This window comes from Pinus tabuliformis, chromosome 5_2 (assembly GCF_031772625.1).
Source record: "Pinus tabuliformis cultivar Carrire ecotype Pingquan chromosome 5_2, CPIR1, whole genome shotgun sequence".
NCBI lineage: Eukaryota > Viridiplantae > Streptophyta > Pinopsida > Pinales > Pinaceae > Pinus > Pinus tabuliformis.
The window spans coordinates 902,362,155-902,434,243 of NC_142306.1; the positions used below are offsets into that span (position 1 = coordinate 902,362,155).

General features: G+C 37.8%; 1 pseudogene; it reads left to right on the forward strand.

The window, feature by feature from the left end:
- The first annotated feature begins 7,935 nt into the window (after positions 1 to 7,935).
- On the forward strand, positions 7,936 to 54,941 carry LOC149162231 (kinesin-like protein KIN-13B pseudogene; annotated as a pseudogene).
- Positions 54,942 to 72,089: the final 17,148 nt, after the last annotated feature.

The following is a 72,089-nucleotide window of genomic DNA, read 5'->3' on the forward strand; positions in this document are numbered from 1 at the left end:
ACCAAAATGTTGACAGTGCTAGACCTGCCAACATGTCAGGGGATCTCCTAGGTAAGAAGTCCCAACTAGATCTCAGACTGTTTGGTGTAGGAGTCTCAGCAATGGGTAGTACAGTATCGCCTTGACCGCGGTTTCCCTCAGAGGCAAGTAGTACGTCTATGTTGGCAGCAAGGGTGCATCATGCACAGCAAGCCAAGGAAGGTGCATGAATGGTTCTAACAAACTGAGGGTGGTATGAGTGTGCCCCTTGGAAACCTATGTGTTGGGCAACGGATCCCCCCCGTAATGGTTTTGGGGCTTAAAGCCCACAATTTTGGGTATTGGTGTTGTAAAGGCTCTGCGAAGTGCGCGGAGTGTGAATTGTAATAAGTCAAGTCAAAGGGTTTTCCACCTGAAAATAATGTAAGATAATAGAATGTGTCGGCCTACCCATGGTTTGCAGACTATGGGAATGTATAAATAGAGCAAGGCTCTAGGTTTAGAAGCCAGTATTTTAGTAGTTTTGATCAGATCTGAAGTGTTATGGGTTGTTAATGGTGATATTTGTTCTGAGTCTGTAAGTCCGAGTCGTGGTTGGTAGTAGTAGAGTAGGATCTACAACTGTGTGCACAGAGGCTTGGTAGAGTCCATAGCTGTGTGCGCGGACCCTTGCAGCTGAGTGCGTAGGGTGGAAGTGGATTGTACTGGAACATAATATTCATATAAGATAAGTGTTTCTGAATTACTGTGCATCTGGTTGCAGATTTGTGTGTTTGTTCTTATGTTATGGTTTTATGCATATCTTTAAGGTTTATGTTTTCACACATTGGTTATAAATATTGAATGCTTGAGTAAGACCATGGAATCAATTCATATCTATAATAAAACACAATAATAATAAGGAATCTAGAAAGTTCCCTGTCACGGAGTTACGCAAAGGCCAGACAGCTGCGCAGAGTAACACGAGAGCACAGATTGGTTTGCAACCTTTCCAGACCTCATCAAGACATCCCCAGTGTGCAGAAACTTGGTTCCAACACCCTCCCATACTACCTCGGGTGAGACTTCAGTTCGCGCTTCACGGATTGTTTCCGAAAGGGCCGGTAGTGCAGGATTTGTTTGGCTAAACACTTCTGAACCTGGGTCAGGCCCCAATAAGCCAACAAATGGTTCAGTTGCCAGGACTGGGATCTGCCTAAGGGATGTCTGATGTCAGAACACTGAAACCCTACTAAGAAGGAAATTGAAGATTGGTTAGATCAGAAGCTTCACAAGTTTGTGGTACAAGAAAACAAAACTCCGCAGATATCCGAGAAGAGGTGGCTGGATCGCTACATATATACAGAAATCCACGAGATCTTCTTCGCGACCTTCTCATTAGAGCTGTATGATTGGATCGCGAGGCTAGCCAACAACTAAGGAAGGTGCAAGCTTGACCAACCGATAGTGTGGACTCTAGAGTTGGTGCGCAGGCTAGAGGCATCTGAAGATAAGATCGCGTGGGCCGTAAACCATTGGCTTGATCGGATAATAGGAGGGTTTATCACTGAATTTACGATAGACACAACTGTAAGCTACAGTGAAGCAGAAAGATGTTTTCTCAAGGGACCACGAGGTAAGTACATCAAATCTTTGAATACCTGGATTAAGATGTTGTTATGTGAAAAACGGGTGATTCGAATACATTAATGAGTGGAACAACGTAGAGCGGAAAGGTCTACAAAGGTATCAAAGGGTTAGGAAAGAGTCCTTTAATTTCACCTCCGTGAGCAAGTGATGAAGAACACGCTTGGGTTTCTCTGAGGACTACGATCAGTTTGATAAGGTATCACATTCCATAGTTGTCACCTCCACTTACTCCATCACCCACATCACCCCCTTCACCTCCATCTTCAACCACCCCATCTCCACCCAACCCGCCGTTCAACATAGCGAGTGAAATCAAGCTACCCGTATTCAAAGGAGTAAGGAATGAGGATCCAGATTAGTTTTGGTTCATAGTAAGAGTGATATGGGAAGCACACGGGGTTATATATGACAACATCAAGAAGCCCACATTGGTAAGCGCATTGTAGGATCGCGTGTTGACTTGGTATATCAAGCACTCGAACGATTACCCAAATGCAGGAATAGATGAAATCTAGACTGCACTGAACAGAGAGTTTAGCCAGCCGAAGTGAGAGACTGAAGAGCATGATAGGTGAAACCCCCTGGGATCTGGATCAGAGACTGAAGAGCATGATCCGTGAGGCTAACATGACACTAACGGATACGCAGCACCACGTGTGGTTGGTGGCATCTTTAACACCCCACCTGAGGACGACACTATCACAACAGAAGCTTTCAACCCTGGTAGAAGCATTGGAAATAGAGATGAGGTTGCATGAGACTTTGATACAGGATCCTGGGTTGGGAGTCTAACATATCCACGCACAACTATAAAACCTATGCTTGGATATGCAAAGTTTGAAGCAGGATAGGGCATCCTGGCCAGAAGTGTGCGAAGAAGTGTGGTGCATAAAATGCAAAGGCCAGAGCCACGATAAGGATCATTGCCTGGTATTCGCGGACTATTTGGCAGGCAGGACCAATGTCGTTGAGACTAGAGGCACAGGCAGGGCCAAGTGCGGCAGCCGCGCTCTGGTGTGTGATATATCAGGTGGGAAGAAAGCACACGACGGACAACTGTCACGTGTTGTAGAAGTTTACACAGACCCCCCAGTAGCTGTTTTGTAATTTTTGTAGATCAATACACCACAATGAGCGAAACTGTCGAAATTATGATTTGTTGATAGATCGAACACCTACCTACATGATGTAGACAGAGATGCAAGGCCTTGATCCAACTGCAGGGATGATGCATGCTGGATTTCAAGGGCGAGGTCGAGGATGAGGAGGAATGGGGCCAGGAAGGGGCCACAGACAGCTAATCTGTTATAATTGTGGGGGACCAGGGTACTATGCTCACAACTATACCAACCCAACTAGAATATTGTGTTCGTACTGTGAGCAGTTTGATCATGAAATGATCGATTGTCCTATGTTCATCACACAGATGGATGAGAAAGGGGTAGTACAGCCTACGTCTACTTAGAATATCCAAATGATGAGGTCTGAAGCATGTGAGGAAGATCCCAACGTGAACATGATGCTCAGAAGTGGCGCAACCATAGGGGAAGATAAGGGGAAGTAGCCCAAAGAAGATACATGGGTTCATAATGCTCCTACAAAGGAGACATTTATGGAAGCTAAAAAGAGCTTCACAGAGGCCTCTACCTCAGGTCGTAAGGATCAATCAGAGCCAAAATTGGATCCTTCCATGCTTACTACCTTTTTAGAGACATGCATGAAGTTGCTACGCAACAATAAGGCAGTTAAGGGACTACAAGAACTGATCACTAGGTGCGCAGGGTCGGGTGAACCACGCGTGGTCTAGAAACTAGGAAAGCATGTGTTGCGCACCAGGAGGGAAATGCGATTGACAGCACAGATTGGTGAATATGAGATGCATCAGGTCATCTTGGACTTGGGTTTGGATGTGAAAGTGCTACCTAAACAGAGATGGGAATGCATGGGTAGGCCAGTATTATAGTGGTCTCCTATTCAATTACGGATGGTGAACCAACAAAATATCTTGCCCATGGGGAGATTGCAAGGCGTAACCGTGGACATCAAAGGTGCAAGCGCGTAGATGGACTTTGAGGTAACAGAGATTGTTGATGAAAGCAACCCTTACCCCACGTTGCTAGGAATAGACTGGGCCGCGGATATGAATGGAGTCATCAGCCTAAAGAAGCAGAAAATGATCTTTGAGAAAAAGTCCCTATGCGTAGTCATTCCGCTAGATCCAACCGAAGGAGCCTGCTACACTGAACCTGTGTGTGATGAGGGAAGTGATGATGACTTGGATTGTATCTACAAGATAACTGCACGAGATCAGGATTGGGTGAATCCGACTGTAGAAGGAATAATATCATGGGAGCACACAAGGTCCTGCAACTCGGATTCAGATGAAGAAGACGAATGCTGGCATAATCGGTTGAATGAAGCAACAACGTTGAATTACAACATGATGACTAGATCGTTGTGTTATGTAATAGCCCAGGCCCAAGATCTACTAATATATGATGGATTGACAGCGGTGGACGAATTCTTGAACAAGTTTGAGAGCGCAGTACCAGAGAAACAATGGTTCGAAGCATTAAAATGGGCACTGTGTGTGACACCTACGCATTGGTGGGGAACACATCAAGGCACTTTTGAAAACTGGTGCAACTGCTGGAGGATGATGCGGCTACATTTTGGGGAACCAGAACTACAAATGACAGATAAATACGATGGACGTGATGACCCACGCACGCACCTCATAAAATGGACCAAGGCCTATGGAGAGGAACCTCAACCTGAATGGGTACACTTATTCTACCATACCTCGGATGTCATACCCAGGAACTGGTATACTAAGGCATAACTCTAACATGGTATGGGCATTCACATTTGAAGATACATGGGCGGATACTGTTGATGACATGCTGCAAGCTTTGAAGGTCGTCGTCTTCAAAACAACATAGGAACCACAGGAAGTAGTTCAACCACTATGGTCAACCCAATTAAGCCATGCACTAGAATGTTACAATGTACAGGTAGAGGAGGAGGATGTGACCCCCAAAACATTAATATTCCAGAAACAAAAGGGAGACGCGAAGTTCGAGGACCATCAATTTAGGACCCTGACATCACTACACTGCTCAAAACAAAGCAGGTAAACATTGGTACCAATGTAGAGCCAAAGAATGCAACACTTGGGGACTATTGAGATGATGATACGGTGGGTAAGGTTGCCGAGTTACTCCACAAATATCAAGATTTGTTCCCAACCAAAATCACGGATTTAAAGGGGATCATTGGTGACTTAGGGATGATGAAGATTACCCTGAAACCGGATGTGAAGCTAGTTAAGCAGTGGCCTTACCGGTTGAATCTGAAGTATAAAGAAGAGGTCCACAAAGAGTTGGAAAAAATGCTGGAAGCAGGGATAATTGAGCCAGTGGAAGAATCCAGGTGAGTCCTATAGTAGTGCAAGAGAAAAAACAGAAGGGTGAAATTTGAATCTGCATAGACCTCAGGAAGCTCAATGATGCATGTGTTCGCGATCCATTCCTGACGTCGTTTACAGATGAAGTAATGGAAAATGTTGGCAGACACGAAGCCTACTCATTCAGAGATGGTTTCTCAGGGTACCATCAGATCAATATCACGCCAGAAGATAGGAGTAAGACAACTTTTGCAACTGAATGGGGCTGTTTTCAGTACATTATTATGCCTTTTGGACTGAAAAATGCACAAGCGATATTTTCGCACATAGTGATGGCCTCGTTCAAGGAATTCATACACAAGTTTTTGGAGGTATATTTCAATGATTGGACTGTATTTGGGCTAGTTAAAAACCATATAGCGAGCTTACGGTTGATGCTAAATACTTGCCATCTACACCAAATTGTGTTGAACCTCAAGAAATGCACCTTCTTCGTCCCCTTTGGACATTTGTTATGCCATGTGGTCTACAAACAAGACTTGATGGTGGACCCTACGAAGATTGATGTTATTCTCAATCTGGAAGTGCTGCAAAGTATCAAACAACTGTGCACCACGTTGGGACACACTGGTTACTATCGAAAGTTCATTAAGAGCTATGCACAAATCACGGCACCAATGGAACAATTGTTGAAAAAGGACGCTACATATTGTTGGAACGATGAATGTAAGAAAAGTGTAGAGATTCTCAAGGAAAAAATGGCATCCGCTCGCATTCTGGTCTTTCCAAAATGGGACATTGAATTTCATGTACATGTTGATGCATCATGTATCGCACTGGGCATTGTACTTATGCAGGAAGGTGTGGAAGGTATCGACCACCCGATCACGTTCGCAAGCCGACAGCTATCCAAAGCTGAAAAGAACTATTCTACTACTGAGTGTGAAGGATTGGCGATGGTATACGTGCTCCAGAAATACCACCACTATGTACTTGGTGGGCACCTCAAGATGTATACCGATCATCCCATGTTGAAATACTTGGTGAACAAGTCTGTGTTGGAGGGGTGCATATGTAGATGGCTGTTACTATTTCAAGAATATGACTTCGAGGTCATCGTAAAGTTGAGACACTTGAACGCAAGCCCAGATCACCTATCACGAATTGAGAATGGTGAGGAGCCAACAAAATTTGGAGGAAGGATTACCTGATGCACAACACCATGCAGTGCGTGTTGCAGACGACCACTTTGAAGATATAATCCATTTCTTAACCACTGGGACCGCACTGCCTGAATATTTAGTCCAGCAGAAGAAGGAATTAGTGATACGTGCGGTGGATTTTTCTGTTATTGTAGGGCACCTCTACAAAATTGGAAACAACAAAATATTACAAACATATGTACCGGAATTTGAATGAGGACATATCCTCATAGAAGCACATGGGGGGGTTGTAGGAGGGCATTATGCGAGACAGGCGACAACATAGAAGATTCTTCGCGCCGGACTATGGTGGCCAACCCTACATCAATATTCGAAAGTGTATTGTTGGGCCTATGACATATGTCAACGAACTGGGAAACCATCGCGAAGGGATGAAATGCCACTCAATCCACAGATGATGATGCAGTCATTCAAAAAATGGGCAATAGACTTTGTGGGGCCCATAACACCTCAAGGGAAGATGGGTGCGCATCATATCATCACCGCAACAGAGTACTTGACTCGATGGGTGGAAGCACAACTAGTTAAGGACTTCACGACCACTACAGCTGCAAAATTTTTGTTCGATAATTTTTGACATGGTTTGGATGCCCAAAAATTCTAATGAGTAACCACAGAACGCACTTCCTAAATGAAACTATCAACGCATTCACTGAGGAATTCTAGGTGTATCATCAACAAAGTACACCATATCATCTGCAAGCGAATGGGATAGTAGAAGCATTCAACAAGATTCTGGAGACTTTGTTGACCAAAGTATATAATGCACATCGAAATGATTGGGATTTGTGCATACCTGTTGTGCTATGGGCATACTGAACTACATACAAGAAATCGATGGGTCAGACACCTTTCAGGTTAGTCTATGGCACGGAAGCTGTCATGCCAATGGAATACATTGTACCCAGCTTGCGGATAGCAGCAATGACAGGCATGGCAGACCGTGAAGCCTTGGAAGAGAGGCTCACACAACTAGAAGAACTTGAGGAAGAACCGTTTCTTGTAGGATTCCATTAGCAGGTACAGAAACAGAGCGAGAAAGCTTGGCACAATCGCCATATCATGTTGCACATGTTCAAAGTAAATGATCTAGTATTGTTGTATGACAGCAAGTTCGAAACATTCCTTGGAAAACTCTGAATGCATTGGTTGGGACCATATGTGGTCAAAGAGGTCATAGACGGAGGCGCGGTCTAGCTCAACAAGCTTAATGGAGAGCCCTTCCCAGGATGAGTAAATGGTAGTCACCTTAAGCCTTACACGAGTGGGACGGCTACCTGACTAACCGAGTGAAGCATAGTCTCACCGTTCCAGACAGTTGAAAGAGAGTGTGGGATGATAAAACAGTCCGTTAAGGAGGTGCGTGACAACAGGGGTGCGTGCAAGGTCGATATGTCACAAAGGTTGCGGTTGCACAAAAGGGGCTGCGTTACTACATGGATAACCAAGGAAGTGACCATTGGTATCACTGTTCATGACAAGATGTCTGATTTAAGGCAAAAAGGAGCGGGTAGTGGACAATCAAGATATGAAGTACGAGCTAGATTTGGAACGATCTCCCGTAAATCTAGCATTAATAAGCCAGAAAAGGTGGGAACGGTTGAATTTGAGTCTTGCCAACCCTATAAATCACAGCGGGGCATCCACCAAACAGACCGTGGCATCTAGAGAATTAAACTATGGTGCCCTCCAATAGGTATGGAACTGGCAAACTTCGACGCTGGGGGAGTAAGCCCGGTGCTTTCAACATTGCCAAAAGAGACACAGGACCTTCTAGATAGCGTAATGTCGTTGACCGAGGATGTCGCACTGAGCTCAACAATGATGGTAGGATATGTACCAGAAATTCTCAGACAAGTAGCAGGACTGTTCTGGATGCCACCGCATAAAAGACAGTCTAGCAAGCGATCTATGAAAGATAAGGGAAAGACGGTGAATCTTGAGACAAACGATGAAATTCCACTTAACAGTTCATCTCTGATGAGCCTTGAATATTGGGACCTCACGAACAACAACGACTCTCTTGCAAAAATGCAACACAAGCTTCAGCAGACATTGAGTATACGAGACGAGAGACTGCAAGCTTGCTACTCTTGCACAAACATTTCATGCCTTTGACATCTCAGCTAGAGCTAAAATCCTATTAGGGGTCGCTTTGTGTTAACTGAGTAGAGCAGAATGAGAATCATCGGTTAAGCAAATTAGTAGAGGCAATGGAGCAGGAGCTTGAAGAAGTGTTGCAGGATGCAAGGATGGAGCAACAGAACGTAGTGTGTCACTCACAGCGATGGTGGACCGCGAAGCCTTGGCAGCGCGTCTTGTTGCACCGACAAGTGACTCGTGATGAGTCACGATGATTATGTTGGGGGCTTGTTGGGTAGCGGATCCCTCGCGTAACAGTTTTGGGGATTAAAGCCCATAATTTTGGGTATTGGTATTATAAAGGCTCCACGAAGTGTGCTCAGCACGAATTGTAATAAGTCAAGTCAAGGGTTTGTCCACCCAAAAATAATGTAAGATAATGGAATATGTCAGCCTATCCATGGTTCATGGACCATGGGAATGTATAAATAGAGCAAGGCTCTAGGTTTAGAAGTCAATCTTTTAGTATTTTTGATCAGATCTGAAGTGTTATGTGTTGTTAATGGCGATATTCGCTCTAAGTCTATAAGTCTGAGTCGTGGTTGGTAGTAGTAGAGTAGGCTCTGTAGCTGTGTGTGCAAAGGCCTAGTAGAGTTCGCAGCTATGTGCGCGGACCCCTACAGCTGATTCGCAGGGTGGAAGTGGATTGTACTGGAACATAAGATTTATATAAGATAAGTGTTTCTGAATTACTGTGCATCTAGTCGCAGATCTGTGTGTTTGTTCTTATGTTATGGTTCTATTTATATCTTTAAGGTTTATGTTTTCAAGCACTAGTTATAAATATTGAATGCTTGAGTAAGACCATGGAATTAAGTCAGATCTATAATAAAACACAATAATAATAAGGAATCTAGAAAGTGCCCTGTCAGGGAGCTATGTGAAGGCCAGATAATTGTGTAGAGCAGCGCGAGAGTGTAGATCAGTTCGCAACCTTTCTAGACCTCATCAAGACATCCCTAGGGTGTGGAAACCTGGTTCCAACACCCTCCCATACTACCTCGGGTGAGACTTCAGTCCGCGCTCTGCGGAATATTTCCAAAAGGGCCAGTAGTGTGGGATTTTTTTGGCTAAACACTTCTGAACCTGGGTTAGGCCCCAATAAGCCAACATTGCATGAGCACGCATCTTAGAAGGAAACACACGAGAAAGGATGCATCACAAGCTGGAAGGAAGGTAAACCAACAATCCAAAGTGATGGTTAAACTAACAACACATTTCAGTAAGATTCATACATACATAAACAGAAAGATCCTATACACACATGTGTAAGAAAATAGATACATATATCATTAGAGTAAACAAGTTAACTAAAATAAAATAACAAAACATGCATGAAATGTGTTGGCTTTGTTATATTAAGAAGTGAAAGTTCCAATAATACAATACAACCATGACCAACCACTAGTCCTGATAACGGAACATTACAGTCACTGCCGCCTGCTCCTCCAAAGAGATGTATTAGCTCTACATAGTGGAGAAGCGAAGGCTCGTTACAATACTCTCCTAGATTTCTCTAAGATACTCCTATCGGAAGCTTAGATGACCAAAAGCCTCTACAATGAGTTATGAGGTACTATATATAGCAATGGGTGGGGTGATTCTTGACATTCCCCTTTGTGACTGTTCACTTACCCACTTGACACTCCAACTACTCTATGACTATTACATTCAACTATCGACCCTTGAACTTCCACTTGACAAGATGTTATATACAATCTGCACATGTTCCCATGTGAGACAAAATATGCTTGAGCAAGCCATGCAAGAGATCATTATGACTGGGGCAATTGTGGGAAGACCAACTCTTCGACATCCTCATGATGGTTGATGATGGAAAACTGATGCTAGGCTTTGTATTCTGCGATGGTGTCCATGTAATTTGTGGTGACATCTTTCTGGAAATGAACTCTTGCCTCTGTTGTATCCGGGTACACTGCTTTGGCTCCTCTATCCAACTCGTCTAATAACATGCGCATAATTGTCTTGAGTGCGGTTGGACCAATGACATACTAATGCATGGTTCCTGCATTGATCACAAGTCTGTGCTGGTGGCTATGCACATCAACTCGTCGAAGTATGATTCCATCTCCTGTCGAACTTAACCTTTTGTCTTTGCCTCGGTGAGTATCCCAATAGATGGGATTGCATGTACGTGCAAAATAACACAACCTTGTTACCAAGATAGGTTTTGATGCTGAGATGACCCTTTGGCTGTGCACAAGCTTGAAATTGTGAATTAGGCTCTTCCATCATATCGTACGCGGAGTGTCATCCATTGTGTGACTATCGTCATAAATGTTATAAAGCATCGAAATATGTGTAAACTCATTAACCATGAATTATATGCTCAACACATCCCTAAAGAGATTGAGAACTAATGTCTTGAAGAAATTTTGGAAAAACTTGTGAAAAACCCTAATTTGCAAGACTAGCGCTACATTTAGTAGGCGAATCCATGCTGGTAACCTTTTGTTTAAGTAGTGACTAGGAATGGCAGCACAAATTTTGATAGGAAAATTTGCATTGATCCTCTTTAGGCAGTTTCTCCACAAATGGAGTAGAAGCTTCATTTACTAGAAGCCTTGAGAATGAGGAGTTGGTAGTTGTTGGATGAAGATATGGTTGAGTACTACCATTTAGAGCCTTTGACCCAATATTTAGGATCTTAACTTTGGGATAAGGATATTCTTCCCCCTTTGGTGGATCTCTAACCTCCTCTCCATCACTATAAATCCGTTCTTCACTTTCCTCAATGGTTTGGTCATTGTTGGTTGCCTTTCTTTTGCTCAATTGTGCTTAGATGGTGCCATTTTGATAAGAGAGGAAAGGAGAGCTTGTTAATTTGAGCTTGGACTTGGAATCATCCTAAAGGAAGCCTTCAACATCAAGGCACCAGTTGTGTGCTTCCTTCTTTGATTTAATCATTAATACAAAGCATGTTTTACTTCCCATAATCTTGTCTATGATAGTTTTCTTAGTACAATACTCCTTGATCTGTTGTACAACTTATATTGGAATGCACATGCTATGATATCTCTTGTTATTGTCTTTTGATCTCTCTTGAAGGTATTCAGACGCAAGGAATAGCAAGGAGCAAACCCGGGAGCTAAGGGATCAAGATCATCATCAAAGATCGAGTGCATAAGAGAGAGGTAGGCCATCTCCCTTTCTCATTTGTCATTTTGATTTAGGTTAGGGAAGTTTTCTTCTTTTGTCATGGTTGTTACTAGACCCACAAATTGGGCTAGAGGGATCACCGCTATCTGTAGAAGGTATTTCCTGGATAACAAATATGAATGGCTGCAACCATACCATGGGTCTATATATATGATCCTTTCTATTTGGATGGTTGTGTCCATACCATGGATCCATGCACATGATCTCTTCTATTCAGGTGGCTACATCCATGCCATGGATTCATGTATTGTTAGATGCCTATACATGTATCATTAGGCATGTTTATATAAGAGATGTCAAATATGTATATGTATATGTATATGCTTGATTTGCAGGTCTCCTGACAATTTTGTTCTGGTCCTTGCCTTGACTTGTAAAGCATTTCAACCATCACTCGTTCTACCTTCATGCTTTAGGGGGCATCTGTTATACAATATTTTGTCACTCCTCCTATTCTCTTCCTATTCCACATCCCAAAGTGCCAAAATGTTGATAACTGTGAAGTGTATCCATCATGAAACACATACAAAAACATCCTGAAGAACAAAAGGAAAACTTCCCTAAGTCAATTTTGGAGAAGGTTGACTAAAACCCTAACTTTTAATACCATCTCTCTTTGCTCCACTACCTGCCCATGCTAATGGGAGGTTGTAATTATTTGACCTAGCACTGCCAGCTTGGGTTTCGATATGAAAACCTATGTTGAACCTCTTCTGACAGTTTTTCGAAACGGGGGAGAATCTTCGTATGCTAGAAACTTTTAGAAACAATGAGATGGATATTGTTGGTTGTAGATATGGTTGAGCTTTCCCATTTGGAGCTCTTGATCCTACCTTTAAGGGTCGTAGGCTTGAGATGTGGACCTTCCTCCCTCTTTTGTGGATCCCTAACTCCCTCTCTTTTCCTATAGATCAACTCCCTTCATTCCCGAAATGGTTGGTCATTGATTGCTTGCATTCCTTTGTTGAGATTATGCTCTTGATCCTACCTTTAAGGGTCGTACCCTTGAGATGTGGACCTTCCTCCCTCTTTTGTGGATCCCTAACTCCCTCTCTTTTCCTATAGATCAACTCCCTTCATTCCCGAAATGGTTGGTCATTGATTGCTTGCATTCCTATGCTGAGATTATGCCCAAATGTTGCCCATCCAACTTGGATAAGGAGTGCTTGAAGAGTCATGGCTTGGACTTGGAAATCCACCAAAAGGATGTTTCCAACATCAAGGCATTGGTTGTATGCCTCCCTTTTTAATTTATTAATATATACATCTGATGTTCACTTTCCATAAATGTCTAAATATTTATGCACTTATCTTAACATTCCTTGATCTATTAAGTAGTTTATGTTTGATATATGCTATTTATGCTCTCGTATATTATATTTTTTTTTATCCCTCTTGCAGGTACTCGAGCGTAAGGAATAAGAAAGGATCGAGCTTGGAAGCAAAAGAACGAAGTCACCATCAAAGGATTGAGTGATTGGCATCAGAGTGAGGTACGTCTCTTTCCAGGAAAGTGTGTATTAGTTTGTTCAATTTGTTGCTAGACCCAATCATTGGGCTATAGAGATTGTCGTTGTTCATAGAGGGGATTTACCTTCAAACAAAGCTCTCCCAAGCAAGAAAGCTACTGATCTTGTTGTTATACAATTTTTAGAAAACATCCTTTCTAGATTTGGTAGTCCAAAAAGAATTATTATTGATAATGATCAATTTTTTAAATCCAAAATACTAATAAAATTCTATGATGAGTATCATATAAATATTAGTCACTCCATAGCCTATTACCCTCAAGCTAATGGACTAGTTGAGTCATTAAACAAAAGCCTTATTAGGATCATCAAAAATCTATTGGAAGACAATAAGAAATCTTGGCATACAAAGCTCAAGTTTGCTTTGTGGGCAGATAACATCAGTACAAAGAGGTCAATAGGCACCACTCCTTTTCTATTAGTATACGGTATTGATACAACATTCCTGATTTCAATAGGGATACTACTTACGAGATACCTACAAGGACTAGGACAAGAAAAAAATCATCTGCAGAGGAGAATAAATTAGTTGATAGAGGTACAATAGAACAAAGAAAGGGTATATGAATAGTCCCAATATTTCCAGGATAAAATCAAGAAAGTATTTGATAAGAAAGCTAAGGAAGATGATTTCAAATGCCTAGACTTAGTGCTGAAATGGGATGCTCACATTGAAGACAAATGTAAGCATGGGAAGTTCAAAAATATGGAAGGGCCCATATCAAATTGCAACTTTTCATGGAAAAAATAGCTTTATTCTAGAAGACTTGAAAGGAGAATTACTGCATGGTGGTCCAGTCAATGGGTGGTTTCTGAAACATTATATCTCTTGAAAAACAATAGGTCACCTTTTTCATCGTAAATATCCATGTTATTTAAAAAAAAATTGTAGGTGTGGATAGGAATTTTAAAGATCTTGAAACCTGAGGAGAAGTCCCTAAGGTTCTGACAAATATCTATCAGAGAATAATTTTTTTTTACCTTAGTTGTGTTCTTGTTCAAAACCCAACAGAGTTTGTAAAAAAAAATGTTTTTGAGAGATGATTTTCTTATTTACAGTCAGTCGAAGTATTGCTTTAAGCAAGATTATTTTAATAAATACGCCTCTGGTATGTGGGGTTCTTGCTACCATTGATGATCGACAACATCCCCGTGGAGCTCGCTGTTATCACATATGTTTGAGTTTGAAAATTTTTAAAGCCGACAATTGTAGTATTGCTAAATATTTGTAATAAACAAGAAACAATGGGGATAATGGGACTATTAGTGCTACTGTGATTTCAATTTTTTTATAAGAAATACGCTGACAATGGGAGTGTCAACGTTATCAGGTGTTTTAAAATGCAGACCAATGATTTTTTGTGGGTAACTGGGGTATTAACACTAAACATTCAAATTTTCATTTTCATTTTGAAATGCGCTGACATGTTCTGTTATCACAAAATCAAGCACTGAAGGCTGCCAATCAGCAAGATTCTATGTAACTATTTCAAACCAGGCTTTGGACTAAGGCTTAGCCTCCTTAGTCTGAGAGGGCTCTCTCACAGATTATGAATATTGACTAATGACAAGAAAAGATGGCTAACTCTTATAAGACACATGAAAATAAGCTGGCTGGACAACATTGAATTGATTCCCATTGGGCTTATGGAGTCTCTCATATCTCAGCAAACAAAAACACTATCTTTTCATAGAAATCAGGGCACTTTACATCTATATGTTCAAACATAACTTTGAAACCACAGTTTGCCAAGGCATACAGGAAGTCAGAGCATGATTCATGAGTTCTGAGTGATTATGCATTAACACAACTGTAAAAGAACCTTAAAGAAAGAATACCATCACACATTTGAACAAGAAGATCCATTGTGAATCCTGAGAAGAAAACACAGTCATTTACATTACTGAAATTTGTTTATACATAAACCAAAAACAGTCTTCTCCAAAACATCCAACCCCCATTACATCAAAGTCTGATCTATATATAGAGATACAATCTTAACCACTATGAGCTTCCTCCTCCAGTATGAGGGGAGCTCGAAGACTATTACTAATTACCCCTATCTACCAATTAACTAATTCAATAAATACATTAAGCGCTGACTGTAATTACAAAGCGTGCTAATTAAACTACATATCTAATTCTATCTTCCTCGTATCATTATCTTTCTTTGCTCTTGGACACCTGTCTCCTTTCAGTTTGGCCGAGATAACTGAGAAGTGGATGCAATGAACAAGGTTAGCATTGGATAATGAATGCGCTGATGGTTCATTGATCATAAGAACAAACCCCTGTTTTTCCGGTCCTTGTCTCCCACCATCCTTCGAAAGTTAAGCAACATGTTCCCAGCTCTTTAATACCCCAAAATTTATGAGCATCACCATATTTCAGATGTGTTGGAGGCTTCGTTGATGGACATGTGTATAAACCAAAACAATACTCCTCGTATTCCATTTCTGCCAAACCCTAACTGGTCATAAAGTACCTTTATAAAAGTTTTAACTTGAGACAAAATATTTCACCTTTACAAAAAGGCACACTTGTCATTATCTGAATGGCTAGGATAGCCTCATGTGGTCTCCCTTATGTTCCTTAGGCGTTTCCTTCAAAAATTTGCTGATATTACCATTAAACTGTTTGTCTTCATCCAAAAACAGCAACTACAACAGTTTCGTAGCACGCTACGAAACTGCTGTTTTTGCTAAAACGGAGTGTATTTGCAGTAAGGAATTTTTTGCTTGAACTTCTAATTTTTAAAATCTTCTTTACAGGTGGCAGAGACCTATATGTCTTCAAAACAATGGAGCTTTAACAAAATTTGCCAAAATTTAGAAAATGACCTCTCTCACCATCAATGAGCAGCTAGTTAACCTAGCTGTGCTTTTAAATTTGCAATCTCCCTCCTCAGGGCTTTGTTTTCAGCTCTTAGAGTCATGTTCATTTTACTGATGAATTTAGCTTGTTTAATAGCTGGAACTGTCCATGTATACACATCAGCCACTGAATCCACTTGACTCACTAGGTTTTTACTAACCTTTAACACAGCTCTTCGATAGTTGGCATACCTGACTGCACGCTCTCTAATGACATTCTTTTCTTTGGCAATTTCATCTTTTGCTGTCCCCGCTTGATTATTTATGGCTATAACATTTCCTCCTAGGGTAATAATAACTTTTCTGTTCTTGTCTTTATGCTTGACTGCCTCCACTGTTTTGGACAATACTTCAATTACCTCTGTTCTGGGCATCTTTACAACTTTCTCTCCTTTATGCACTTTCTCAGCTTCTCTAACTTGTTTCCTTGTAACCGGCCTTCGTGGTTTGAAAATAAACTCATCACTAGGTTCATCAAACCTTAGTCTCTTCGAAGCTTTGGATTTCTTAGTGCTCTCCGGTGATGATTGAGTCAAATCAATATGCATGGGTTCAACATGCACCGGTTCTACCTGCTCAAACTCAATGGCCTCAAGCAAATCACTTAAGCTGGCCTTTGATATTGAACTTTCCTCAACAGCTACTGATTTGCCCTTCTCTTTGCTTAATTGACTCCTTGTTTTAACTCTTGATACTCTTTCAGACCCACTTGATCCAGGTACATCTTCCTTGTGCTTAACCTTTTCCTTTGATGATGGTTGAGGTGGCTCTTTAAGAACCAAGGGCTTTACTGGTTTGTTCAACTGAGACTTGGTTTTCTTTTTATCCCTAGCCTCCTTTTTAAGCTCAGCTATTGTAGGTTCCTCCACTGATTCTTCTCTTTCTCTAATCGGCTGTGGGGTGAGGCCTATCTTACTCTGGAAACCAGCCATATAGATGAAAGAATTCCAATCCCTACCAATTTTCTGAAGACCATCCAGCACTAACAGTTTCACTAAACCATGGTGAAATAATGATGTCTCACAGTCATCCTTCCTTAATTGAACTTTATCACACATCTTGCTGAGACTACGAAACAAGTAAAATGGAATATCTATAGAGGCTTTACCAGTAAAATGCAACAACAACTTAAAGTGATAGGAGTAAACCTTGTTATATCTACCCTCACAGGTTAAATACTTTTGAATACATGTAAGAAGCAGAGCATAGTGCTCCTTAACATAGCTCCTAGGCACAGCCTTTGTTAAATCCTCATTCACATATGCCTCTTTAAGAAATTCTTTGTAGGGGTTCAAATCAAATTTAAAGTTCGTAAACCACTCCTGCCCTCCTCTTGGAATTTCAGTTACATTAGCAATTTCCACTGGAGATACTTGAAATTCTAACATAGATACTTTAGAACTTAAACCTGTAAAGTTCAAGGCAAACTCTTTTGTTACCTCAGCATGGCCACCCTGCAGCTTCTCACAGAAATTCCAATAGCCAGCATCCTTGAAAGCTTTCCTGACCCCTTCGTCTCTCAATGCAAGATCCAATCCTTCAGGCTCTGTTCTCTGACATCTTCCAGACCGATGCTCCTTCCTCTCCATTCCGCTTTCGAAATTTTTGCACAGAGAATCACCACCAGCTTCAACTCAAATGGCAAATTCAAATTTTTTTAAAACGCAGGCTCGCTTGAAAAAGAAACTCGGGCTCATTTGCAATTCAAATATCTTATCACACAAGCTGGCCACTTTATGCATCATTTACAAACATCATAAAACATTCATGCATGACAAAACCGTTAGAATGATTTTTATGTGCATGCCTATGGATCTATTGGTGGAGTGATGGCTCATAAGTGTTTGGGAGGTACGCCAACTGACAATAACCGGACGGAGACAATGACTCATCCCCAGATGTGACCCTTTAGGAATCTGCGCTGCAAAATGCCCGAAACTGTGATTTCGTAGCGCAGATAGTTATAAATTAGCAAAATGCGCTGCAAAATGGCTGGATGCTGACGCGCTGCGAAAAGGCTAAAACATCATTGCGCTGCAAAATCAACCAATAAGACTGCGCTGCGAAAATACGGAAAGGACCAGTGACATGTACAAGATAAGACATGGCTTATGCAATCATGATGGAGGATGACCAATAGTATTAGATAATGATTCACATCAAGACCCTTTAGAAACATGACCCCTAAGTAAGAAACATAGGACAAAACCCATTTGACACCAATTTTTGACAGTGAACTTTGGACAAAAATTATATACATGTGACTGTAGTTCTAGGTGATAACATGTTCCACATCAAAAAAATGGTGATTATGATCTGATCATGCTCAGATAAATCTGATAAGAGAAAAAAATGTGTTGAAAGGATCCTTTCAGCCACCAAAGAGGTGTAGAGCCTCTAACTTGCACTTGATTATCCATCATTACCTACAACTTTTCTTCACTTATCCCTCTCTTTTGCTCTATTTTCCGCCCAGATCATTACATTTGATGTCTCTAAGCATAATTAGTTAACTTTGCTTATGTTTTACTGTTGGTTTAGATTTTTGACATATAAACAGAGTTTCCGCAGCTGTTCAGCAATTCCGCAGCTGTTCAGCAATTCCACAGCTGTTCAGAGATTCCGCAGCCTTTTTGTTGTTTGATATGCTCCACGTGTCTTCTCAAGGAACGAGCCACATGGGCATGTTGGGTTGGATGTACACATGGATCGTATGCTATTGGTTGAGCCAAACCAGTCACGTATGCCCTTGGTCAACGCAGGTATTCCCTCAGTCAAATGATCAAGTTCTGAACGGTGGCACGGGAGCCGTGAGTAGTTGGGACACGGAACTGTAGCTGGCACCTCCTCCATGCCACGAGGACAGCTAAAGACAGGATCCAAGCATAGATTTGTCTCCCATGATGACCGTTTCCCTCAAAAGTGCACGGAGTTACCTACGTGTTTGCTGCACAAGCTAATTAGCTAAGACTGCGTGTTGCTGCGTAGTTAATAGGTTAGGCTATAGTTGCTTAGTTCACGCAGAGAGTAGTTACCTCTGTGCTTATAAATAAAGCGTGTTCCAACTCTTATGATTAGATTTTTGATTATTGTAATTACTGCGCTGATTCTGTTATAAAAACTCTGTTTTAGAAGGTTGTTCCTACAACACTTTTCACTGTATTTTTGACATGCTGGTTTTATAAAAAGAAGACAGTTCTGTTCACCTTTTCGTAGCTGATCTTTTAAGTTGGTTGCGTGAATGGAGGGCCCCCATCTATGACAGCCCGTGTACATAGTGTTTGGTTTCATTTTCATGCTTTCAGCAATCTTTATTTCTTTTATCATGTATAATAGTATACCATTTGATTTCATGTCATTTTATTTCCAGCATTCATTTTAAACTGATCAGTATTGTTTTTGCAGGTGTTTAACCCGGGATTGTTTTGTCTTTGTGTATTTTCTTTATATCTGATGGTATTTTCAGTTGACAGATTCAAAGTTGCTGCCTTTACTCTATTTTCATAGCTGATTTCTAGTTTAGTTTCTCAAAGTTGTATGTTAACATATTGATGGTCTCTTTATCATAAATTGTTCATCTTTTAGAGATCAGAATACTAATAAATTACAGCTGGCTTTGAGTACTTTTTAGACTAATCTTTAAACTACTTTCTAATCGTGCTTCACATAATTCCATATGCTGAAAGCATAGAGTTAGGAAGAGCTGAACATTATAACTAGTCTTTAAAGTAGATTTTTCTCATTTTTGATCACTTTTTAAACTCATCTCTAACTACTTACTAATCGTGTTTTACATAGTACCATATGTTGGAAGCAGAGAGTTAGGAAGAGATAAACATTATCATTGGTTTTTAAAGTGGTTTTCTTACCTTTTTTATTTGCAGCAGCATGAATAGTGTCTAGTGCCATTAGAAAGTGGTTCTTTGCTTTCAGTTCATTTCAAGTTATTTATTTCTTTCAAGCTTTTTCTTTGCAAGTTTAGAAGGTAGTTAGAAATCACCTGTAACACACACTCACTCATTTAGAAATCACCTTACACACACACTCACTCATCTGTTTATAAAATCTCCATTCCATCTTAGGAAGATAAATTGACCACAAACAACACCCCCAAACGACAAAAAGATCTAAGAGGTTGCTTAAGTACATATAGTACACCTTCACTTCATCAGCTTACGAGCCCCGGGTTGACAATTAATGACATCAATTTACAAACACTAAATTGACTAAACATTTTGGCGCCGTTGCCGGGGAAGTGAAATTAAGTAGTCATATTCTTAGAAAAAAAAACATAAGAATTTCAAGGAAAGAAGTTGATAACCCATCAAAGTATGCTCTCCTCTTGCACTTCAAGGTGATCTGGAGGATCAGAAAAGAGAAAGTTATTGATTTGGTAGTTTCTTGAGTATGCTCTCTTCTTACACCTAGAGTGAACTGGAAGATCAGAAAAAGAACTATTAACTTGACTTGAAGAAAAATAATAAAAAATGACATGCATAGAGCTAGAGATTCTAGGGGAAGGTTTTTAGCTAGAGCTAGAAGTTCAATTTTTACAAGTCCATCTGCTTCAAGGGATAGACAAGAGACACCTCCCTTATCTCCAACCAACACTCCTAGTCCTAGAATTCCTAGAATTCAAGAGCCAAGAGTTGACTCTCCTACACCTTCTATTGAATTTGAACCAGGAAGAGACTCTTCTCTTTCTCCTACAGAAAGACCAATTGTAATTGAGGAAGTGGAATCATCTGAAGAAGAAGGAGAAATCTCTTCTCATTCACCTTTTGTAGAGGAACCAGAAGATTTTGAAATCCCTAGGAGAACCATCATGGCAGAGGAAGAAGGAGGTGGTAGAGGTAGAGGTAGAGGAGGAGGAGGAAACAACAACAATAATGGAGGTAGAGGTCCCCTTGGAGGAGGAAATAGAGATGGGGATAATTCATTTGGGTTTCCCATTGTTAATGAGGATTCCTGAGCCACTATGAAAAACATATCACCATCTGTCCTCCCAAATTTCCATGGGTTAAGGACTGAGGACCCTGAAACATTTTTATTTGAGTTTGAAGTGGTGTGTCGAACTTATGACTACCTAGATGACTCTCAGAAACTCAAATTGTTCCATTCAACACTGAAGGATCAAGCCTTGAAATGGTTCATGGGGTTACTCACTCAATCCATTAGGTCTTGGGATGAAATGAAACAGACATTTTTGGATAGGTATTTGGACTATTGTATGCCTACTAATCACAAGGATGAGGTTTTTAAAATGATACAAAGAGAAGATGAGAGCTTAGAAGATTTACTTGATAGAATTCAATATAACTTGAAAAGAGCAAAAATGAGTAGCTTGGATGAAGAGACCTTAAAAGCCCTCTTATTAAAAGCCATTAGGGATGAATGGATAGATATCTTAAACATGATGGGGAAAGGGGATATTTCTCAACTTTCACTCAATGATATAGCATAACTTTGTATCCATCTCTCAAGAGGCAAATCAAAAACTCAAAAAGGGCCTAGAGATCCTTCTCTCCTTAGAGCAAATAAATCTGCAACAGGATCAGTAAGTAGGACTGAAATCGGCAATATGCTTGATGAATTCAAAACTGACATCTTAGGGAGTCTTAGTGAACAACTAGATACCCTTAAGATTCACAATAAACAAAAAGCAGAAGCTGAGGCTTTGGCCATTTTTTGCCCGAAATGTAGAAAGAAACATGCTTTAAGGGAGTGTCCCTTGGACACACACGTTGTAGAAACATGTGTAATTTTCTCAGAAACTCATGAGACTAAGGATTGTCCTTCAATACCTGGCCTCAAAGCAGTCTTTCAAGAGGATCCAAATACACTTGAATCTCTCTGTTTTATTGCAAGGAGACCTTGGCAAGGGCAACAGAATCAAGGGTTTAACAACTCTATGAATTCTCAATCCCAACCAAATTGGAATCCTTGGCAACAACCTTGGCCTCAACCTAAAAATGCTTTTCAAGCATGGATGCAAAGCATGCAAAATCCTTATGGGAGATTTGCTCAATTCTATCAATATCCTCCATCATTTCAGAATCAGCAGGCTCCACAACTTCCAAATCAAGGTCAACAACTATCATTGCCATACCCTCAACAACAACAACCTCCTCCACAAAATCAAAATTCTCAACTATCGCTTCAATCCCAGCAGAAATCAAATCAACTTCCCTCTCAGCCATTACCAAATCCAAATAATAGGAACCCTCAAAATGCTTACATGATGGAAGGTCAACCATTCCCTACCTATATGGTTGTTCCTCTCAATGAAGTACAACTTAGATCAGGTAGAATCTTAGATCAACCTTCTACAAGTGTTCAACAACCCAGCATTTCTGAGGAAGAATCTCTCAAAGTCAATAAGGGTTCTGAAGTATCACTTCAAAACCAAAATATCCAAAAAGAAAAAGAAAAAGAATCAACCTCTACAACTCCCATAGTTGAGCAACCTACACCTTTAGCTACACCTCCTTTTCCTAAAAGATTACAAATTGATAAAGGAGTGGAAAAGCAAATATGGGTGCCTGACTATAGTTTTCTAGATGAATTGAAGAATGTCTGTATCAAGATCCCCTTGTTACAAGCCATTAAGGAAATTCCCATTCTAGCGAAGACAATAAAGGAGTTGAGTTTGAAGAAAACAGGAAAGAGAACCAGAGATACCAAAAGGATACATCTAGTTGGAAAAATTGCAGACATTATGATGGGTAAGATTACCATGCAAAAGTATGTGGACCCCGGTAGCCCTATTGTCAAGACTCATATTAATGGGGTTGAAATCCCAAATACTTTGATTGATTTAGGAGCCGCTATCAACATCATGAGTAGACAGACCATGGATCAGTTAAAGCTTCCTAACCTTCTCTTTACACCTACTTTACTGCAACTTGCAGATAGATCAATCATTAAACCTGATGGTGTATTGGAAGACATTCCAGTCTCCCTAGATTCTTGGGAATATCCAGTTGATTTTATGATTTTAACTCCCAAGAACAATCTAGGAGGACATCCTCTTATTTTAGGAAGACCTTGGCTGGCCACAGCTGATGCTTTCATAAGTTGTAGGTCTGGGGACATGTATATATCAGATGGTAATTCCACCAAGAAATTCAACTGGTATCCTCCAGCAAAGGCAATAATAGAAATAGGAGAAGATGAGTGGGTTGATGATGAGGATACTATTCAACCTGTTCTAACCATCTCTGAGATCAGTGAGGATAGTCAAATTCTAAATACATTAGAAAATTTTGAAATACCTTTAGAATATGACTCTACACAGTTTCAGTTAGATGCAGACATTGAATATCTCTCCTCTAGACAGATTTCTCTCTTCTCAATGGAAGATTTTGGTAGTTCTACAGTTGAAATCCTTCCAGGAAAACCATTGAACATTAACAAAAACTTGGAAAGACCACAACAAGAAGAATTAACTAAAATGTTGCAAAAACATTCCACTGCATTTGCATGGGAATACACTGACATGAAAGGAATCGATCCTAAGACTTGTATTCATCACATCTATATTGAAGAAAACAGCAGACCTATTAGGCAACCACAAAGAAGGATGAATCCAAACCTTAGGGAAATCGTGAAAGAAGAACTCCAGAAATTGCTCAAGGTAAACTTCATTTACCCCATTTCAGATAGCCAATGGGTTTCTCCCTTGGTTATAGTGCCCAAAAAGAATGGTAAATGGAGAGTTTTCATTGATTATCGAGAATTGAACAAGGCAAACTTAAAGGATCATTTCCCTCTACCTTTTATTGATCAGGTACTAGACACTTTAGCAGGTAAAAAGTATTTCTCATTCCTGGATGGTTTTAGTGGGTATAATCAAATTCAGGTAGCACCTGAAGATCAAGACAAAACCACATTCACTTGTCCTTGGGGAACTTTTGCCTACCGAGTACTCCCTTTTGGATTGTGCAATGCACCCGCTACATTTCAAAGGGCTGTACTAGGAATATTTTCAGATCTGATTCATGATTGTGTAGAGGTATACATGGACGATTTCATAGTTTATGGTAATACATTTGAAGAAGCTTTGGAAAATTTGGAAAAAGTACTGATAAGATGTAAGGAAACAAATCTTTCTTTAAGTCATGAAAAGTGTTTTATGATGTTTACTGAAGGGATTGTTTTAGGACATCATATTTCAGGAGATGGGATTAAGGTTGATAGATCCAAAGTGGAAGTCATCTCTAAGTTACCTGTTCCAAATTGCCAGAAAGATGTTAGAAGTTTTCTTGGGTTTACTGGATATTACAGAAGATTTATTGAAAACTTCACTAAGATATCATCTCCTCTTTTCAAATTGCTTACCAAAGACTGTGAGTTCAAATGGGATCCTGGGTGTCAATCTGCCTTTGAAGCTTTAAAGACTAGAATATCTGAAGCACCCATCTTAAGGGGGCCAAATTGGAAACTCCCTTTCCATATTTCTACTGATGCTTCAGATACAGCTCTAGGAGCTATTTTGGGACAAAAGGATTTGATCCCTTATGCCATTTATTATAGAAGTAATAATTTGACTCCCATTGAGTTAAATTATACTGTTACAGAAAAAGAGTTCTTAGCTGTGGTACATGCGATCAATAAGTTTAGTCACTACATAACCGGCTATGAAACCTTTGTCCATACTGATCATTCTGCCATAAGATATTTAATGAACAAACCTGTTACTAATGGTAGAGTGACAAGATGGCTTTTACTCTTACAAGAATTCAACATTACTATGTTAGATAGACCTGGAAAACAAAACACAGTAGCTGATTTCTTGTCTAGAATCCAAAACACTAATGAGGATTCTCCAGTAGAAGATAAGTTTCCAGATGAATACTTGTTTGCAGTAACCACCAAGACTCCTTGGTATGCAGATATGGCTAATTATCTAGTTACAGGGAAGCTTCCTCTACAATTATTTCCTAATGAAAAAAGGAAAATCATTCAGGAGAGTTCACATTATTCTTGGATTTCTAATGAATTGTTCAAAACAGGGCCAGATTGTATAATCAGAAGGTGTGTTCGGGAAGATGAAATGCCTGACATCCTTAAGGCATGTCATGATGAACCATGCGGCGGGAACTTTGCTGACAAGAGGATAGCCTATAAAATCCTTTCTCTAGGATATTATTGGCCTTCTCTCTTTAAAGATGCAAAGCAGTATGTTAGAAGGTGTGATAGCTGCCAAAGAGTTGGGAGACCAACTCCTTCAAATGAAATGCCACTACAGCCTTAGGTATGCATCGAACCCTTTGAGAAATGGGCTCTAGATTTCGTTGGACCAATTAATCCACCATCAAAGCAAAAGAAGTATATACTGGTTTGTACTGATTATGTTACTAAGTGGGTAGAAGCCAAGGAATTGCCTTCTGCCACTGAAAATTCAGTTGTTCAATTTCTTTTTGAGGATATTTTCACTCGTTTTGGTGTCCCAAGGGAAATTGTAACAGATCAGGGCAGCCAATTTACATCTAAATTGATGGAGAATCTGATGGAGGAATATAAGATCAAGCACAGAACATCTACTCCCTACCATCCGCAATCCAATGGCCAAGTGGAATCTACCAATAAAGTTCTTGAAGGCATCATCACCAATACTGTTCATCTTCATAGAAGAGATTGGGCGGAAAGGCTTCCTGAAGCCTTATGGGCCTATCGAACCACATGGAGGAACACAACAGGACATTCTCCCTATGAACTTGTTTATGGGAAGGAAGTCCTGCTCCCCATTGAGTTCCAAATCAAGACCTTCAAGATGGTAGTCCAATTGGGAATGAGCCTCTCAGAAGCCCAAAAACACAGAATGGACTAGCTAAATGAGCTAGATGAAATAAGACAAGATGCAATTCTAAGGACCGATCTAGTTCAGCACCAAAGATCTAAATGGCATGATCGTCATATCAAAGAAAGAAAGTTTCAGAAAGGAGATTGGGCTCTATTGTTTGATTCAAAGTTTAAGGACTTCAAAGGAAAATTTCAAACTCATTGGCTTGGGCCATATGAGGTTGATGAAGTCTTTAGTAATGGAGTAGTTCGAGTGAAAACTATTGATGAATTTCATACTCCTCTTATTGTGAATGGCCATCGCCTGAAAGTCTACCAGAGGCCACTCTCAAAAGAGGAATTTGTCAAGTTGTTTAAAGAAGATTCTACAATCAGGTTGGTGGAGAAGGATTCTTCTCCTCCATCAGCCTAATCTTTGGTTTTTGAAAAAAAAAAAAAGAAAAAAAAAAGAAAAAAAAAAGAAAAAAAAAAAGAGAAAAAAGAGAATAAATGTATAAGCCTGAAAACCAATCTCTGATTGGCAGTCTTATGCAGAAAACCTGAGGTGAAAATCAGGGTCACCTGACACCTCATGTTTTCCAAAAAAAAAAAAATCTCTCTCTTCCATCTCATTTCGCCATTTCATCCACTTCATTCACCATCTTATTCATTCAACCACTCTCACTCCACCTCATTTATTTCCATTCATCCATCCATTACATTCCATTCCATCAATAAAGTCATTGTCAGATTTATTTTTACACAGCTAAAGTTGTTTTGTGCAGTCAGAAGGGTATTTCTGCAGTTTCTGCAGCTGAGGAGCAATTCCGTAGCCAATATCCCAATTCCGCAGCCAATACACTTTCTGTACCTGCATAAAAAAAACACAGTCTGTTTAAACAAGGAATCTGCAGTCCAAAGGTCATCAGCAAAAATTGAAAGGTCATGTAGCAGCAACAAACAATGAAGGGTAATGTCAGATAAGCAAAAGGAATCAAAACGCGGAAACCTAAGGTATGATCTAACTTCTAAACCTATGGTTAAACATTTTGTATAGTTTACGGGTTGTGTTTTTTGCCATTCAATGTAATGATTGCCAATCCTCTCCATTACTCGACCGAAATCCCCGTATCTCTCAGCCTTAACAGCCACCATTCACCACAATTTAAAAGCCCAGACACGACTACGTTTCCATTTAAATTTTCGTACCTAAGTGACGTAGACAATTGTACTACGACTCTCTACGTTATGATTCCGCAGCCAAATGTACACTCATGACCGAAGTCGAAGGACTTAACCGTTTCTTCCCATCATTCATAACCCTCCTACGCATGTATTATCTCATTCACGCAGTTGTTTCACTTCCGCATTTTCCTTGCTTTCCACTGCTCTGCCTTATTCACCACTCTGTCATCGTAACCATACTCTGTTTCGTTTCTCTCCTCTGCTAAACTTTGACCACTGTTGTGAATGTATTACGGTTGTTGTGTTGAATCCGTAAGTCTACTGTGTGGAAACCACTGTTGAAGCCGTAAAGCTGTTGATTTAAAGCCACTGTTGAAATCGTATAACCCTTCCTCAAGAGTATTAAAACAGAGCCAGAGAATCGATGGGTAAACTTCTGAGGGCAGAGCCAGAGGGCTCCAAATTTCTAGAAGGATATCCCCAAGTCAAAGACCCTTTACAAAAGGCAAATTGGCTCCAGTGCATTCAAAAATTCAAGGGTTATCATAAAGAGGTCACAAAGACTTTTGCATGTTCTTTCAAAGAGAAAGACAACCAAGTGGAGATAGGAGATCTGAAATTCACAGTCACCGAGAGCAGTTTGGCACAAGCCACTTCACTACCACAAACTGGAGAGAGATGGTTCAAAAACCGATCAGTACAAGACCAGCAATGGAAGCAAATTCTGAAGAATCTGTTAGAAAATTATATATTACGGAGCAATGGAACACATAAAATATTGCAGAAATATAAACACAGAAAACGCACAAAACAAGAGAGACACACATATACGTGGTTCACCCAGTTTGGGCTACGTCCACCCCGAACAGCCAGTCCTTCCTTTCTATTATCCAGCAAAATGAAGAGATACAACCTACAGCAAAACCACTGTAATATCCTCTGTTTTCTCTCACAGTCTCACCTCTATGTTTCTCGCTCACCAAATACACACATATCACAGCCTCAAATACAATGCCCTCATATAAAGAGAGGGGTTGCCTTCTAGGGAAAAAAACCCTAAACTAAACATAAGTTCTACCGTCAGATCATCCGCCTAATGAACGGCCCAGATTGACTAGAAATTACTATACTTTTACAAGGCAATTTTACAGTTGTTTTTAGCTTCGGGGGCGCTGCCCCCGAAACCCCCCGCCAGGGGGGGGCTCCGACCCCCCACGGCAGCGATCATTTTACGGGCGGCGTTGCCGCCCCATTTTGAACTGGGGTCCAAAATGCCGGTACTATAGAAGGTAATCAGGCTCCACACCCAACAGAATCCAGGTATGGACACTAGCATCTTTACAAAAGGAATCCCTGCTAATCTTGTCAAAGAAGAATGGATAGCTCTGCTTCTACTAGTACAAAAATTCTTTACATGTGAGGGAAGGTTTGGAGTTCTATATGTTTATCATGCCAAAATTATGATGCATTTCTTAGGAGAGCATGACATTAACCTTCCATACTTTTTACTCTCAAGCCTTAGAAAAATGTGCTCAATAGTCCAAAGAAATCCAAGAAACATTGAGCCACATTTATACCATCATGGGCTTGTCAAAATACTAGTTGAAGAACAGTTAAAGGCCAAAAGGGATACCTGGGAAATATTTCTTGTGAGAAACCACTTCGAAGAGGCAAGAGAAGCCTCAGTGCCTAGAAAGAGTAGAAGAAAAAGAGAAGAGGTTACCCCTGAAACTACTTTCCAAGAAGAAATTGTCCAAGACCTTGTTGAAGAAGAAAATGTTGCCCATCATTCTGAACATGAAATTGACCCTGAACCTGTTGAAGACATTGATAAAACAGCCCAAGGAATCATTACAGAAACCCTGCATGAAATTGTACAAGAAGCTGCTCAAAAGAAAAAGGAGAGTAGGAAGAAACAAAAGAAAGATAAAGGAAAAGCCATAGCCCAAGAAACCTACCTTACTCCTGAGAATTCCAGTGAAGAGGACACTCAACCATTAGCACATAGGTTGGCCCAACTTCATGAGGCTGCCCTTTCCAAGAAGATGCAAAAACAAAAACAGAAGCAACAAAAATAAAAACAGAGCATCACCACCTTGAGAAGGAGCAGCAGGTTACAAAGCAAAATGGGGGCCATAGAGAACAAAGAGTCATTCTTTATTGACTTGAGCACACCTACAAAGGTTGCTACAAGACTTGAATTTGAGAAAAGCTCTCCACATATTGAGCAGGTTGAGACTACCCCTCCACGTGAGGAAAGTCCTTTTGAGCATGAGCCTGAATTTGAACATGAACCTGAATTTGAGCATGAGCCTAGTCCAAAGAGGTCACCAGAGATTGATCCAGACCAGCAGAGAGTATATAACTACTTGGAAACATTAGAACAAGCTGTTGCTGGTCCAAGCACTGTTCTACCTCTTGAACAGCAAGTTCAATCACTGAAGCGAGAAGTATTTGAGCTAGAGGTACTAAATCGCCACATCAAACAAGAAAATGAAAAACTGAAGGAACAGAGCAATGTGGACAAGATGATCCAAGATAATACCATGCTTCATATGGGCCTTTGGCAAAAGGAAAAAAAAAAGCTCAAAAAGAAATGCAGGAAGTTAAGCAGAGCTTTGATCAATTTAAAATTCAGATGTTTGATGAAAAGACCAAGAGTCAATGTGGCCACACAGAGGAAGAAGAGAAGACTAGATGTCTTAGCAGAGGCATCTCAGCAGGTGGATTAAACAATGTTTTCGTTGCATGAGGACATGCAACACCCTCGTAGTGGGGGTATGTAGAGCCTCTAACTTGCACTTGATTATCCATCATTACCTACAACTTTTCTTCACTTATCCCTCTCTTTTGCTCTATTTTCCGCCCAGATCATTACATTTGATGTCTCTAAGCATAATTAGTTAACTTTGCTTATGTTTTACTGTTGGTTTAGATTTTTGACATATAAACAGAGTTTCCGCAGCTGTTCAGCAATTTCGCAGCTGTTCAGAGATTCCGCAGCCTTTTTGTTGTTTGATATGCTCCACGTGTCTTCTCAAGGAACGAGCCACATGGGCATGTTGGGTTGGATGTACACATGGATCGTATGCTATTGGTTGAGCCAAACCAGTCACGTATGCCCTTGGTCAACGCAGGTATTCCCTCGGTCAAACGGTCAAGTTCTGAACGGTGGCACGGGAGCCGTGAGCAGTTGGGACATGGAACTGTAGCTGGCACCTCCTCCATGCCATGAGGACAGCTAAAGACAGGATCCAAGCATAGATGTGTCTCCCATGATGACCGTTTCCCTCAAAAGTGCACGGAGTTACCTACGTGTTTGCTGCACAAGCTAATTAGCTAAGACTGCGTGTTGCTGCGTAGTTAATAGGTTAGGCTGTAGTTGCTTAGTTCACGCAGAGAGTAGTTACATCTGTGCTTATAAATAAAGCGTGTGCCAACGCTTATGATTAGATTTTCCATTATTGTCATTGCTGCGCTGATTCTGTTATAAAAGCTCTGTTTTAGAAGGCTATTCCTACAACACTTTTCACTGTATTTTTGGCATGCTGGTTTTATAAAAATAAGACTGTTATGTTCACCTTTTCGTAGCTGATCTTTTCAGTTGGTTGCGTGGATGGAGGGCCCCCATCTATGACACCCCGTGTACATAGTGTTTGGTTTCATTTTCATGCTTTCAGCAATCTTTATTTCTTTTATCATGTATAATAGTATACCATTTGATTTCATGTCATTTTATTTCTAGCATTCATTTTAAACTGATCAGTATTGTTTTTGCAGGTTTTTAACCCGGGATTGTTTTGTCTTTGTGTATTTGCTTTATATCTGATGGTATTTTCAGTTGACAGATTCAAAGTTGCTGCCTTTACTCTATTTTCATAGCTGATTTCTAGTTTAGTTTCTCAAAGTTGTATGTTAACATATTGATGGTCTCTTTATCATAAATTGTTCATCTTTTAGAGATCAGAATACTAATAAATTACAGCTGGCTTTGAGTACTTTTTAGACTAATCTTTAAACTACTTTCTAATCGTGCTTCACATAATTCCATATGCTGAAAGCAGAGAGTTAGGAAGAGCTGAACATTATAACTAGTCTTTAAAGTAGTTTTTCTCATTTTTGATCACTTTTTAAACTCATCTCTAACTACTTCCTAATCGTGTTTTACATAGTACCATATGTTGGAAGCAGAGAGTTAGGAAGAGATAAACATTATCATTGGTTTTTAAAGTGGTTTTCTTACCTTTTTTATTTGCAGCAGCATGAATAGTGTCTAGTGCCATTAGAAAGTGGTTCTTTGCTTTCAGTTCATTTCAAGTTATTTATTTCTTTCAAGCTTTTTCTTTGCAAGTTTAGAAGGTAGTTAGAAATCACCTGTAACACACACTCACTCATTTAGAAATCACCTTACACACACACTCACTCATCTGTTTATAAAATCTCCATTCCATCTTAGGAAGATAAATTGACCACAAACAACACCCCCAAACGACAAAAAGATCTAAGAGGTTGCTTAAGTACATATAGTACACCTTCACTTCATCAGCTTACTAGCCCCGGGTTGACAATTAATGACATCAATTTAGAAACACTAAATTGACTAAACAAGAGGTAATTGGGTAAATTGTAATGATTGAAGGGTTAAATAATTGTTTTTTTACTTTCAATCAGTTATGATAGTACACCAACCAGAACACGATGTTTAATGAGTTTTATCCATATAGAAAATTATTCATTTCAGTGTAATTATTATAATATTTTATCGCTGAAAATACTCTTTCTATTGAGTTAATTAACGAAAATCATGGGGGGTTCACTTAATGAACCTATGGCATAGCACATGCATTCGTGGCATACTAAACAATACCCTTTATTTAAATACATATTGGAAAATACCTCTAAAAATCACATTATTTAACCCCCTACCGATACAAACCCAATACACCTTCCCAATTAAAAAAAACCCTACTTTCACTAGAAATTGTAGGCATTCGTTTTTTCATTAACATTTTTTATACCCCTTTATATTTATTCATTAAATTCAAGCTCCATCTTTTATACCTTAAAATATAAAAACCCTTTACTGCCTATTATATGCTCAATATATTATGTAATTTTTTCCTCAATATATATCCCCAATATGAATGCACGTGGTATGGTATTTGTCCCCTAGTAAATCCCCTATGACAGAGATCCGAGATCAAATCCTGATCCTCTAATCTGTGTAAGCAGTAGGCTGCAAAAAATAAATGGGGAAAGGTGAGAAGTTGAAAATAAATGAGCCAAAGGGGCTTGATCTTCTTGATATCTACCTAGAGATTCAGAAACAATTTCAAGAGGCTGGATAGGAGGAATTCTTTAGGCAGTGCACCGATTTTCACGATGAGGTAGCGCGAGCATTTGCCCAAGGTTTCAACGGAAACCGAGTGGAGTTTGGAGGAACTTATTTCCAGGTGACAGAGGAGTTAATTTCTAAGTCCACGAATCTATGCACTGATGGAGAGAAGGCCTTTAGGAGCCACATTTATCTAGAATTGATGTGCCTTTCTTCCTAAGGAAGAATTCAAAGAGAAGGTTTGGAGGGAAGGGGTGAAAAGGGAATGGCTAAAAGACGAATGACATATGTTCTTGCGTATTTTCAGTCCTATTTCACCTGCGAGGGGCACTACAATAGGGTCAACCTTTACCATTTCCATTTTCTTGCTCATTTGGCAGGTCAGATAAGAATCAACGCCTCTTAATTTTTGTTAGAAATATTGAAAATATGGTTTCTTGAGTTTGGGCTAGGACAAGCCCATATTCACATTTCATTTATCATAAAGCGTTGATAAAATTATTAACTGAAAACTAGTTAGAAAAGGTCAAGAGAACATGGGCTCATTTTATTTTCTGGGGAGGGTTTCTACCCTAGCCTCCTAAGTCTAAAAGGGATGGGAGAAAAAGGAGCTAAAAAGGAGGCAAAACAAATAAAAAAATCTGAGACCAAAACCTCCTCTTAAGGAACTTCTACTGTGCAAACTAGAAGTAGAAACAAGGTAGACAAAACATCTCCCCCTGTTCCTAAAATACCTAAATTTTATACCAGAAGAAGTGACAGGATTAGAAAATCACAGCAAACCCCTCCTCCTCCTATTGAAAACCCTCATGCTGAGAGTCCTCCTGCAAAAAACCTTCCTACTGAAGACCTTCTTGCTGAAAGCCTACCTACAGGAAGCCAATTGCCAAAGAAAACCAAAAGAGAGATTGTTGAGCCCCATGATGGAGTTTTAAATGAGAAACATCTTACCATCTTTGAGATGTTCAAAGGGGGGAAAATCCTCATGCTAGACCCTAGAAGAAGCTCAGATTTAACATCAAACTAAATATGAATCCAAAGCTTTCTAAAGAAATTATAAATGTGGATGATGTATCATTAAAATTCCTAATCATAAACAGTGAGAAAATTACAGTTTCTAAAAAATCAATGAAAACAAAGGCCACCAAGAAAATAATTCCCATGGAGACTAAGGAAAGAAAAATACAAAGGATGGCTAATGTCGATGTGTTGTTGGAAGTAACCAATACTCTTAGCTAAAGTTTTTTTTGGTCTTTTGAGTTTTTTGACCCCATGTTGTTAAAAGACAATTTTGGTTTTCGACTAACAAAGGGCTTGTTAATGTTTTAATACAAGAAAGCGTAAAAGAGAACTAATAGTTTCATTTTCAGCATGTTTTGGTGGAAAGTTTGAAGGAAAATTCCGACAATCAACCCATCAGTGTAACTATTAGTTCTGACTGCTAAAGATTGACCGCCAGACTACCAGTGAATTACCAATTCCGGTAGCCAAAGATTGGCAGTAGGATTATAATCAAATTCCAGGAAGGGTGTTTGAGGAAGCAAGAGCTATGCAACAAAAGACTATTTTTGAAGGAATGGAAAGGATTGATTCCCAGTGAAGGAGGCATAACAATGATGCACTTTCCAGTCCTCATTTTTTTCATGATTTACAACAATTTATTTTTTGGAAAAATAGATATGTTTTGAAGAATATTTTACATGAATGTACCTGTGGATAAACATTTTTATTTTTATATTACTATAATTAAGCTTAGCTAGAAACCTGTTAGCTATTGTATTTTCTATATAAGCATTTTCTAAAGAAGACGAAAGGGTTGGAACTTTTGAAAGATAACATTTTATATTTACTGTGTGATCAAAATAAAATAAAACAGTTTATGTGAGTAGTTTGCAGAAATTCTTGTGTTGCAATTCCCTATTTGTCTCTTGATGTAATATTTTCCTCAATGTCTAAATGCTAAATGTCGAATTTGGAATTCATATTTACTGTGCTCCAGTTTCTTATGTCTCAGGTAGTTACATACTTATTTTTTTATACATGTATATCACACTAATTTTCCTCCATTATTCTCCAAATTTGATAAAATGTGTCAAAGGAATTGTTACTATCTCACTTTTGATAAATTTTCTCACTGAACATGTGCCTATATAAACATGATTGGGTCAACCTCCATGCCCAATGGTTATATTTTCCTACAGTCCAACCAGCTTCAATTTTTTCTTAAATAAATTTGGCCATAGGACTTATTGGAAACCCTCTACCACTGTGACCTTGGGTAGCTGAGTTTATGGAGATATCCCTCGCTAGGTTCAAAGGGCCAACTTTTCAACCTCAAAGTGGTTTGAGGTTACAATAGAGATTTTCCCACAACCAGGGTTTCCTCTAAGAGATAACGCACTCATCAAACTATATATTTTTCTCTTTTCTTTTTAGATTAATAAACGAACAAATTCATATTGATTCAAAAAATATCATTGATTTATTAATTCTAAATTTGTATATTATAATTATTCCATATCTATTTTTTATTTTTTATTTTTAATAAATTTATATTCTTAACTATGGACTTCTCTTTTTATAGTAAAAAGTATTCATTTTTATTTTTAGGGTAAAAAAGTATTGACTTCTTATTAGACCATGTTCCCACCCAACAACTACTATTATAATTAATTTTTATGGTTTTTTTTTTCTAATATGTTTTTCAAAAGTGTTTGAAAAATAGTTATTAAATCAAATATTTTAAAAATAAAATATATTTTTATGTTGATAGGTATTTTCTCTATAGGGCTAGGGTGGGGAGGCATTGTTTAACCCAACCAATTATAGAGCCTTCTTTTCATCTATCTGACACATGGAACAACAAAACCCTAACATATGGTTCCTCAATTCCAAATCCCACACAATCTCCTCTTGATCTCCATCCAAATCCCACACACCTCTCTTTCAAATTTACAAATCCCACTGATGTTAATTAGATTCTCATTTTTGGTTGGAAATGGGAAAATTTTATAACATATAATATACATGGGCTCATTTCAATTTTCATATCACGTAAGAAATTTTTTCACATTTTCTACGAGACCCTTCCAAAATAATTTATTTCTGAGGTTGTAACATGTCTTAAAAGGACTAATTTGACCAATAATAGGGGATGAACTTCTTTTCTCTAATACCTCCTTATATTTAATACGAGGTTGGTACAATATACATGTGGTTCTTGTAGAAAATCAGATCATCCAAAAATTTGTACCTACTATCTTCTTGTTGCACCTTCCTTGGTTCTTATAACATAGTAATGACCTTCTCACCCTAGGCATGTTCAACTAATATGTCTCTTCTTTTCACCCAGGTTCCACCATAGATATTACTTGTAACTTGGGAATTGAGTTAATGAATATGAAACCACATTATTAGTTAAATCTTAGTTAAAAGGTGCAAATAGACATCGATGATTAAATTGAAAAAGTAGTATTTTGGTTTCTATAATCAAGCAAATAATAATTAACATATTAAATATAATTGTGTGTATCTATATATATATATATATATATATATATATATATATATATATATATATTCTAATAAAAAAATATCATATGTAACAACCCTGATGAAAATTTCATATAATAAAAGTTAATAAAGGAAAAAATAATAACCATAGTTGATGGGACACTTATTCCAAGCTGAATGTTGGGAAAATCATCCTAGTGTGGGTGTTCATTGGTTTTTTATGGCTAAGGAAATTGGAATATGAAATCCCTAAGGCTTTGGAAAGGAAAAATGACATTTTTGGCACATTTATTTATGAAAATAATGGAAATTAGGAGAAAAGGAAGGTGAAAAGTCATAGGTTGTGTTATCACTAGAATCTATAGTTCATGTATATGTTAATTATCCATAAGTTTTTATAAAGTCTTGAGGTCTTGTAAATAAGTTTGTTAGCTTATGTCAATTTCAAATTTTGAAATTCAAGAGTTATGAATGAAATTCGTGTAAAGGCAAGGGCATTAGTCATCTTCCATCATGGTTAGTTATGTCATGTCATGTCATTGGTACTTGCGCAGTTTCGCAGCACGGGTATGATCTCTTAGGTACTTGCGCAGTTTCGTAGCGCGAGTGTGATTGGTCAGTTCTGCTGCTAAAAAATGTTTGCGTGTTTTCGTAGCGGCCCGTTTGCCAGCGATTTCGTAGCGCATTCCTTTAAATTTGAACTGCCCGCGCTACGAAATCGGGGTTTCGGGCTGTTGTCTAGTTTTTTCTTCCTGAAATGTCTAATCCGAGAAGTGGTGAGTCACGAGTCCGGTTATGATTGTTTCCTCACACCCTTTACGTGTCATGATTAGCCATTACTTTGCCATCAGGTCTGATTTCATTGAGTTATGTGTCAGTTTGGAGGACGTTATAGGAAGTGGTCATTCCATAATGTGTTTTTCATAACATATGAATGTCTTCTATTCTATGAAAAGCGTGAGCTTTATTCTAATCAGACTACTGCAAGCGAGCCTGAGTTCTACAGCCAAGGAGTGTTATCGTGCTGCAAACCACCGGCATTTCCTTGTGTAGAATTGTGCAAAGAAACATGGAGAGAAAGGAGCACCGTTCGGGTAGATGTGTGAGAACAGAGCCGGAGGGATTAGATGTAACCCTCAGTGATGAGGAAGTAGCAAAGGCGTTCAGAGCTGCTGGTTGTTGGCAGTTCTGTGAAAAACTCAAAGGTGGACATGCAGAAGTGACCAAGGCATTTGCAGTGAACTTCACGGGATTAAATTCAAAGGTGGCCATGCTGGAGTTTCCGGTTTCCCCTGAAGTCATTTCTACAGTTACAGAAATCCCAAGAGGTGGCCAAGAATGGTTCAAGAATTTCAAGTTTGATATGGGTCCGTGTAAGGAGTTCTTAAAGGCACCATATGTAGACGAAGATCTTACTAAAGCTGTCCCAAGGAGCTATCTTAAGGAGAATTATGCTACATTATTGACATGCATCCAGAAGTACTTGACATGTGAAGGTCGGTACAACAAAGTCTATTCATATCATTTCAAGCTGCTACTACACTTCACTGGTAAGAGCTCAATAGACATCCCTTTTTACTTATTCAGGAGTATTTCTAAGATGTGTGACAAGATTCAGTTGAAAAAGGAAGCTTATGAAACATCTCTTTTTCATCATGGTCTGGTTAAATTATTGGTGTTGGATAGCCTACATAAAATTGGTAAAGACTGGGATTCGTTTGTATTCATGGCCGGTTTCCCTAGTAAAACGGGCCTCACTCCATTACCTGTAAGAGAAAGAGAAGATAGGAGTGAGGATACTACTTTGGCTGAGATTAGGAAAGAAATAACAGACCATAAGAAGCCCAAAGCTAAAACAAAGAAGCCAGAGAGGTCTGTAACAGTCAAAGAAACACCTGAAGCATCAACAAAGAAGACTCCTAAGTTAGCAGCCAAAGAAACTCCTGAGGCATCAATAGTCAAAACTTCGAAATCATCCAAAGTGTCTGAAAAAGAAGCCTCTAAGTTTCCGCTTAAGGAAACACCAGAATCATCTAAACAGAAGACTCACAAAAGAAAAGATGAAATTAAGTCTAGTGAAGTTGAAAGAGTTTCAAGAGCAAGAACTAGAGGCCAGCTGAACAAAGAAAAAGGAAAATCTGCTCATGTGGAAGAGAGTCCTGTTTCTAAGGGTAATCTAAATGATTTGCTGGAAGCCATTGAATTAGAACAAGAACATCCAATCCAAGTTGAACCGCTTGAAATAGAACCAGATCAATTGGGGGCACCTATGCATATTGATCTAACAAAATCTTCACCTGAGAGTTCTAAGAAGTCAAAGGCTTCCAAAAGGTTAAAGTTTGAAGAACCAAGTAAAGAGTATGCCTTTAAACCTCGCAGACCAATGACTAGGAGGCAAATAAAGGAAGCAGAAAAGGCTCAAAAAGAGAAAGTCCCTTCAGACAAGCCTAGGACAGAGGCACTTGAAATCTTCTCTGGAATAGTCCAAGCAGTTAAAAACAAGAATAAGGACAATAAGGTGGTTATCAGTCAAAGTGGAAATGTGGTTGCCATTACAAAACAAGCTGGAGCAAGTAAGGAGATACCTCAGGTTCATAATATCTTTAAAGAGAAGGCAGTGAGATATACTAGTTATAAGAAAGCTGTGATGAAAGGTAAAACAAGTTTGATCAGTCAAGCTAGTTCGGTATCTGACGCCTATGTATGGACAATACCAGCTCTAAAACAGGCAAAAACTATGAAACAAATGAATGCAAGTCTAAGAGCACAGAACAGAAAGTTGAAGGAGGAAATCATCAGCCTAAAAGAAAAGCTAGACAAGCCAGCTAAATGATTCAAGGAGGAATGTGTTTTCTCAAATTTTGATATATGTTAGGCCATTGTCTTCTTAAAAGTTTTTGAGACTTTTTTGTGTCTTCACACCTGTATGGAAAGACTAAAGGAATCATAGATTTGAAATATTGCTGTTTTGAGGTTCATATATTTAATTTTGATGACCTACAGCAGTTTCGTAGCGCGCTACGAAACTGCTGTAGGTGACTGGTTAGTTTTAAAGCTTAAGTTGGAATGCTGAGATCAGCATATATTCAAAGAGACGGTTTAATGTCAGCATGTAGACTATAGAAGATCAGTCAGAAATTTTGAAAAGGAGGTCAGGTGTAAATATTCAAAGAAAAAGTCGAAGTTTTGTCTTTTGCCTAAAAGTCACTTTATCTCCGAAATTTTAGGGTTTGGATAGAGCTGCTGAGGTGTTAAATGATACACTTGTCCAGTTGTGGGATGGCTGGATTATGAGTTTTCTTCAGTCACACGGGACTATCCAAGGTTTAAATGGCTTAAAGATGGATCATTAATATATGAACACCGAGGGGAGGCAGCAACCAAGAATATAGGCTTCATTTTCTTTTCGGTTGTTGAAGTCATCTATGCATCAAGTATCCGGAGCTGTATGTGCATTGAATCTGTTTTAAGCTTGGATATGGTTATTACTGCAGTACTACAGGTGGCAAGCTCAAAGGACACATCAGGGTATACAAGGAAGAAGACTTAAAGTGCCAATATGATGGAATCCTCTGTTTTCGTAGCATCATATCTCTTGTAATAAATCAGTTCGTTTATGTTATTGTTAAGGTCATTTATGTCAAAAGCCCGAGCTCCCTTCATGCTTGATGAGGAGTCTCGTACAGCAGTGTTTTGATAGGCTATATATAGGAATAACTTAGATGTAAAAAAGGTTGGATACTTAATAGAAAAAGTGTGTTGTTTTGGGCCACTGTAAGATCTTTTTTGACAGTAATAGTAAAACAGAGTTAGACTCTTCTCAAGATTCTCGAAGGATTGTCATGGTCAAATGAAGTGATGATGTGTTATACTTTATGTTATTTTATGGTTTTGTTGTATGCAATCACTCAGAATTCATACTTATATGCTCTGACTTCCTGTGTATACAGCAAGCTATGTGTGGTGGAATATGTTTGACTTGTAATGCTAAGAGCCTTGATTTCTATGAGTTCACTGTGTTTTTCTTGTTTACTTGATGTTATAGACTCCATAGCCCAATGAGATATCTTTTGGTGTGTTTCCAACCAGTTATGCTTACATTAAATCTATTGTACAAGAGTTAGCCCTCTTATCAACATTCAAAATCAATAACCTTTTCTTGAGAGAGCCCTCTCAGGCTAGGGAGGCTAATCCTTAGTCAAAAGCTTGGTCTGAAATAGTTACACAGAGTCTGCCTGATCAGCAGCCCTTCAGTTGTGATTTTGTGATAACAGGTTGCATGTGAGGAGGAAAATGAAGGAAAATAATGGAAAATGAAGAAAATAGAGACCTAATTGATAAAAAGGCTTATGAGATCAATTTGCACTTTTATTAGTTCAGTTTTGGAGCTCTCTCATTATTCTCTCTCTCTCTCACTCTTGTACAATTGAGTTCTCTTGGAGCATTTTGACATTGGATCAAGAAAGGTAAAGAAGGAAAGAGGAAGTAGAGATCAAGCAAGGAAGAGCAGGATCAAGCAAACACAACAATATTATTTATAGGTATTGATTTGCATGTGGTTCTTTTGTTGTTATGGCATGGGTTTTTCCATGCGTGATAATGTTTTCAACCAAGCCTTTCCATTTCCAGATAACCATGGTGCGATGAGGTTCTCATGTTTTGGTTGAGCTGGATTGCTAGATGGATTTGAAGTTGACTAAGGTGGATCTCCGAATGTTAGAGCACATGGCCTAGTGGTCCCTGAAACTGATTTTGGATCACGGTAAATCCACTGGCCTAGTAACCCCTGAGCTAGAATGTGGGTTGTAGTAAATCCATCATTATGTTTCCTCGATGGCCATGGGAATCCTTGTTAGTGAATGGTAGGATATACGGTAAAGACAAGAAGTGGATTTCTCTTCGTTCAGCCTAGTAATCTGAGTTTGGGTATAATTTAAATCCTGGAGAGTGGGTCTTAGTTTAGAGCCTAGTGATCCGGTGTGGATTGCGGTAAAGCCTAAGAGACTAGGAGATGAGAAAATTCCTCACGGTGTAGGTGGAGAAATCTTGTAGCATCCATACTTGTTTGGCCTAGTGATCAGGTGGAGATCAGGGTAAATCCTGTTATTACATGTTCATTGTGTTGGCCTAGTGATCCAGGATGGAATACAGTAAAGCCTAGTTTATATTGATGAGGGTGAGGTGGTTTAACCTTGGGATACCCTAGTTGGTTATTTTGGTTTGAGCCGCACATTCATGCTTGGAATATGGCACGAGGGTGAATAGATGAAGAGATATTTTTCTCATCCATTATATGGTTGGGAGGAACGTGGTATTCCCATCTGAGGTTTGGATTTTGCATCATCAATATGAGGTCATTTCTCCTTGTAATTCTATGAGTATTATACTGGTTTATATGTGGACCATATGGTTGTGATTTCCTTGGTATTTTTGTTTCTATTATGATGGTTATGTATATGTTTTATGACAGTGGCTATGTATGGCTCTCATCATGTTTTTACTTGTAAATGAATGAACAAAGTATATATGGCCTAATAGATGATAATGCAGCAAATGATATAAGGGGACAATGCTTCATGGTGATTCTAAGATAAGTATGAGGTCCCTATGCTTAAATATGTTGTTTACACATGTAGATTACATTTCTGTGATATGTTTGAAGAAATGTTTGTCATGGCTAGTTTGTCATGGCTAGTAGGGGTCTAGTTAAGGGCTTGTTCCAGTATTTACATTTTCATCATTGTTTCCTTGTTATATCCCTATTTTGAAGGTGTCATTCAATTCTGGGTAGTGACCCGGGCTCTGGGCTTGAAAAAGTGGCTTAAATCCTAGGGACGTTGGCACAACACTAGGAAAATAGTCCCTAGACACTAACATGAGAGCGTCCAAAGCCTCCAAGATGTTGTCATATCTATATCATGGGAAAATCTGGGGGTCAAGTGGTCTAAAACCTCAGTGGGACCCAGTGACTAGCTACCTTAGTGTTTCAGAACTCTTATAATTTGGCATGCACATTGAGAAGCTTGAAGGAAGAAATAAGGAGTTGTAAGGAAGACAATGACAAAATGATGCAGACACCAGAGAAACAAGCAGAGTTTAATGCTATAGTTCTTCAAATTTTGTCATAATTGTAGTGACAAGGGCCACTTCGGATCAGCCATGGACGAGAGGAAATAACTAATGGGGCATATGGAAGTAGGTTTGATGGTGGTCATAGGTCGAATAGAGATGACACAGTTAGAGATGGAATATTGTTGGATACTCTAGATATGAGAGGTGATGGATACATGTATTATTCTAGTTCTTGTGCTAATAGGAATCATGATCGTCATCGTTATCATCCTTACAGATGGATAGATAGGGGATACTTTCCATATGTGTTTAAGAAATCAAAGCCACCTACTTTTAATGGAGATGTGAAGAATCTGGAAGATGCAGAGGCTTGGATACTTGGGTTGAAGAAATTCTTTGAGTTGCATGAGTACACAGATAATATGAATTCCATTATAATTATCTTCAACTTGAGAGGTAAAGCAAACATCTAGTGGCAAGTTGTGAAGCATGTTAGATACATCAATACAGATGAATTAAATTGCATAAGTTCCAAATTCTTTTCAGGAATAAGTACTTATCAGAAAGGTACTATGACAGTAAGTCCAAATAATTCTATGAGCTAAAGATGGGATCAATCATAGATGAAGAGTTCACGACTAAGTTTCAGGAGCTATTGAGGTATGTACCGTATCTTAAATATGAGAAGGTTAAATTTTAGCAATTTATCAGTGGATTTCCATTATCATTTCGATATCAGATTGAGTATGATGAGCCTTAGTCGCTTGAGGAAGTTATTGGTAAATTGAAGCATTTTTATGAGTAGTCAAAATGTAAGAATGATTCCCAACAAGGATGGAAAGGAAAAGACAAAGGTAAAGGTAAATGGAAGCCAAAAAGAGCAAGGCATCAAAATGCAAACAAGAAAGAGAATGTGGAACCACAAAAGAGGTTCAATGCATCTAGACAGGGACATGGGTCACAACAACAACATAGAGGTGAGGGTATTGGTCGGTTGGAATGTTGGACATGTGGTAAGGAGCACCTTAAGAGATATTTTCCACAAAATCAGGGTGGTAGGCATCAAATATATAGTATGCAAGAGGCACAGACTATTGGGGATGTTGTTTAAAGTGTTCCTCATATTGATGGAGCATTGGATATAAAACAAGCAAACCATCATGCATCTATGATTGAGATGGATGGTTACAAGATTTGTTATCAAGCTATTTCTATGTTGATTGACCCTGGATATAATTATAGCTATGTTATTGCTAAATTGGTGCATAAGTGTGATTTGAGTAAGGAATTTCATGCATAATATTGGTTAGTGCAGTTGGATACAGGTACAAAGAAGCAATTTCGTCATTGGGTAAAATCTTATGAATTTGATTTGAATGGTATTCCTACCTTACACATTTGAATGTGTTATTGTTGGGATCATACAGTTCGTTGTGAGGCATGGATTATTTATATCTTCATAGAACCAAGGTGGATTGTTATGAAAAATAAATTGAGTGTGTGGATGACAATTGGAAACCATGAGTCTTGTAGGGAAAGAAGAAAGCCACATCAATTAGGATGATAATAATTATGTAGGTAAAACGTAGTCGCAGAAAACGGTGTGTGTTATTTGCAGTACATATTTCTAATGACAAAGGTAAGGAATTTGAGGATGCATATTTTTTGAGAAGGTACCCAATTCTACAACAATTTCAAGATGTGTTTCTCGAGGATATTTCATAGTTTCCACCTCACAGGGAAGTAAAATTTTCTATTGAGTTAGTGTTAGGGGCAACTCCAACATCAAAATCACCTTACAGGATGAGCACACCTGAGTTAGTAGAGTTGAATTTGTGGTTGAAGGAAATGTTGGACAAGGGATACATTAGGCCAAGTGTAACACCTTGGGATGCACCAATATTTTTTTTGAAGAAGAAATATGGTACTCTCAGATTGTGCATTGACTACAGGAAATTCAACCAAGTGACCATCAAGAACAATTATTTGTTGCCGAGGATTGATGACTTGCTCAATCAGCTGAAGGGAGAAACATTGTGCTCGAAGATTGATTTGAGATCGGGATACCACCAAGTACGCATCAAAGAGGTAGAAATTCACAAGACAACTTTCTGGACCAAGTATGGGCATTATGAGTTTGTTGTAGTTCCATTTAGTTTTGCTAATGCTCCAGCTACATTTATGTTCTTGATGAATAGTGTGTTATGTTCACATTTGGATAAGTTTGTTATTGTGTTCATTGATGACATATTGGTGTGTTCTAAAAATGAGTATATCGAGAATTTAGCAACAATGTTAACGTTGTTGAGCGAGCATCAGTTCTATGCTAAGCTCAACAAGTGTAGTTTATTTTAGATTGCAGTACATTACTTGAGACATATTGTCTCCAAGGAGGGCATTGCAGTAGATCCAAAAAAAATAAGGGCCATCCTGGAGTGGGGAGCTCCTAGAAATGTGGATGAGGTGAGATATTTCATGGGGTTGATAGGATATTATAGGAGGTTCATCAATAACTTCTCGCGGATTTATTATCCTATTACATCCTTGCAGAGGAAATTTAAGAAGTTTGACTGGATATAGGAGTGTGATTGTTGGCATTATGATGCATGTGTTGTCCTTGATGGAAATTCACTTGTAACAGAACAAGTATATGGTAACTAGATGAATCCACACGTCAGTTCAAAGTTGACAAAGTGATGGAACAGAATAACATAATGATAGGACAAAGGTTTATAGATCAGAATCAAAAGTTTAATAAAGGTGAATATTTGAAGATCTATACACAAGTTCTTCAAGGCCAAGTAACGTATACACACACGTACAAAGAATAAAAGTTTTGTACGTGTTGGCATACTAATTTAAGAATACCAAGGGTCCTTACCAAGGTATTAGCCCACAATATTGAGCGCGGTAACGGTTACTTCAACTTGTCCAAGATTACCACTAGTGTAGTTTCGACCCATGGTATTGGCTAAGGCTCTAACTATATAAGGAGGTGAAGATCAAAGTGATAAGTGTGCATGTGAAAGGGTTTTTGTTGAATACTTAAATCTAAAGTATACTTGCATTATAAGGGCCATAGTTAACACATAGATCTGAAATAATTATGCACCTATGAATGCAATGATGGATTAGGATCATGAGATTTGAAATGACTTTCCATTGTATGATTTTCTCATGGATTCACTAGATCTAAGTATTGATGCATGTTTTTATCTCTGAATATTATGATCTGGGTATTTCTGAAGTTTTGAAGAGCTACATAATTTTAGGTCAAAATTTGCAGATCTATACGCAAGTTGGTCTCGGTTAAGTCACGTATACACGTGGGTTCGTTTCTTCAAATTCATGTACATAAAAGAAGGGTTTTTTTTCATAAATAACTAATCAACTTGATCACTACTGTTGTATCTCTATTTTCTTTCAATGATGTTCTCATGTTGATCTGGGTTGAGTGATAATGTTTGAAGTAGAACTGATTAAACAGTGAAGTTGAATCTAGTTACATGTTGATTGGTTGAAAAGCTTATTGATGCTTCTAACTGTATGAGGGTTCTGTAATCTAACAAAATATTTCAGAATAACTCTGGTCAACTCTGTGTATGATTCAGAATTACAAGTTTTTAGTATATTGAGATTTGTACACAGGTTTCTCTATAACAAAGTGTGTATACACGCAGGTTGCCTTAATTGAAGCTGTGTATACAAGTTGGCATATAAATGATCAGGGTTGCAGTTGATTCTATGTGTTGATGAATTATTCTGCGTTCAGTTCTATGTTTTGGTTACAGTGATCTCACTGTTCTGTTTGAATTAAGTTGGTGTTTACTTCAGTTGATATACAAGTTGTGATGTATTAAAGAAGATGGATCCTCATGAAACGTGGTCCACGGATGTTGCTGAGGGTTGGAGCCTTTAGTGAGGAAGTCAAAGCTTCCTTCCAATAGTAGCTGGTAATCAGATGAGGGGGTCAAAGCTCTCTTCCAGTAGGAGCTGGAGAACGAGTGAAGGTTGTAGCCTTTAGCAGGTGGGTGCCTGCATACTGGCATGAGTCTGCACCAGTACAAGAATGTAAGAAGTTTTTGATATTAATAAGTTTTGAAGACTGAGATGACAACAATGGTGGATTTATCCCACATTGGGTTTCCACCTTAAATCTTAATGTTCATGTGTGTTTCTTATGTGTGATACTTTATTATGTTCTTACTGCACCTACTTACTGCTTATCAAATGTTTGATAAATCACTTACATTCTAGTTTGATTTTAACAAATAAATAGTTAGTTGTTTTACAAGTTTACTAGGCATACACTAGTTTCTTTTACAGTAGTCGCATACATACGTGAGTTTGGTTCAGTAAAGTCGTGTATGTATTTCAGAAAAGAAAATTGTTATTTTGGGTTTTTAAAATACTAATTCACCCGCCCTCTCAGTATTTTTCCCAACAATTGGTATTAGAGAAGGTCCTTCAAAAGAAGCTTGATTGCTTGAAGGAAGATCTCCCAAGATGAACAATCAAGACAAAAAAACATCTATTAGACCACCACTCTTCAATAGAAATAATTTAATATATTGGAAGACAAGAACCAGATCCTATGTTCAGTCCCTTGGAACATATGTTTGGGCAATTGTGGAAGGAGGCTACAAATATCTGGCTACAGTTCCCATAGATGCAGCAGAAAATAAGGCGTATGAAACCAATGCCAAAGTTGTCAATGCATTATTGGGAATTTTGACAAAATCAGGATTTTTCAAAGTTATGCAGTTAAACACGACAAAAGAAATATGGGACAGAATCATTCAAAGCTGTGAAGGTGATACCAAGGTAAAAAGTGTTAAACTCCAAACTCTTAGAATTCAATATGAAACTCTCAGAATGTATAATGATGAAGGTATTGCTAGTTTCTTTCTACGTATAGATGAGATTGTAAATCCCATTAAAAATATAGGCGAAGAAATAAAGGAAACAACCTTATTAGAGATAATATTAAGATCTCTAACTCCTAAATTTGAGTCAAAAGTGTCTACCATTGAAGAGAAGCAGGATCTGCAGACTCTTACTATTGTTCAACTTCACAGGGTCCTCATTGTTTTTGAAATGAGGAAAGGAGGTCCCTCAAAAGTCAGAGAAGCCACATTTAAATCATTTGGAAAAGGAAAAGGAAAAGAAAAGGAAGAACACAAGGAATCAGGATTTATATAAGAATAAGATGAGGTGAAATTTGTAAAGAAACTTCAACTCGGCACTAGGAGGTTCAAAGGTAAGCTTCCCTTCAAATGTTTTTCTTGTGGTAGAGTTGGTCGTTATGCTGCTAAATGTCCTCATAAATACAACCATGAAAAAGGGAAGGATATTGAAAAAGGTAATAGGAGATGGTTTGACAATAAAAGAAGTTATTATACTCATGAAGATAATGGTGGCTTGTCAAATAGTGAAAAATTAGAATATGATCAAGATCTTAAATTACTCATGGCTTTTGAGAAAAATAATAATGAGTCTAGTGATAAATTTGTGGATGCTTTAGAGGAAAAAAATTTCTTTGAAGAAATTACTCAACTAAAAAATTGCTTGGAAGAAAACAAAGTATCCATAGATACCTTGAAGCATCAACTCATAGAAAAAGAAAAGCATAATGAGAAGTTAGAATGTGAAATAGAAAGTCTAAGAAAGGAAATTGAGAAAATAAAAACTTTGAATCTTACATTTGCTAAAGGATCTGAAACCTTAGATGAAATTATCAAGGTACAACACTCTCCTCTTATAAATTAAGGTCTTGGATACAGTGGAGAAACATCTCAAATGAAAAATTCTTCAGCCAGCACCGGAATCTATATAAATTCAACAAAAACCAATCAACAAATATTTAATCCTAAGCAAAAGAATAAAGGAATTCCATAGGTAAATCATGTTCACTCTAATCTAAGGATGAACAACAATAGAAGCATCGGTCAAAAGGTAAACAACACTAGAAGATTCTATAATCACATAAATTTCTTCTTTAATGGACACCGTTTCTCATGTCATAATTTTGGTCATAAGGCTGCTCAATGTGTCGCATACAAAACCATCATGACTAGAGAAGCAATGAAACAAAGGAATGAGACGGAGTCAAGAAGAACACTTATAATAACTTCTCACCTCTTAAATATGAAATTGAATGTGCATTTTGCAATAACTTTGGACATGGAGAATCTGAATGCAGGAGAAAACTACAACTAACATCTCAAAAAGAGAAAATATCAACAAATTATAAGGTATGGAAAAGGAAAGATGTAACAACCCCAAAATTAAAACATGCAACTAATTAGATTAATCATGTGATTTATAATCAATACGCAATTTATCAATTATTTAACATGGAAATTCGGAAACATGAGTATAGACAACTTACCTGTGGCGATGATATTCCTTACTTGTGATTTCGGAGTTGAACACTATTTGAATCCTGCTAACCGCAACAAAGTTTTGGTGACAACTCTCCACCCAACCGTAGGTTCAATTGCACAAAATCTTGCTACAACTGACCACCCCTGAGCCCTCAATCAACATACTATTGCCAGGGAATCCTTTTTCTCACAACACTTTTCTCCCAAGACAATGGATGATGGAATCATGGAAAATGATCTCTCATCTTCCTCACCATCTATTAAATAGAGAAAACATTGGAAGGGGAACCGCATGCACACATTCCATGTGTCAACATGCAACTTTTATTTCTTTATTTTAAGTTTAACTTAATTTAGTAATTCTCTTAATATAAATCTTTCTTATTTTATTCCTTTTTACTTTTTGATAACTTTACTTATTTTTACTATTTTTATAGTTTATTTATATTTATATTTATTTAGAACCCTAGTATTGTTATTATTATTATTATTATACTTATTATTATATTATTATAATTATTTATTTATTATTATTACATTTTCTTCATTATTTATTATTTATTTACTTTTATTATATTTTTATTATTGTTTATCATTTATTTTCTTATTATTATTATTAGGGAACATTACAAAAGAGTTACAGTCTGAAAGCTGTGGCATAGCATTGTTTGTAGAAGGAAAATAAAATAAATGGTACATTGATAGTGGACACTCAAAACACATGACAGGTGATAAAGATAAACTTATTTCATACAATGCTTTAGAGAAAGAAAAGAATGTCACTTTTGGAAATGGCTCACCTGGTGTCATTAAGGGTAAAGGTTCTATTTTTATAAAGAAAATTTTAAAGTTGGTAATGTTATGTATGTTAATGGATTAAAGCATAACTTGTTGTGTCATCTAAATGTGTGACCAAGTAAATGAGGTGGTATTCCGATCAAAAGAATGTGTGGTTCGTGAACTTGACACAGGAAATACCATAATAAAAGGAACAAGAACCGTGAGCAATCTATATATATTGAAAGATGTCCAAGAAAAATGTTACCTAGGCAAGGCAGAGGAAAGTTGGTTATGGAACAGGAGGTTGGGACATCTAAGCTTCTCTCAAATAAGCAAATCAAGAAGGCTCAAAGTTGTTTTTGATCTACCCAAAATCACCCTACTAGAAAGTACTAATATGTAAGTCAAGTAAATTTGGTAAGAAAACCAGAGTTCAATTCAATGCCAAAGAAGGATCGGCAAGTAAGCCTCTTGAACTTATACATATTGATTTGTGTGGACCAATAAATAAAACGTCACCTTTTGTAGAACAATACTATATCTTATTCATTGATGACTTTTCTAGAATGTGCTAGGTTGGTTTATTGAAACACAAAGATGAAGCATTTGATAAATTTAAAGTTTTCAAGCATTATTTGAAAATGAATTAGATATAAAAATCAAATGTCTTAGATCTGACCAAGGAGGAGAATACATATAAGATGAATACTTTGATTTTTGTTAACAACATGACATAAAAAGACAATTTTATGTAGCTAAAAATCCTTAACAAAATGGTGTGGCAGAAAGATTGAATAGAACTATTCAAAAAATGGCTCGTGTTATGCTTGATGAGTCTAGAACTCTTGACACCTTCTAGGGTGAAGCTGCACATACCACATTAAATATTCTTAACAAGACTCATGTTTGTGTGAATAGTGTGAAACTCCGTATGAACATTGGTATCATAAGTCTCCCACTGTAAAAAAATTTAGAGTTTTTGGAAGCAAATGTTTCATAAAAAATAATGATGAAAATATTGGTAATTTTGAAGCCTAAGCAGATGATGGAATACTTCTTGGTTACTCATCTAGAAGAAAAGGATACAAATGTTACTGTTGGGCCTCAAGATAGTCCCTATTTTCACTCCATTATTCACCAATATTTTCACATTTTACCTTCATGTCACCTCCCTTCCACCTCCATATCATTACATTTACCTCATTATTGGGTTCTAACAATACTTTTCCAAAGTTTATTAATTCTTAACATTTCTAAGTGAATTTATGGCTAAAACTTAGAAAATAATATGCTTAAACTTATACCTAACAATTAGCATGAGTTTGTTGACATGTGTAGGTTGCAAGGAAGCTTCCAAGACACCTTTTTGTGGCCTTGAAAGATCAAATTCGAATTTGATAAGATACACCTCATGGAAAAGATCATGGAGAAGATCATGGACCTCATGGAGGAAATCATGGAGGATAGGATTATGTGTCTAGATGGTTGAGAAATGTATGGAACTAAAAGAGAGATTAATGGATCATCATTATGAGTTTGTTATCTCCTCTCATTGTATAAATAGGAGTACCTCCTCCATTCCAAGAGGAGGACTCTTAGAGCATTGTATCCAATTGATGATGGAATAGAATAAGGCTTCATTTTTCATACATTTCCATTATGTAGTTTTATTTCCATTATGTAGTTTTTAGATATAGGTTTGCTTAATGTAGTATATGGAATAATTTGTCTTGTTCTTAGGAGAATTGAGCTCACTCTAAAAGGATGAGAGAAACATGTTATTTCATATTAGATTTTATTTCATTTCATTATTTAGATGTTTAAGGATTTGATTGGTGAATGAGTTTTGAATTAAAATCTTATCAGCATATGAGAGAACAACCAAGGGTCTAAGTTAGACTCTCTCTCTATTTGATTTGCATGATAATTGGAATTCATTCTTTTGCTTTTATGTTTCAAGTATCATATGAGGAGATACCAAGAGTCTAAGTTAGGCTCTCTCTCCAATGATTTATATGGTAATTGAAATTCATTCTTTTGCGCTTTTATTTCATTTCTTCTGCTTATAGTTTAGTTTGGATTAGTGCATGAGAGGACAATCAAGAGACTAAGTTAGTCTCTCTCTCTACTTGAATCTGAGCAACAATTAAAGTTCATTCTCTTGTCTTTATTTCAAGTTTTTTTTTTATGGTTTCTCTATGATACTGTAGGGAAGGACAACCAGGACCTCCTTAGTTAGGAGCCTCTTCCCTTGCATATTATATTGAATCGTAGGTAATTTAATTAGACATAGAATTAGTCGCCTACTCCTGCACATATAGTGTTGGCATCATCACAAGCTTACGAGTTTCCCTGGTCGATAATTTATGAGCAATTTAAGTCCAAGAAATTGCCCAACATTTTGGCGTCGTTGCCGGGGAATGGTGCTAAGGGATTAGGCATTAGAATTTAATTCAGTATTTATTTTTCTTTAGACAAAATAACTTGTGAGACCTGGTGACAGCAGGATCTTCACAAAGGAGTTTAAATTTGAGTTTTTTTGATGATTTAGTGTTTAGCTAGTTTTAAATTTTGTCTTTTCAAAAACACCCCCCCTGCATAAATAAACACATATCAATCGATAAGTATGCTCTCTTCCTGCGCTTCGTGCGATTAGGAAGATCAGAAAGTCCATTGATTTGGTTCAAATAAAAAAACTCTTGCTGAAGAATTAATTTGCAAAATGAAATAAAGAATTTTGTGAAAAAAAACATTTTTAAATTTTTAGATGAAATTTGGTTTTTCATCAGGGTTCTCCATCAGCAAGGAGAACATGGAACTAATGCCTGGGTTCTTTCAGGATCCTTCCCTTTAAGAATCGTGACCTGGGAAGCGAAATCGGAAGAAAAATAAAAAAAAAAGCACTTTTGGGGGACTAAAGCTTTGAATATTCATTTAGAAGGTGTTCGACAGATTTGTAAATGATTTACAAATTTGGCGAAGCATTCACGTTCAAATTTACAATGCATTCGGCTTCGTTCCAGTGGGCCTACTGTATACAACACCTTTTATTCAATCAAAAGGATCAAACTGGGACCACTCTTTTCACCTGCACATAAACTCAAAGCATTAGCAATGGTCATAATTTTAAAAATGACCCCAATGGTCATTTTAAAATTATAAAATTATGTTATAAAGATTATGCGCTATATGGAATTCAAAAATCATTAAGTTTATGATATATGTTAATGATATATATCATAAGTTTATAAATGCGCTAACATATATGTTACAAAAAGACATACGCATATATCATTAACATATATGTTACAAAAGGGAATATAAAATGCGCATATCAAAAAGGAAAATATATAAATCAAATGCGTATATAAAAAGGGATATAACATAGTTATAAAGGGCCAAATGCGCATATCAAAAGGAATATCATATAGTTGCAAAGGGCCGAGGGTTTCCAAATGTGCATAAACTACAGAAATCAAATGCGCATATAACATAGTGACAAAAGGCCGCGGGTTATGATAATGATACATGTGAAGGCCGTGCCTATAACATAGTTATAAAGGCGCAATGAAATCAACAAGTGGAGGCCGTAAGCATTCATTCGATGGTGAGAGAGAATGATGTTTAAAACAAAGTTATGGCATATATATATTTCAAAATCACCAAACCGAAAGCATATTCAAATACGATGGTGAGAGAAAGGTATATGGCATATCTATTTCAAACGCACCAAACTATGGTATAACGTTTCAAATGCAAAGGTTATGAATTCAAAACCATAAGCTTTGAACGTAAAATCGTATGGAATAGTTTTGGCACATTATTACACCAGCCATATGATAATAACCACACAGCAGTGCTACGGCCAGGTAAGGAAATGATAATAATCAAATATCATTGCAATGAAGGGCACGACGGAAGCCATAATCAACAGACGTTGCCGCAAAGAACAAATGAGAAACCATAAACTCCACGCATACCAACAAATGAAACGCAGGTACAATAAGGAAACGGTCATAAGTAAACCTTCCCTGCGCTGTTCAAAACACAATTCTTCATTGCCAGAGCTCAGTAAGTTGAGTTTGAAGCCGAAACATAGTAAAAAGGGAAAGGAATGTGTTGAGTGAGAATTTAAAGGCAAAATCTGAGTCGTGTGAGTGGAGGAAGACGAGTTTTGTGAGCAAACAAGGTAAGACTTGAGTTTCGCGACTGTAGATAGATGGAGTTTCGCCATTAACTCACAGATGTTGTTGCTCTGACACCAGTTCGACTGACCGAGGAAAAAGGGATTTGAAGTGCTCAGTTACATTCCACGCGCCCAGCAACAGTCAGATAACACTACAAAACCGGGATAACTCCAAGTTCGCAGCACGTATGGATAGATTGAACAGATATTTATGCGTAGATTATGGTGTAGAATTAATGGTCAATCGCCCGGCATTTAAAATTACATGTTGCATGCATAACACGATAGCGGAGTTCGAGTTAAATGTGGAGTCAATGCATCAAAAACGGAGTGTTAGTTGGATGCCGAAGCGCTAAGGGTTGTTATATATGAGCGCTGCTTGTTAAACCATTTGTTTGCACATAACCGTTGTCAGTGATTCCTCGAAGAAGAAGAATCAAGAGGATCACATCAAAGTTGTGGTTCGTAAAAGGCCGCTCAACAAAAAGGAGATTTCTAAGAAAGAAGAAGATATTATAACCATTGAACCCAACGATACTTCTCTTACAGTTCACGAGACTAAGCTTAAGGTGGACTTGACTGCATATGTTGAGCAACATGAATTTGTTTTTGATGCAGTGTTAGATGACCAATTGTCTAACGATGAGGTGTACAGAGTGACTGTTGAACCCATTGTTCCAGCAATATTTCAACGGACTAAAGCAACATGCTTTGCATATGGGCAAACAGGCAGTGGAAAGACTTTTACCATGCAGCCCTTGCCACTGAAGGCCTCCCAGGACATTATGAGATTAATGGACCAAGTTTACAAAAATCAAGGATATCAATTGTGCTTCAGTTTCTTTGAAATTTATGGTGGCAAGCTTTATGATCTACTGAGTCAAAGGAGGAAGCTTTGCATGAGAGAAGATGGCAAACAGCAAGTCTGTATTGTGGGTCTGCAAGAGTTCAGAGTATATGATGTGGAGACTATCAAAGATTTCATTGAAAAAGGAAATGCTTCTAGGAGCACTGGCACAACAGGAGCAAATGAGGAGTCATCACGTTCTCATGCAATTCTTCAACTTGTCATCAAAAGATCAGTTGATGGTAGTGAATCAAAGCCTGCTCGTTTGGTTGGGAAACTCTCATTCATAGATCTTGCTGGAAGTGAGCGTGGTGCTGATACAACAGATAATGATCGCCAAACAAGAATGGAAGGAGCGGAGATCAATAAGAGCTTGCTTGCTTTGAAAGAATGCATACGTGCTCTAGATAATGATCAAGTTCACATTCCATTTAGAGGGAGCAAGCTAACAGAAGTACTACGAGATTCATTTGTTGGCGACTCACGCACTGTCATGATATCCTGTATTTCTCCAAACTCAGGCTCTTGTGAACACACCCTGAACACACTAAGATATGCTGACAGGGTTAAGAGTCTTTCAAAATCTAACAATTCAAAGAAGGATATGAGCTCTCCTGCTACAACACTGAGAGAGTCATCTACTGCTCCACTGACTCTACCATTGTCGTCATCATTGCTTTCACAGCACACTTCTGAAAACAATAGCTTGGATCTTCAAAGTGATTGCAATAGATTTGGCTGGCATAAACAGTCAGATGGTGAGAGTTACCAGCATTTTACAATGGATCATGGTCCCCCAAGTGGACGCGATGATAGCAACCTCTCTTCAGCATATTTTAGATTTCTTCTTATTTATATTTATATATTTTTAGTAATAATTTTTATTTTTTGATTTGTTCGATTTACATTTATATGTTTTTAGATTTGTATGTGAATATATTTAATTATAATATTTTAATAATTGATTTGTTTTGATTTATCTATTTAAGTAATGTTTAACTTGCATTAATATATATTATGATTATATTAGTATATTAATTATATTAATATATTAATATGTTATAATTATATTAATATGGTTAAAAAAATCAAAACAACAAATGGATTTAAAAAATATATATATATATACTAACTTCATTTTAGTGATAGTTTGTTTTTAGGTTTTCCTAAATAAATTTTGTTGATTTTACAATTTCAACAGAAAATTCAACTTGAATAATAAATTAAAAAAATTTATTTTTTTTAATTTATTGTTTAAAAAACAGTAAAATCAACATAAAAAAATTCACAAAATTTACACAGACTTGAAAATAAATAAAAAATAGGATACTTGGAAACACATTTCAAAAATCGAGTGGAGGATTCTAAAGACGATAATTATTTCAAAAGCTTCAAGTTGGCATTAACTCATCACAACATTCTGTTAAACGCTTTTATCTGACATACTCATATGCAGAATAGAATAGATATTTCTCATGTCAATCTTTTTGCAAAGAACATAACCAGGGAGTATTATTTTTCACGATTGCTTTTAAGATGGGATTGAAACTGATATCATGAATTGAGTTACTTTCAACGCTTTGATTTTTCCTAAATCTGATTTATTTGGTATGAAATTTTTGCGTAAGAATCATGAAGGAAATGATCAATTCTTCTTGAACAAACTTATGTTTCTTCTGCCAAGTTTTTTTACAGGTTACAGGATAACAAAGTGATCATTCAGGAGATTACATTATGACGACAATTAGTCTTCCAAAGACTAAATTCATGATAGATTCTGAAGACAAATCCATCTCCACAACCACTACCTTCCACCTCCCTGAAAAAGTTTGAATTCCACCAATCATACATCCATAAGGCGTGACACTTCCATATCCATTTTTCACAGCAAGAGTTCTTAATTCATACATTATGCATTTCCTTACATCCATCCATTTTCCTTCTCATTACCATTCCCCTTCATTTCCACCAATAAAACTCTGCTTGAGTCAAAGTCCTAGAGTCTATGTATCATTGAAAAAACACCTAGAGGCTTGCATGCCTTAATGGCAAGTACTCTTGCCAATGAACAATGGGAGTACATTAATATCCCTTGTTCGTTGGATCTTGTAGGTGACTCAACTACGACAAATTTATTCGTACCTACAGAGATGTGTTAGGCATCCTGACTCCCATTGGAATCAATGGTGGGAGCTCTTGTGTTGGCTAGGGGCATTCATTAACAGCCACTAAGTCAACAACTTCTTGCTATGTTCGACATCGACACATTTAATCACATAGTAAGATTTGTGCCATCGAGCGTTGAAGACTTGAAGACCCATATTTTGTAGCAGATGAAGCCAATTTCCATTCATTGTATTTCCATTCATTGTATACATTGTATTTCACTTGAGGACAAGTGAATAAATAAGGCTGGGAGGAAAAGGTAACTTCTATATTTTGTATACCTTCCAAGCCTTATATATTTTCAACCATATTCAGCAAGACTCATCAGATTCATCATCCAGCAGCAGAGGATCCAGCAGCTGATACAATAACACAGATTCATCTTTCATCCACAGCTTGAAGAAGCAGATTTAGAGCAGAATTGTGGTAGCTGCACATGCATGATTCATGCATGATTTTTCCAACCAAGTAAAGAAGACCATGAACAAAAGTTCTTGCAGCCACACGTGCACAGCTCTCATCCATTTTGGAAGGGTAAGTTAAGGTATGATATTTTCTAACTTTTAACCATTAAATTCCTTGAAAAGTTAGAATAATAATTTTTGGAAAAACTTCACTTCCTTTTTCCTTGCTTTCCCCATTTCACATAATTTCCCAAATCATCCGTTTAAGGGGAAGGATACATCCACATTCATATATCACATTCATATAACATCCACATTCATATATCACATTCTTAACCCCACTTACCTTCAAGCTATATTCACTATTACATGAGCATACAAATAGCTTTGTCAAAAATATTTAAAAGTTAATTGGATGCTAACAGAAGCATGGTTGTTACACAAGAACCAACCATGATGCATTCCAACAAAAATACTCTGCAATAAAAAGCACATTATCATTATGCAAAGGTCATACATTGAATGCAACATACAAAATATGGTTGAAACACAAGAACCAACCAAGTTGTAATTCATCAAAAATGCTTTGCAAAAGTTAAGTAAATGATATCATGCAGAGTTCGAGCCAAAGCTCAAGTACCAAAACGTAATGTAATAGATTGCATGAGGACATGTAATACCATTGATTGCATGAGGACATGCAATATCTTGAGTTTGGGGGAGATGTTGGACCTCAAAATAGTCCATATTTTCACTCCATTATTCACCAATATTTTCACATTTTACCTTCATGTCACCTCCCTTCCACCTCCATATCATTACATTTACCTCATTATTGGGTTCTAACAATACTTTTCCAAAGTTTATTAATTCTTAACATTTCTAAGTGAATTTATGGCTAAAACTTAGAAAATAATATGCTTAAACTTATACCTAACAATTAGCATGAGTTTGTTGACATGTGTAGGTTGCAAGGAAGCTTCCAAGACACCTTTTTGTGGCCTTGAAAGATCAAATTCGAATTTGATAAGATACACCTCATGGAAAAGATCATGGAGAAGATCATGGACCTCATGGAGGAAATCATGGAGGATAGGATTATGTGTCTAGATGGTTGAGAAATGTATGGAACTAAAAGAGAGATTAATGGATCATCATTATGAGTTTGTTATCTCCTCTCATTGTATAAATAGGAGTACCTCCTCCATTCCAAGAGGAGGACTCTTAGAGCATTGTATCCAATTGATGATGGAATAGAATAAGGCTTCATTTTTCATACATTTCCATTATGTAGTTTTATTTCCATTATGTAGTTTTTAGATATAGGTTTGCTTAATGTAGTATATGGAATAATTTTTCTTGTTCTTAGGAGAATTGAGCTCACTCTAAAAGGATGAGAGAAACATGTTATTTCATATTAGATTTTATTTCATTTCATTGTTTAGATGTTTAAGGATTTGATTGGTGAATGAGTTTTGAATTAAAATCTTATCAGCATATGAGAGAACAACCAAGGGTCTAAGTTAGACTCTCTCTCTATTTGATTTGCATGATAATTGGAATTCATTCTTTTGCTTTTATGTTTCAAGTATCATATGAGGAGATACCAAGAGTCTAAGTTAGGCTCTCTCTCCAATGATTTATATGGTAATTGAAATTCATTCTTTTGCGCTTTTATTCCATTTCTTCTGCTTATGAATGAATCTTAGTTTAGTTTGGATTAGTGCATGAGAGGACAATCAAGAGACTAAGTTAGTCTCTCTCTCTACTTGAATCTGAGCAACAATTAAAGTTCCTTCTCTTGTCTTTATTTCAAGTTTTTTTTTTTATGGTTTCTCTATGATATTGTAGGGAAGGACAACCAGGACCTCCTTAGTTAGGAGCCTCTTCCCTTGCATATTATATTGAATCGTAGGTAATTTAATTAGACATAGAATTAGTCGCCTACTCCTGCACATATAGTGCTGGCATCATCACAAGCTTACGAGTTTCCCTGGTCGATAATTTATGAGCAATTTAAGTCCAAGAAATTGCCCAACAATTACAATAAGAGACTTCAGAAAATTGTTGAATGCATTGATGTTGTGATTGATAAATCATGCACAGATCCCAAAAAGGTAACATCAGCAAAAGAGGATGATGGTGATGAATGCTTTCCCATATCAAATTGCAATGATATAAAGAATAAGAAACTAATGAAGTAGCATAAGAAGACACATCAGACAAAGAAAAGGCTCCATCCAAGTATGTTCAAAAGAATCATCTAGAAACTCAAAGTCTAGGAGAAAAGTAATTTGGGGTACAAACAAGAATAACCCTTATGGGATATCCTAGTTATCTAGCTTTATTATCCACCATTGAACCACAAAATGTAAATCAATCTAGTAAAGGTGAACGTTGTGTTAAGGCCATGAATGTAGAACTTAATCAAATTGAAAAGAATGTTGGGAATTGGTTCCAAGGCCTCATGTTAAAAATGTTATTGGGACAAAATGGATATTAAAAAATAAGTTGAATGAAAATAGAGATGTCATTAAGAGAAAATATAGACTCGTTTGTAAGGGTTATGCTCATTGAGAAGGTATAGACTTTGAAGAAACATTTTCACTAGTAGCCAGACTCGAAGCCATATGAATGTTTCTTGCACTTTCAAGTTTCTGACATTTCAAAGTTTATCAAATGGATGTAAAATATACTTTCCTTAGTGAAGATATAGAAGATGTATATATTGAAAAACCAGAAGGATTCATTTTGGGGAATGATGAAAACCTTGTATGAAAACTCAAAAAGGATTTATATGGGATAAAACAAGCTCCATGGTCATGGTATTGTCGTCTTGACAAATGTCTTCAACAATAAGGTTTCACAAAAGGATCTGCAGACAACAACTTGTACACAAAAATTGAGGATGATAAACTCTTAATTATTGTTGTTTATGTTGATGATATCATCTTTAGCAGTAATGAAGAATCTACGAGTCAAAACTTTGCTTCTGTTATGTAGCAATAATTTGAAATGTCTTTACTTGGGGAACTAACCTATTTTATTGCTCTACAAGTGCAACAAGCAAAAGATGACATCTTTCTCTCACAAATAAAATATCTCAAGAAGATTCTAAATAAGTATGGGATGGAAGATTGCAAACCTATATGTACTCCCATGATGATAAGATTAGCCTCAGTTCAAATGATGATTCTCCCGCAATAAACCAACCAAAGTATAGGTCTATGATTGGAAGTCTTCTTTATCTAACAGGTACGAGACTAGATATCATGCATGCAATTGGGATTGTTGGACAATTCCAAGATAATACAAAGGAGTCACATCTTCAGGAAATAAAGAGAATATTCAAATATCTCCAAGGAACCCAAGACTTTGGTCTATGGTATCCTAAAGATGTAGATCTTACCCTTCATGCATACATAGATGTGGCTTGGGTTGGAAATGTTGATGACTGGAAAATCACAAGTGGACGTGCATTTTACATGGGGCCTCGATTGGTTTCTTGGTTCAACAAGAAACAAAGTTCCATTTCCTTGTCTACAAGTGAAAATTCAAAAGGTTGCTTTCTGTACGTAAGTTTCATGAAGTATAGTCACGTATATACACGTTTCTTTAAAGATAGTCGTGTATGTTTTTCTCTGATAGAAAATTAGTGGGACAAACTCAATATCAACCTCTAACATGCTACTGACAACTATGATTTGATTTTTTTCTTGGTTTAGTGTTGATAGGTATAGACTGTTGATATGGTATTGAGTTACATTTTTCTCATTTATATTTATCTGATTGATGAAGATGCTTTGATGAATGAGTTGTTGAAAATGAACAGGTAGCACAAGTTTAGGGGGAGCATTAGCCTTGCATAATATAATGCATTGTTGGCATTATGGTTGCTGAATTATGCTACTATTAAGATCTTTTGGTCTCAGTTATTAATGTCATATCTGTCATTTGATGTAAAGGTCATGTGGAGACCTATGATGTAATAATTTTCATATTCAATCATGTATGGAATTTTTAGGTCATGTCAAATATGTAATCACACTTGGTTGGGTGGTAGTGTAAAAAATGTAATCCCACTTGGTTGGGTGGTTGAGTCAAATATGTATCCCCACTTGGTTGGGCGATTAATGTAAGTATGAGTCCTTGGTGATAGGATGGTCATACTTAGTTGAGTTATAGAGTCATGTTCTTCATTTGAAAATATTTCTAAAGATTTGGCATGTGCTCAAGGGGATCATGGACATTATAGTGCAAATCAAATCCAAAGGGGGAGCTTTGGTCCACCCTTTGCCCTTGATGTCAAAGGAAGAGAGTATCTTGGTGTTTGAATAGTGGTTATTTAATGTATCTAATAGGCTTCTACAGGTTGACGTGATCAACAACAACATGGTTGACGTCAAGTCCAAAGGGGGGATTGTTGGCATTATGATGCATGTGTTTGATGTAAACTCACTTGTAACAGAAAAAGTATATGGTAACTAGATGAATCCACAGGTCAGTTCAGAGGTGACAGAGTGATGGAACATAATAACATAATGATGGGACAAAGATTTATAGATTAGAATCAGAAGTTTGATAAAGGTGAATATTTGAAAATATATATGCGGGTTCGTCAAGGTCAAGTCATGTATACACACAAGTACAAAGAAGCAAAGTCGCATACATGCTGGCACACTAATTTAAGGATACCAAGGGTTCTTACCATGGTATTAGCCCACAATACTGAGTGCAGTAATGGTTACTTGATCCCATCCAAGATTACCACCATCACTAGTGTATTTTTGACCCATGGTATTGGCTAATGCTCTAACTATATAAGGAGTTGAATATCAAAGTGCTAAGTGTGCATGTGAAAGGGTTTTTGATGAATACTTCAATCTGAAGTATATTTTCATTGTAAGGGCCATAATTGACACATAAATATTAAATAATTATGCACCGATGAATACAATGATGGATCAGGATCATGAGACCTAAAATGAATTTCCATTGTATGATATGCTCATGGATTGACTAGATCTAAGTATTGACGCATGCTTTTATCTTTGAATATTATAATTTGGGTCTTTCTAAAGTTTTGAAGAGATGCACAATTTTAGGTCAAAATTTGCAGATCTATATGCAGGCTGGTCTCGGTTAAGTCGTGCATACACACAGGTTCGTTTCTTCAAATCCACGTACATAAAGTAAGTGTTTTTGTTCATAAATAACTGATCAACTTGATCAATGTTGCTATATCTCTACTGTTTGTCAATGATGTCCTCATTTTGATCTGGGTTGAGTGATAATGCCTGAAGTAGAACTGATTGAAAGATGAAGTTGAATTTCGTTACATGTAGATTGGCTGAAAATCTTATTGATGTTGCTAACTGTATAAGGGTTTTGTAAGCGGACATAATATTTAAGAATAACTCTTGTAAACTATGTATATGATTTAGAATTACAACTTTGTAGAATATTGAGATCTTTAAGCAGGTTTCCCTACAGAAAAGTGCCTATACATGTGGGTTGCCTTAAATGAAGTAGCATATACATGTTGGCATATAAATGATCAGGGTTGCAGTTTATTCTGTGTGTTGATGCATTATTCTGAGTTCAGTTTTGTGTTCTCATTACAGTGATCTCATTGTTCTATTTGAATTAAGTTGGTATTTGCTTTAGTTGATCTAGAAGTTATGTTGTAGTAAAGCAGATGGATCCAATGTGAAAATTTATGAAACATGGTCCACGGATGTTGCTGATGGTTGGAGCCTTCAGTGAGGAAGTTAGAGCTTCTTTCCAGTAGTAGCTAGTAATCATATCAAGGGGTTGAAGCTCCCTTCTAGTAGGAGCTGGAGAACGAGTGATGGTTGTAGACTTTAGCAAGTGGGTGCCTGCGTACTGGCATGAGTCTGCACCAGTACATAAATGTAAGAAGTTTTTGATATTAATAAGTTTTGAACACTGAGACGACAACATCGATGGTTTTCTCCCACATTTGGGTTTCCACCTTAAATCCTAGTGTTCATGTGTGTTTCTTATGTGTGATACTTTATTCTATTGTTTCTGCACTTTCTTACTATTTATCAAATGCCTGATAAATCTCTTACATTATGATTTAAGTTTAACAAATAAAGAATTAGTTATTTTACAAGTTTACTAAGCATTGCTAGTTTATTTTACAACAGTTGTGTACATATGTGAGTTGGGTTCACTAAAGTCACATACATATTTCAGAAAATAAAATTATTATTGTGAGTTTTTAAAATACTGATTCACCCCCTGTCTTAGTATTTTTCCCAACTGTGAGGCCAAATTTGAGTAGCTTACGTCATTTTTGACACATGCTCTAGTGTTAAAGATTGCATATCCAAACAAGGAGTTTGTAGTATGTATAAATGCTTGCAAGAGAGGAATTTGTGGAGTCCTTATGCAGGATGGACAAGTGGTATGCTATGAGTCACAGAAAATAAACGAGCAAAAGGAGAACTACCCAACATATGATATTGAGTTAGCATCAATCATACATGCATTAAAGATGTGGAGGCACTATATTCTTAACACGATGTTTGTGTTGATGAGTGATCACAATGGGTTGAGATATTTGTTTAACCAACTAAATCTGAATCCTCGACAAACTAGATGGTTGGCCACGATCAGTGAGTTTGACTTCGAGATCAGGTACATCAAAGGAAAGGAGAACAGGGTGGCAGATGCTCTCAACAGGAGGGTACAGGTAGATCACTTAGCAGTAACGAGCTCCTATGGGACATACTTACAGGATAGGATCTTGTAGGAAGGTTGGAAGGATATCAAGTATATGGAGATTGTGCACAGGTAGAAGTACAAATATAGGTACAGGTGAAGGTTCACAAGATGTGGACTATTGTCTTACAACAGATGGATTGATTAGAATCAAGGATAGGATATATGTACTAGATAGTAGTGAGCTCAAGAAGGTGACCTTGAGGGATTTTCATGCGAAACCATATTTAGGTCACCTAGGCTACCATAAGACGTTCACCGTAGTGAAGAAATTTATTATTGGCTAAATCTGAAGGAGGATGTAGAAAAGTTTATGGTTAGTTTTTTCGATTGTTATCATGTGAAGGCAGAGTGTAAGCCTTTGAGTGGACTACTATAGCCTATTTCGATTCCAAAGTGGAAATGGGAGGTCATTTTCATGGAATTTATCACTAGGTTGCCAAGGATAATGAGACAACATGATTCCATCATGGTAGTGGTGGACAAGTTGACAAATGTAGCACACTTCATTCCAGTGAAGTCTACATTCTCAGCTAGCGATGAAGCACAAGTATTCATTAGAGATGTGGTCAGACTGCATGGGGTTCCAAAGAATATTGTGTCAAACAACAATACAAAGTTCACTTCCAAGTTTTTGAAGGAGTTGTTTGCAATTTTGGGCATAGAGTTGGCCTTCATTATAGGTTATCATCCACAGAAAGATGGACAGGCTGAGAGGGTCAACATGATATTGGAGGACATGTTGAGGATGTACGTGATACATCAGCAATGAAAGTGGGAAGAATATCTTCCACTGGTAGAGTCTGCTTACAACAATGGGTATCAGGAACACTTGAGGATGAGTTTGTATTAGGCATTGTATGGGAGTAGTTACAATACTCCCATCAGTTGGAGAAATATAGTTAATAGGGTGTTCATTGGACCAGACATGTTAGCGAACATGGAACATGAAATGCATGTTATAAAGAAGAATCTAAAGGTAGTACAGGATAGGAAGAAGAGCTATGCAGATTGGAATAGGTTGTTCAAGGAGTTCCACGTTGGGGAATAGGTGTACTTGCACATGAAACCAAAGAAGAACTCCTTATAGATTGGATCATGTGCCAAGCAGGAACCACAGTTTTGTGGACCCTTCGGTATTGTTGAAAGGATTGGGCCAGTAGCCTATTGATTTTCATTACCTTTGATAATGAAATTCCATGATGTTTTCCATGTGTCATTGCTTAAGAAGTATGTTAAATATGTTGATAATGTGATTGACTGGTCTGTACTGCTGGTGGAAGCAGATGGATAATTCTAGTCAAAACCTTAGTGTATATTGCATAAAAAGGTTCTCATGCTCTAGAACCAATAAATTGAGCAAGTTAAAGTGTAGTGGAAGCACTTTGGGCCCGATGAAGCTACATGGGAGATGACAGATCAGATGCAGGCTATGTATCCTTCATTTTTTCTGGTTGAGGCAAAGAAATTTTTTTATGATGTTGGTATATGTTTTGGCAGATGTTTTGGTGTGATGTTTTGATATATGTACATATGTATATGGATGTAAATACCACCATGAGCTATGTTATAAAGCTCTAATAAGTGGTATGGGTGTCATGTCATTATGATGTCATGTTGTTATGTTGTCATGTTGGTTTGCTTCTCAAAAGGGTGATCATTGTAAATACCTCATCGAGTTATGTTATAAATATCCATGGGTAGTATGTTTTTTTTTAGTGGTTATTCTGAGGTATAGGTGTGGTTGAACATTGAGGATGGTGACCCCCAAGAGGGAGGGTTCTGTAACAACACTAGTGAAAATTACATGTAATAAAAGTTAATAAAGGCGAAATTAATAACCATGGTTGATGGGACACTTATTCCAAGCTGAATGATCCGAGTTGACTCAACTCCCAAATTTAACCAAGATCTTTTGCTTTCATGATGTGATTAAAATTGCATTTAAACTAGCATAAAGGAACATAAAATTCATGTTGTAACGAAGAATGAACATGACAATGATCAACAACATAAAACTCAAGACGTTGATAATGAATTTCGTCCAGGAGGGTCTACGTCTCGAGGCCCCAGTGTCAAGATGGTGTAGGTCGCTACATTAAGTACTGTCAATAGTGATGATGTACATAGATGGTGATGTTGCTATCATACAAGGAAAATTCCCTCACGCAGGAGTGGCTCCACAAGATGTTCTGCTACAGGAAATCTCAGTAAAAAAGGAATCCTATTAGTATGACATAAACTCACATATGACAATAATGAGCATCCTTCCAACATGGCATCAAAAGGATCTTGATTCAGACATACATGGAGACAACATGAGTATCCTGTAAACATGACAATAAAGGGATCTCAATAACAACATAACAAGAATTACATTTCACAGATGATTCTGCATCACTTCAAGAAAGAATCATGAAACAAGTAAGAAAACAAGATCCCACATCAAACATCAAACAAGGATTTGTGCAACACAAAGCATAACAAAAGGAAGTAGATGAACACACTGCATATAACTCACATCCTAGGGCCATTTGAAGAAAAGGATGTCAAACTGCTAAAGCTGGTTGTACCATCAATCTTGCGGTGTCGAATCTCATGGAAAGGACTGCTTGCACATTGAATGCTGACACCTACACTCCACTTTGAAATGTGGCTGAAAAATGAAATGATCAAATGGAAAATTTAAATGCACCATCATATTTGTGGCATCGAATAGAGTAAAAACGACTTTCAAAGTTCTGAATTCTGAGAAAGTGAGAATCTGGGGCTTAAGGAATCTTTTAGATTCCCCCTAGATTCATTAAAGATTCCCTCCTCTAGATCATCTAAGGATCTGATGCTCAGATCAAAATTCTAACTATGCCATTAGGTTCGTGTCACTGAGAGATGTAAGATCGACATAAAATTTGTCCAATTTGGACACTATAAAAATTTCGCCCTCCTCAAAATTTCGCTCAATCATAGTTCCACCTGCCTCTTTTCCAAGTTCATGGTTCCAATTGAAAAATTAATTTAAAAAGATGCCTCAAAGAGCATGTTATACTTCTGGTTCCATCTGATCAAAGCATGGTTCCCCCTGTCACAATTAAAACATTATAATCCTCGATCTCCATGCTAGGTTCGTCCTACCTCTTCGCGCATTAAGAAAAATGGGCTTATATAATATTTTTGGGCAGACTTTACCACGTATGGTCGTTTGGCGTAGTTGTAATTTAAGGAGTTTTTGGAGGGAAGGTTGGGGGATCAAATCCCGACCCCTCCATAATTGGTGCGTTGTAATTTTAATGAACTGTTTTTTGTATTAAATTTAACCAACAGTTAATTGATTAGTTTTGGAATGACACATATAGTTTTATATGTTTTATTATTAAACTTAATTTGTTTAATAACAAAATATAGCTATCCAAAATTACTTTCCTTATATGGTAATTTTTTAATTATTATTTTTTTTGTTTCTTTGTGGAGGTTTAAGAACAAATGCTAGCGTGTCATCTGTTGATGTTTTAGTGGCCATTAAGTCATCACATAAACTTAGTGGGTCCCACCTGCTTACTCGGATGTCATGTGGCACACTGTGGGTCCCGCTTTTTCCCTTGTCATGTCAAACTTTGAATAGCTCTATCTTTCACATACGAGCTCGGTTTGACGAACCGCTCGCACAACCGCTATCATGATGACAAGATATTCAACATGAAATTAGTTTGAACATAATCCAAACACTTTGATTTTTGACCCTTTCTGAGTCTTCTGGGACTTCTACCTATGTCTAGAGCCACCTAAATCAATCCTCCCCACTGAGGAGCTTTTGGTCCTCCAAAATCATGAAAATAATCTGCAACTTCTTTGTACCTTGTCTACATCACAAGCGTCCTTAAAAGGTCTCGCTTCCATCTCCTTCACCTTTGTTCTTCGGAGCCTTAAATGATGAGCAGACACCTGCAACCTTTACAACATGTAGTACATTGTTCTGTAAATTACATGCTTTCCTTACATGAAAAACTAATGACCCAAGCATCCCATACTTTCCACACGTTTATAACACATACTCAGTGGTCAAGTTTATATTAAGATGGACACAATACCCCGACTACGAAAACAAGGCCAACATATCATTGTTGCATCAACAAGTGATGGAAAACACATCATCACTGCAACAAATGATTTACAAAGATAAGACCAAAAACTATTTTTGCTTTGACAAGTGTTGGAAACACAACATCACTTTCGAAGTGTAAAATGCAACACAAAATAAGACTAGACATAATTGTTGCTTAACAAGTGATGGAACACACATCCTCACTTTTACATCTTAAAATGCAACAAATGATTTACAAAAGCATGACCATGAGAAGCTAACAAATCTAAAAACCATTTTTCACTTATCAAAGTGGATGGGTCGCCTCCTTGTGGTGGTTTTTCTTGTCAAATAACTGCTTCACCTAGTTCATGCGCCGACACTTTGTCTTTAAGGCGCTGCTCTGGATGGAGCCTCCAACATGTGGCTCTTTGATGGTCATTTCTGTCACAATGACTGCAGTAGGTATTCTTCCTCTAGATCTGCTTAACATGTTTCTTTACCTACTATTGAAAGGGTCTTTCATGCCTCTTCCTTTTGTGTGTTTTTATTCTTTTCCAACACTTAGAAAATTTATGGTTTAGTAATCCAAAAAAGGTACATGTCTTTCCATTCCATGATTTATGTTCATTATTAAAAACATGATTATAATTGAAATTAACATCTGAATATCAAGATTGGGTATACCTTTCCTTGCCGTATCTGATGTCACTATGGCGATGAGAGCTTGCCTCAGCTCTTTCCCTGCAATGGAAACTGCCATGGGATGATGGGGATGTTTTCCCATCATTCTCTTTCCTTGACGATTTCAATGATGTCTCAGAATAATTTGACACCTTCAAGCATTCTCCTTCGGTGTATCCCAAGCCTGAAAATCGAGGTCTCTGCATAACCTCCAATGGTTGAGTTATTCCTTGGTTATTAACACCGAGTTCTTCTTCCTCCTTGTTGTGGGGAAAAGTGTCTATTCAGAACGACCCTATCCCGCTAAGGTGTGACAGTGCCTTAGCAACAAACAGAGAAAACTACTTTTGTATTCTTCTTTATGAACTATAAACGAAGAGGAATAGGATGAACCAACCAGTGTCTTGCGCTAGTCCTTTGATCCAATCTCTCTCCTCTTTGACAGCTTCCAGCTACTTGCTCCCTTACTTGCCCAGCTTCACCAAGTTCCTGTAAGATCACAGAAGAGGAAAACTACACAAAGACATAGATTTATATTCATAAATAGCTTAGGATCAGATTTAAGCTAAACACACAAATGTAACAAACATCAATGATACACAAGCATGTAGGAGAAACTCAAATAGTTTTATTGATATAACAAGAAGATCCAGGAGGAGATACAACCAATGATTCCCGATCCAGCATCAACCTCCCAGCAAAGGAATCCCTTCTTCACCTCCAACAAAGCATAAATCACCTAATACTATGATCTCAATCTAAAAACCAACAACAATTCTCTGCAAAGTACAAAATTCCAGCCTCCTGGATCTCTGGGATGAGGGATCCATATATAGATGTATGCAAAGAAGATGAGTCAGCTTGTCATTTGACTAGTGTCTTCTCTCTGTCAGTTCTTGCTTCCACTTGGAGGCTGAGAGCCTCTTACTCATCCTTGGTCGAACTCAGTGAGGCAAGTGTCATGGGGGAAGATTCTCGAAGCTTCCATTTTCTTTCCACCTCACGGAATGGCACTGCCATTTGTCATTTCCCACTCAGCGCACCCTGGTAGTGCATTTAGGTGCGTTGCAACGCACCTAGCTAGTGTACTTGGGTGCTATGCAACGCAGGTAGCTAGTGGAGCAGCTGAAATGATCCTGATTTGACTGATTCTGAGCAGTTTCGGGTGGAGAACTTCTGGGAGAAGCTGTAATTTGTTGACCTTGTTCCTTTAGGGGCAGGAACAACACTTTTAGGGACTTTGGATCCCTTGGTTTATGGACATTTCAAGCTTAGAGCTGTAAGGCACAAAAATGTCTATAACAGTTGCCCCCTAAAGTATGAGGTCGTTTATTGGGTGAAATGCTTTATTAGGAGGATCCGAAGTTCTTTCAATGCTGGGAGGAGACCTGTAATAAGATACAATACAATACATTATTTTCATACTGTTTTCATGATCTAGCTGAGGCGGGCATTCCCATGCTCAGCTTTATAAATTCATTTTCATGTACATAGGACAGACAATCATCTGATGGTAGACTGATGATTCTGATAGAGCCATCATCCTTTTGGTAGGATGATTATTTGTGCTGCAAGGCTGTACATTTCAATGTCTTTATTTTCCTGAATATATATCGCAGCCCAGATGGATGAAACTAGATCCGGGGTCTTCAATCTCATCCGATCTTCACTCGAAGTACAAGTCGATCCATGTGAGAAATGTTTTGAATTCGAACATGGAAAGACATCGCTTGATTACCAGTCAATGATGTAAACTGTTAACAAGCGCGAGAGGAATCACCGATAATGCTGATGACCCTCAAGGTACCGCAGTACAATTCACATGGTGTGAATAAAGGACTTGGCATCGAACACCATGCAAAATCTTTCGGTTGAAGGTCACTGATGCATACCTGTCGCCGGAAGTGAGAAACCTGCCATTGAGGCATGCAAGCTTCAAAGTACTGAAGGGGGTGTTCCTAGATCGAGTTCTTGGATAATGAGCTGATGTCAACAAGAAGCGATCCGTCAAAGGAGGGCCTTAATGAATCCCACATCAATGACATGGAACAGAGCAAATGATTTTGATGGAGGTGAAAACGATCTGATGATACATGGTTTAGGATGGCGGTCATGAAAGAATGAAGTATAACGTATGGTAGTGGATGGGACACAGGTGACTTCTCTTGAACATGTCGGCGACACTTATCTGATGGATTGGTAGCATTTACCCCAAATGTGGATGGTATGTCGTGACCATGGTGATGTGACTGGTGAATGAAACAACCCAACCTGACTCAGGCACGGAGTGGAAGTGTCATGTTCAAGAGCAACTTGCTACCAATAAAGATTCTTTGAGTTTCTCCCAATTTTTCCCCAGTCATTGCTGACTAGTACCTCTTTATTTTTGTCAAGCTTGAGGAGGATAACATATGCTTGTTCTATAATTTGCCCTTCAGGCAAACCCATCGCTATGTTTTAACGAGCCTAGCGATAGTGAAACTCGTTCTCGTCTAAAGACAAGTTTGTCGCTATTAATCTTTTTAACGAGTCTAACGACAAAGATAACTCGGTCCTTTTCATTTTTAGAGAGTCTGAAAAGGTACGTAAAGTTAACTCTGGAATTCATTTTTCGTCATCTAATCCCTTAAGTCCGAAAAAGTATAAAACAATACAGAAGGGATGAATTTTCGATAGTTTTAACGAGACGAACAACACAAGCGCTCGATCTTTTTGTGCAATAATCCCTCAGGTCCAAAAAGATTAAAATCTAGAGGAGGGATAGCACTTCCCATCGCTTTAACGAGCTGGAAGGCCAAAACTCGGCAACTTTTCATATTTTACGAGTCAAATGAAAAGAGCTTAAAGAAGACTCGTCTTTTGAGGAACGAGTGATAAAATGGGTAGCAGCTGATTCCAGGTAAGGTTTGGAATTTTCCAATCACGGCAGTGTCACAAGGATGGCTAGTGAAATCACTCTTCGCAGCTGTTCCTGAAAATGGGTAAACAATCAAATGGAGGTGAATGATCGGCCAATGGAAAAGTGGAGGTGACGGTGCAAACACGAACAAGGATTTAATGGCTAATAATGCTACATTCACGGTGGTTATTTACCGGAGGATAGTTCATTTTTTAACGAGCTTAAACGCGGATTGAAACACTTGCTCATGTCTTATGTTTGTTTTTTAACGAGCTTGAACTATGTGCTAAAACTGCTCGATCTTATGTTTATTTTTTAACGAGCTTGAACTATGTGCTAAAACTACTCGATGATAAGTTTGCATGCCCCCAGCATAATAACGGAAATTGAGGTGCATGCCCCCCAAGCTTCATTGCATTCAACTCGGTGGTTGGAATGAAGGTTTACCTTTGAGATTTGGAAAGGGGATTTGTTTCATTTTTTAATGAGGTTGACACAGTAAAAGAATTGTCCTCATGACTCCTTGTTTCATTTTTTAACGAGGTCGACACGAGATAAGAACCGTCCTCGAAGTCCAAATCCATTAGATATAGAAGGTTTCATATTCCACTGTGGCCACTTCCACCAGATTACTCGGAGGCGGTAGGGCAAAAGTACCCATTAAGGCAGGGTCTTTTAGGAGACCTACTCTGATATTTTGGAGTGAATGATTGCTTCCATGGATCGTTGGAATGCTTCCCGTAACTTGTGAACTGTTGGGGAGAAATGTTTGTTGGTCGACGATTGTAATTCCTCCTTGGAAGGGAAATGCAATCATCCTGAAATAGGTCGACACAACTGCGGCCATTGCATATATCCAGGGTCTTCCCAATAGGATGTTGTAATCAAGGTTTCCGTCGATTACTTCAACATCAATTTCTACTGTTTTCCCTCCTAGTTCAACTTTAAAGTTACTTAGGATACCATATGGGGTATATGTCCTTCCGTCGAATGCTTTTAATGTTGTTGCAGATCACGACAAGGTTGGAGATCCTAAAGTTTTCCAACAACTCATCGACA